Source organism: Fringilla coelebs, assembly GCF_963513975.1.
Source record: "Fringilla coelebs genome assembly, contig: SCAFFOLD_32, whole genome shotgun sequence".
In the NCBI taxonomy this organism is placed as follows: Eukaryota; Metazoa; Chordata; class Aves; order Passeriformes; family Fringillidae; genus Fringilla; species Fringilla coelebs.
In genome coordinates, this window is record NW_028167319.1 from 1,118,838 (window position 1) to 1,190,073 (window position 71,236).

Consider the following 71,236-nt stretch of genomic DNA (forward strand, 5'->3'; position numbering starts at 1 on the left):
TGAGACGATAGTCCTCAGGCCCCAGGGCCCTCAATAAAGCACCGCACTAAACAACCTAGTTGTTTCGTGTCTCTCTGTCGGGCAACAGTTTTCTGGCGACCGCGGCAGGACTCCGAGGGCTGCTGGGGCGGTTCGCGTCCTGATCCACTCCACGCCGGCACCGAGTGATTCTCAGGGAGTCATTGGTTCGTGCCCGACCCCGCGCCTGTCGGACAACTGCAGGAGGTAAGCCCGAAGGTGCTTTATTTTTTTTGGTATTGGTATTGGGTGCCTGCCCGTAAGACGAAGCATCGGCTCCACTGGGTTGGGCTAAAGACGTCTTGGGTAAAGCCTAGGCGCCGGCTGTAAGACGCGGCGAAAGCTTCGCTGGTCCGGCACTTGTTCCCCCGCGGCGTCGGAGGGTGACAAGTTGGTTGGTTGGTTGGTCTATCCTTCTATCTGCATAGATTTTCTTTCTTTTCCTGTCTATTCTGTTTAGGAATGATGCCTTTGAAAACGTTTAAAACTCTAGCAAGTTCCGGGATAGAAATCCCGGACGATTCGCCTTTGGGCTGTTTATTACAACATTGGAATGCGGGGAATTTTGGTCAAGAACTAAGTAAAAGGAAATTGATTGATTTTTGTAATAATGTGTGGCCTTTATATGAACCCGATGGTATGCAATGGCCTAGAAATGGTACACTGAATCCTGACATTATTACACCTTTGATGCATTTCCTACAAAATAATGAAAAATGGGATGAAATACCGTATTTAGACCTCTTTTATTATTTGAAAGACAAACCAGAGTGGCAAAAGGAGTGCGGAATCATGGTTTTGAAAACATTAAAGTTGAATTGTGAAGGATGTAATGGATGGCAGAAAGAGAAGGAATGCTCGGTTAGGTTTTCGGAACCTGAGGAGGATGTTTCTTTGTTGGTAGCCCCTAGTGCCCCTCCGATGGAGGAACGTGACTTTGGAGAAAGTGTGCCAGAGGTAGAAAAGGAGGATCGGGAAGCAAAAGTAGAAACCGCAGATATACCACGAACCCCCCTTAGTGAAAGAACTCGGAGAGGGCGGTGGGAGGTAGAAAGAAAGAAAAAGGAAGGGGGTGCTCATTTAATGGCCAGTTTTTTTGTTTTCTGGCCTTGATACTTATATTGAATGTTCAATTTGCTGTTCTGCAAGAGACTTTTTCAGAATGTGACATGAAATAGAGGTTCTGTGAATAATGGCTTATGGGGAGCACTGTTCTGTTACAGATTGATTAAGAGCACAGAGGTACCGCAAGAGATTGTTCGTACACTGAGCGTGTCTAGCCAAAAAGGCTAGAAGTTTTTTCTTGAAGTTTTGTTGTCATAGCAAATTGAACTGAAGACATGTTTACTCTTTTATGGGTCTTCATATCACATCTTTATCCAAACTACACCAGGCAATATTCTGAACTGTTAACTAAGTGTTTAAAAACAAGACATTTAATTGAATTATCCTTAGTGAGCAGGTTTTAAAGTTGTTTTGATGTAATTTTAACAGACTTTTGGCAAACACATATTTCTTAATATAGTAGATTTATTTAAAAAAAAAAAAAAAAACCAAAAAAAAAAAAAAACCAAAAAAAAAAAAACAAAAAACCCAACTCTTTGAAAGGTCAGCCAATTGTCATGTGTCTTGCATCACAGTGCATTCTTGCCATAAATTGCTTGTAATGCTGAAGAGGGCTTTTTTTAAAATGTATGAATGAATGTCAGACCTCAGAGTTGAAAGATGCACGAACCTTTGTTTGCTCCCCAAATTAATTTGAATGTTAAACATGAAATCTAGCTGCTTATTCAATTTGTAGAACACAGTTTTCTTCACTTAGATTCTGATATTCGAAACTAGAAAAATAAGTTTGTTTTCATGTATGTACTGTGTGTATGTACCATATAATACATGCAGGTTGTCATTCAAGCGGCTGGAAATAATATGAGAGGAGGGAGCCGAGGATGTGGACTAAGAGGGGGAAAAGGGATAGCAAGGGGGGGGAGGCCGATGGGTACGGGAGGACTTATGGGTCAATTGAATATGGGAAGGGGAAGAATGCAGCTAGGAATAGATCAATGTGCTCTATGTAAAAATAGAGGGCATTGGAAAAATGAGTGTCCTCTCAACCAAGGAATGGGTTTTGGGGGAGGAATTATAGCTAGTGGGGATGGAAATCAGGGGATGATGAATAATACAGGTGCTTTCCCGGGAAATCCACAAGGGGTTGCCCAAGCCTTTATGATGGGGAATTATCAAAATTCAAGTTGACTAGATGAGGACCTTAAATTAGTAATGGAAGTAGATGGTGAACCGTTAGAATTTAGAGTAGATACGGGGGCATCATACTCAGCTGTTAACACTAAGCTAGGACCTTTGAGTGATTCCACTATCCAAGTAGTGGGGGTTACGGGACAAGTTGAGGAAAGAACGTTTTTGCGACCATTAGATATAAAATTTGGGGGGAAAGAATTTGACCATCAATTTTTATATATGCCAAATAGCCCAGAATCGCTATTCGGGAGGGATCTATTGTCAATGTTAGAGGCAAAAATAATATTTGAAAAGGGTAGAGTAAGATTGGAATTTCCCGAGGAGAATATTGCTAAGTTGTTCGTAGTAAAAGAAGTTGAAGCAGCAGAAATACCACAAGAAATAGAGCAAGCTGTAGTACCATGGGTATGGGAAACGGGAGTACCTGGAAAATCAAAAGCAGCACAACCGGTTGTAATAGAACTAAAGGAAGGAGCCTCCCCAGTAAGGGTAAGACAATATCCTTTAAAATTGGAAGCACGAATAGGAATAGCACCCATGATTGAACAGTTTCTTAGCTTGGGAATTTTACAGGAATGTGAGTCAGAATTCAATACTCCGATATTCCCAGTCAGAAAGCCAAATGGTAAGTATAGATTAGTTCAAGATTTAAGAGCAATTAATAACATCACTAAAGATATACACCCAGTTGTAGCTAATCCGTATACATTGTTGACAGCTGTGTCGGAAAAGTTTAAGTGGTTCACAGTGATTGATTTGAAAGATGCATTTTTCTGTATCCCCTTGGCACTTGAAAGTAGGAGATACTTTGCCCAGACACGGGACGCAAGAAGCAGCTCACCTGGACGCGTCTAGGATTCAAAAACTCACCAACTATTTTTGGAAATCAATTGGCTCGAGAGTTAGAAAAATGGAAGACGACTCAGGTAAAAGAATCACCTTTCTTATTTGCTCTCCTACAATATGTTGATGACATCTTTATAGCTTCCACAGAAAAGGATGTTTGCCTCAGACTCACTATTGGATTACTTAATATGCTGGGACAAGCTGGATACCGAGTATCGAAAGAAAAAGCTCAGCTGGTAAGACCCCAGGTAATTTACCTAGGCTGCGAAATTTCACAAGGGGTGCGAAAGTTAGGAGTTAATCGAATACAAGCAATTTGCACCATACCCACACCACGAAATCCGCAAGAGTTAAGATCCTTTTTGGGCATGGTAGGGTGGTGCCGCTTGTGGATCCCGGAATTTGGACTAAAAGCAAAACCCCTGTATGAGGCAGCCAAAAGCCCTGTGTTTCAGTGGGGACAAACGCAAGAAAAGGCATTCCAGAGTTTGAAACAAGCCTTAAAGGAAGCCCCAGCACTAGGATTGCCAGATCTTACAAAACCTTTTCAACTATACGTAAATGAGAGACAAAGACTGGCAATAGGGGTTCTCACCCAAAAACTGGGCTCATGGAAACGCCCGGTAGGGTACTTGTCAAAGCAGCTAGACACTGTAAGCGCCGGATGGCCTGGTTGTCTTAGAGCTGTGGCAGCAACAGTGCTCCTAATTCGGGAAGCCAGAAAATTGACTCTGGGAAAAAGGATGGAAGTATTTGTTCCCCACATGGTCATTGCAGTCTTGGAACAAAAAGGGGGGCATTGGCTCTCGTCAAGCCGCATGTTACAATACCAGGCACTTCTCCGAGAACAGGACGACATTGAATTAAAAACAACTAATCATCTTAATCCAGCAGAACTTCTTAGGAGCAGCAGCCAGGGAGAAGGAGGCGAATTGACGCACGATTGCGTGGAAACCATTGAACAGGTGTATGCCAGCCGGAAAGACCTGAAAGATGAGCCTTTGGAAAATCCGGAATGGGAACTGTTTACAGACGGATCCAGCTTTGTGGAAAACGGAACCAGGTATGCGGGATACGCAGTAGTGACTTTGACACAAATAATAGAAGCTCGAGCCTTAACCCCGGGAACTTCAGCCCAGAAGGCCGAGATACAAGCTCTGGTAAGAGCCTTAGAATTGAGCCAAGAGAAAAGAGTAAATATTTGGACTGATTCAAAATATGCCTTTGGAGTAATACATGTACATGGAGCTCTGTGGAAAGAAAGAGGACTGCTAAATTCTCAAGGATCAGAAATTAAGCACAAAGAACAAATATTAGCACTATTGGAAGCAGTGCATAAACCTCAGGCAGTAGCAGTGATGCATGTAAGAGGACATCAAAATGAAGAAGGAAAGGTGTTCCAAGGAAACCAGTTGGCTGACAGAGTTGCCAAACAGGTTGCTCGAGAGGTATGGACACAATTAGCTTTATTACCAGCGCGATTTAACCCTGCCACTTCTTTTCTTGAGCAGAAACCATGGTATACACATGAAGATGAGAAACTTGCTCAATTTCTCCAGGCCCAGAAGAATGAAAAAGGATGGTATGTCACAGCTGTAGGTCAGGTTGTATTGCCAACAAAGGTAATGAAAACAGTTTTAGAAATCGAACATAACAAGTGCCATTGGGGGGCAGACGCATTAGTACAATTTTTAAAACATGAGGTGATTTCCAACCAGATGTTAACAATGGCAAAACAGATTAACGCCACGTGTCCAGTCTGTATTAAAAACAACCCAGTGACACGAAGGCAAATACAACTAGGAAAGTTACAAGTAGGGCCGCAACCAGGAGACTATTGGCAAATAGATTTCTCAGAGCTACCAAAAGCACAAGGGTACCGTTATTTACTGGTGTATGTGTGTACTTTTTCAGGGTGGCCGGAAGCTTTCCCATGCAGGACTAACCAGGCAAAGGAAGTAATTAAAACCTTACTACGAGAAATTATTCCTAGATTTGGGATCCCATTAGGAATGTCCTCAGATAGGGGACCTCACTTTGTAGCTGGAGTAGTCCAAGAGGTAGCCAGAGTATTAGGGATAGCTTGGGATCTCCATACGCCCTGGAGACCACAATCTAGCGGCCAGGTAGAGCGGATGAATCAGACATTAAAAGGGCAGATTAAGAAAATTTGTCAGGAAGCAAAGATACAGTGGCCTCAGGCACTACCTCTAGCCTTGCTAAGAATCAGGATTAAACCCAGAGAAAAGATAGGAGTAAGTCCATACGAAATTTTGTATGGCAAGCCATATCATGCAGGAACCTACAAAGGGGACCCTCACTTAGTAGGAGATCAAGTATTGCTGAGTTACATTTTGTCTCTAAATAAAGTTCTTACAGCGCTGCGAGGAACATTGCAGTGGAACCGGCCTCTGCCCTTGGAAAATCCTGTCCATGACATCCAGCCAGGAGATAAGTATATGTGAAGAACTGGAATACGGAACCCTTGAAAGAAGTATGGGGCGGTCCTCACCAGGTGATCATGACTACCTACACGGCAGTGAAAGTCCAAGGGATCGAAAATTGGATTCACTACACTCGAATCAAGAAGGTCCCGTCAAGATGGGAAGTACAGCCTTTGTCAGCAACAAAAATGGTGTTCAGGGCAAGGCCTTAGCTCTTTTAACATTAGTCTGCATAATGCAGGTGGGAAAAGCGTTTGTTAAAATCATAGTTCCGGAGCCAGATGTAATAGTGCCGGAAGGTGCGGGAGTAAATCTAACCTGTCTGTTTTCTAACAACCAGAGAGCTGGATTAAAAGAAGTAAATGCAGCCTGGAGACAAATCACCACAGACGAAGTATTTACAGAAGGGATCGTGACACTTTGGGATATGGAACAGCAAAGAGGTAGCACCACATTGATGATATCTCATATGCAAGGTGATCAGGTAGGACAATTCTCATGTGTTGTGTGGATTAGAGAAAGCTTTGACTACGGAAAAATAAATGTAGATATTCTAAAAGAGAATAGAAGAGTACGACAGGTGACAGAAGTGGGAAAAACACAACAAGAATTGGGGCGAGAAAACTTAATAGTGGGATTAATTAGAGATTTTGGGCAAGTACAAAATACTACGTCCATCACTGCATGTTTACCTTTACCTAAAGCGGCGGGAGATCCAATACCATGGGGCATCATTCCCGTTGGGGAAATGCCTCCAGTAACCATAAATGGGACAAAAAGATGTAATAAAGTGATGCAGAAACATACTAAGATGATAGAGGAAACCTATACAGTTCGAGGGCAATGGTCATCGCCGGGACGAAGGAGTGAATGCCTAAAATTACCAAATGCAGTTTATTCAAAAATTGGGCGGTTCAAGGATGTAGGATGGTGTTCTTATGACATAAGGAAAAAAGACAAAAACCAGTCACTGAATATTCTTATGAGATAGTATGTCAAGAAGGGAGGGAAGAATGGGAACAATGGAAAACAATTTGGGGTCCCAGCTTGTTAGAATCTTACAGCTACATAGGACCAGTACATTGGTGTATCGAATGGTCAGGCCAAAGGGAACAAGAACATTTAGGAATGTTAGGGACTGAAGTGGTAAGACGGGATCGAATGACCCCCACACCTAGCTGGAATTGTAGCAAAATCATCACATGTGATACCCCTGAATCCCAAATTGGTTTAGTGCCAGTCCGGATACTACTAAAATGGGGCTGTGAATGTCAAAGATATAGTCATACAATAACGGGTGAAATAAAGGGGGCTTGGAAAGATTGCCAGGCGACTACCGTCAGGAGTCCAGGGCATTCAGTGTGGGTAATGGGGCACGGACAATGGACTACCCATATGCCCATTAATGGCCCAATCACACAGATTACGTTAGGGGTCCCTACGCTCTGCCCTTTCTGGAAACAATCTAAATTAACACAAAGAGAGATACAGTCACGAACAAAGAGAGAAACAAATGAGGTGGCAGAAGAACTAGGACTGGGAGATGAAGATGAATGGCATGAACCCTCATCAGGAGTTAAATTTGGATGGGTATTGGAATCCCTGTTTGCACAAATTTCTACATATAGAAACCGGGAGATGCTGTACAAATTATTGGGACAAACTGAGAGGTTAGCTGCAGTTACAAAGAAAGGATTCAGGGACCTAAACTTACAGTTGCAAGCAACAACAAGAATGACAGTCCAAAATAGAATGGCATTAGATTTGCTCTTATTAAAAGAACACGGAGTCTGTGGATACCTCCAAGGAAAGGTTGATCATTGCTGTGTACATATCCCAAATGTCACAGAAGAAGTAGAAAAAGACATAAGTAAACTGGAACAAATTGAAACAAAAGTGCATGAAGTCCAGGAAGAAGCTGAACATAATTGGGTAGGAGCACTATTTAGCTCCCTAGGAATCCAGGTCTCTGGTTGGATATCATCAATTGTACAATATGTAATAACGATTGTGTTGATTATTGTAGTCTGCATGATTATGTATAGATGTCTTTTAGGAATGATTGCCAGAGAAGGAACTCATACTCGACGTGTCATGAGAGCACTAACCCGGAAAGAAGTAATCCTACCAATTCAAAGAGAAGACCCACCATCATACTTAGAAACCATTACTTGAAGAATTGAGCATCCTTGCAGAAAATCTGAAGAATGCTCAAAAGGGGGGAGTTGATACCGAAATAACCAGAAAAGAACTAATGTAGATATAGCAATAGCAGTAGTTATGCTAAGGCTTAGAAAGCAGTTCACAAGCAGGCCCTGGGAAACAGGCCTGGGAATATACTAAGAACCACAAACTAATAATTAAAGGATCTAGTAGAGCATGCAGAACACAGTGAAATAATAAATCAATGATAAAGGGTCCTGGTGGTGGGAAGACAAGCAAGGAGGATTAAAGGGGGGTAACCTATAGTTTTGAGTAGACAAGCGTATAGAATTTATGACTTTTAGAAATAATATCTACAAGGTTTATGTAACTGCATTGTGTACGGTTTATGTAACTGCATTGTGTACTTCTGTATCTACACCACTTTGTAAAAGGATATAAAAACCTGACGAAAAAGGGGAACGGCGGGCTCTGACTTTGAGACGATAGTCCTCAGACCCCAGGGCCCTCAATAAAGCACCGCACTAAACAACCTAGTTGTTTCGTGTCTCTCTGTCGGGCAACAATGGGAGGTGAGGGTTTTCAGCAGTTTGTGCTGGCACCTGAAAAACAAGCCATTTTCTGTGCTGGGAAGAAGAGACAGCCACTTTGCAAAGTCTCTGTCTGTAAGAGAGCTTCAGGGCCAGCAGTGCAATGGCAGCTCTGAGGTGAAAGCAGAGCCCTGCACACAGGGAGTCTGGCTGGCTTGGCAAGAGGCTCCATGGAGATCAGGACTCATCCCAGCTGGCTCTGGGAAGGAAGCTGCAGGTCTGACCATGATGATGCAGATAAAAGCCTCATCTTACATTGGGGAGGAAAAAAGGCAAAAAATCCCACACTCAGCACAGGCCTGTAGGATCTGAGTCAGCTTCTCCAAGGAAAACTCTCCTATTTCTCCGTCCCACTCACCCCATGTCCAGCCACTGGCCCTGTTGCCCAGCCCACTGCCCGGGCACAGGACAGCAGGGCAGCAAAAAGGGAGGTCAGCACGAGCATGACTTGGTGCTGGCAGGCTGGGGAGGCAACACAAGCACTGGATGTACAACAAAATCTACCTCTGCTCCTGAAGAGTGGCTAAAATCCTGCACCTCTTTCAGGGCTCTTGCTGGCTCCTCCTCTCTAATCTTGAAGTGCCTCCATTGAGTTCCTGAGGAAGCCAAACTGCTCCTCTTCTCCTTTGATGGCTGGGGTTTAAATTTAGGTGAGCAAAGCTCATCTCTGGAAAATAAGATAACTATGAACAGGGACCTGCAGTGGGAGGGAGGGACACCTGCACCAGCAGCTCCTGGCCAGGATGCAGCCCCTGAGTGGGTGCTGGGAAGGTTGAACTGAGAAATGGTTTGATCCAGCCATTCCTAATCCAGGCTGGAGCAGCTCTGTTCTAAAGGCAGCCCAGGGATGGCACTGAGCTGCTGCAGCGGCTGCAACTGCTTGCACTGAGCAACTACAGAGGACAGGCATGAACACCTTGTGGGGATGCCAAAAGCACAGTGGGAGAGGAAAAGACAGAGAAGGCAGCAAAAAGGTGAGATCTGAGGCACCCAGGGGCAGACCCAGCCAGTGCCCAGCCAGCACAGCCCCCCCAGAGCCCAAGGCCAGAAACTCTGCAGCTCCACCAGGGATTTATCAGCAATGTTCCCCTGACACTGCTGGGGGGTTGGGTGACATTTTCCAACACTCCCAGGTGACTCAGCTAGCATTCCCCATCCATCCATCCATCCATCCATCCATCCATCCATCCATCCATCCATCCATCCATCCATCCATCCACCCACACATACTCAGGCTGTGGTGCTGGGATCCTGCCAAGCTCTGTCACCCTTGGGCTTGGGGAGGTTTCTGCCGGCCGTCCTGAGCTCCGTAATTGTGCTCTCTGTGCCAGGAAGCAAGCAAGAAAGATTTTAAAAAACCAAAACAAACCACAACAGGGAAACCTAAAATATCTTCAACAGCTCAACCCTGCTCAAGTTATTTCTTTAGGGACACCTACCACTCTCCAGCTGAAATGCTGGGCTTTTGGGGAAAAAGAAAATTACATGTTCACCTCCAAATCGAAAAGGATTAAGGTAAGAGAACCTTCCAAACTACAAATTATTGGCCCAAAGGTAAAAGCTTTGCAAGAAATCTCTAGTTAAGACCAGGCTGACAGTTCAACAACTGCTTCTTCTGGTGGGGAGAAACCCTCCTCGTTAAGGGAAGCAGCCTCAGAGTTGAAAGCAACTCTTTTGTCAGACTTCAGGCTGCCTGGCACAGCCTGCACTGCCTGTTCTTCCTATTCACTGATTTATAGGCAGTGACACAACGGCCCTGGTTCAGATGTTTGGTGCCATCCAGGGAATTTGGCATTGCTATTTCCATATGTCTTAATATAAGTTTCAATCCTTGCAACCACTCTTCATATGCCAGCTTTCCTTTCTTTTACAGAAAGCTCAAGGCTCCCAGAAGTCTTCTGACATCCTCTTTTGTGCTCACAGAGATGACATTTTAATCCGGATGTCTCCAAAGTTAACAGCATTTTAAAGCATAATGAACTAAAATGACCCTGGATTCCAGCTGTGCCCAACTCCATTCTGTGTCAGACACTGAGATTCCCACCTCGAAGGCATGAGCTGTTTGTGCCACCCATCCCTCCTGTCCTTCCCACAGCAGCCTGTGCCTGTTTTCCCTGGCAGAATCCCTGTGCCCTGTGCCCCCTGCCAGGAGCAGTTGCACACAGGCACACAGCTCCCCGTGCCCTCACCCGTGGGTTTCTCTCATCCCCGAACACGCCGATGAGAACATTGGTGTGATGCTCGCCCGGCGCCTGCACTTCCACCACAACGGGGATCTCTGCTGTGCTCTGGGGCTGGACAATGCCACAGGGCTTGGGGCTGGAGTAGAACACAGCAGAGTCCTCCTGGCGTTTCTGGAAGGGACAGAATGAAATGCAGCTTCAGAGGCACCTCTGAAGAAACTTTAGACTCCTTAACATCCACCCCAACAGCAACTTACACACACGTTTAGAACTCCCCAGGACAAAGGTAAAAGGCAAAAACAAGATGCAAGAATTGGAGGCTCAGCACTCCAAGGGGATCCTTCAAGGAGGCTGCCAGCACAGGCATTGCTGTCTGTGGATGCAGCAGCTTTTCACAACCCTCTAAGATCTCCCACAAGAAAACACCCTGAAGACTAGAACATCAACTGTTTCCTAAGGAGCTTCAACTGCCTCCTCAAGTTTACATTTGGGTAGGATCCTGTTCTCAGCAGATCTTTAGGACTAAACAGAAACCAGCATGTTCTTATCCAAAGCCTTTTTCCCCCTAATAATCTCCTCAATAGTATTTGACAGGAGGAGGTGGATGTGATGCCAAACCTGGGGAATAAGCACGTAGCAGCCAGGAAGGTGGCTGGGATTCCTAATCAAGAGCATCCTCTCATACGGCACCTTCAGCTGGCACTCATTGTACTGCAGGACTGGGTTGCACACTTGGAGCTCAGGAGCGAGACATCTGGGCAAAGAGATGACCCCAGGGGAGTCAGAGGCACTGAGAGAATAGAGAACATTTACCCCCAACGACTGGGAAATGGAGCAGAACACATTGGTCACTGTCAAATCGATATTTAACAGCCCTACAGGGATAAATTGCCTTCTACCTCTTCCCACTCCAAGGGGTCTTGTCAAGGAGGGCCAAACCCTGAGAGGCAGCACCCAGAGGCTGCCAAGTGCCCCAGGCGGAGCACTTTTTGCCACAGCTGCCCCAGCCCCTCCTTCACCCAAGGAGGCTTGCAAGGACTCCTGTCACAGTCCCAGTGATCCATGAGCTCTGGGGGAGCCTTCCCAACAAGGCTCAGCGCTCACTAAGGCTCAAGCTCCAGTGTCTCAGTAAAAATGACTCCCTTCTCTCCCATGGTGCTGCTGCCCTGCCTGAGAACTCAGCTCTTTGCCCCAGCCCTGCAGGGCACAGACACCAGCTGCCCTCCAGAGGGGCTGATCACCCCCTCCCAGGCCCTGCAGCTCCCTCGCTCCTTCACTCCACAGCTCCAGGCACTGACTGGCCCCAGCTCCACCTGCTGTACACAATGGCAGCCCAGGCACTGACTGCATGGCTCTGCCTGGCACAGGGAACAGCACCAGGGAGCTGCAGCCCTCTGGCCATTCAGCTGGCACCCACAGCAGCACAGCAGGATGCAATTCTGCTGCAGCAACAACCACTTTTGGTCTCAGCTCTGAGAACATTAAAGCTCCAAATGGCAAGCAGAGGGAAAGAGAAAAACTGCAGCTGACCTGCCACATCCAGGGCTGCTTTCCCCTCCTAAGACCTTGCCCTCAGCACTTGCTGGGAGCCACTTGTCCCCTGCCATGTGCCCTCATGAACAGAAGCAGACCCTGACTCTCAGCAGGCTGCTTGCTGTGGCCCAAACCAATGCACGCTGCTCACAACCAGCACAACTCCACCTCTTGCAGCAAGAAGGAGAGGAGGCCCTCAGGAAATTTGTCCCACCTCAAGCACAAAAACCCAGGACCATCAATGATATCATTCCTGCTCTCTTTAGAAGAGGCCCAGGGCCGTGCTGGGCTGTGAGCAGGGCTGCTTTTCACCACAGGCTGCTGTCCAAGCCCTGCTGTTCTCATGTCCAGCTGGCACAACATGAGGCCATTGAGCAGCACTTCTCCTGGGCAGCTGCAGCCAGCAAAGCCTGTGCAAGGCAGTGCCTGGGGAGACCAGCAAGGGCTGGTACCTGGCTGTGATGATCAGTGTTGCCACTCCCTTGCCAATACCCTCCAGATCCACCAGCATCCTCCTGTAGAACTCCATCACTGTGTTGGAACACAGGGTCACCTGGTGGAAGAGAAGAACAGGAAATTCTTCCTTACAAAAGCTCATTACCCATGTGTGATATCCTCCAGTTCTTGAGGGAGGATTTGGCCACAATTCTTCTGCTGCTCCATGTGTAGAGCACAGTCTGAGAGGAACAAAAGCCTTCTGCCAATACCAGATTTGTTAAACACACCTTGCTATCAGGACACAGCTCAGCTACATTAAAACATCAGACTAAAGCTCTCTGCACCACTGCATTCAAATTAAGGGGCCAATTTCTCATCTGAATACAATGACATCCATGCAGAGGAAATCTGACTTGAACACAATGATTCCAGCTTCACAGCAGGAAGCTGAGGGCAAAGGGTGGCCCAGCAGGTGCTGGGCACTTCATGGCTGCAGAGTATTTTGTCCCCCCTGGAGATTCCTGCAGTGAACACAAATCATTCTGCTCCCCAGGAAGGGGGAAATGAGACCAAGAAGAAAAGCTGACTGCTTTATACAATGACATCTCTCTAACAGCCACCTTCTGCCTTCATCCTTGCTTTGCCCACTTGCAATCAAATGAATTGCTCCCAAAAACACATGAATGGTTTCAGGCCTTGACCATAAGGTATGTGACCTCAGGAGATGATGTTGGAAACCAAACAGTGCTCCTGGAGGAACATCCTGAATAAGGCAGCTAGCAGAGGCCTCCCAGCAGTGCAGATCTCTCACTCCCAGCATGCTTAAAGCTGGCACCAGAGCTGAAGCCCTCCCACACTCCAGTGCAGCTTCAGCCCTGCTGCTGCAGCTTCTGTGGCTGGACTCTTGCCGTACCTCGATGTCCTGGTGGCCCTGGGGGAGGATGGTCCCTTGGCTGGGATTGATGCTGAACTCCCTGGGCTCCACATAGAAATGGATTCCCTTCCTCCAGGCTGGGTCGCTGTCCCTGCGGATCTGATCCACGCTGTCCACAGCCGGCTGCGTGCCATCGTCCGACATGTGGAGCTGGAACGTCAGGGGCACCGGGGAGCTGTTGGTCAGGCGACAGCGCTGGGTGTAGGGAAAGCCTGGCAAAGGACACAAATATCCAGTCAGGCACCCACTATGGCATGATCCTGGGGTGAATATCCTGCCAGGATGAAAGTGGGATTGGAGTTCAGCTCTTTATTATCTGAACTACAGCTCCCTGAGAAGCTGCATGAGGAATTAATCGTCACTTAGTTCCCTCTGACACAGATTCCAGACTGCAGCCCTGAAAATGCCCACTCCTAGCTCTGCTCAACACTGCAAGCTTCTCTCTTTGGCATGGGGAGGAGCTCCCTCACCTGCCCCAAACCAGCACCACTTATCTCTCAGTGATGAGTGTGCACCCAGACCCAGCATTTACTCTGAGAATTCAAGCTGGAAAATTCCCTGGGAAGCCTGCCAACACTCCCACTGTTTTCAGAGATATATAAACACTGAGTTGTCATTAGAAGAAGCTACAGCAAAAGAAAGTGAGGGTGGAATCAGGAACTAGAATGTGAGGCAAAGCACCCTAAAGCAGCTTCTCTCTGCAGGATCCTTAAGGCGTCTCTTGGTTTGGGCCAAACAGACTGAGCACGTGGCAGCTCAGAGCCCACTCAACTGGGGGCACACCCGAGCCTTGCTTTGAGATTAGCAATGAGGAACCAGGTCCCACCTCACCCAACAAACGGGGACATCACACCCATGCTGCTCACTGGGATTCCTGCCTGCAAGGGTTGACCCCACTTTAGCTCTGGGATTTGCTTTCCATCCTGGAAAGGCAGAGATACAGCCACTCATGGTGGGCATGTCCTGCAGAGCCCGCAGAGCAGCCACAACCTGCTCTGCAGTGCACATCTGGCTGGGCTGGCCAGCTCTGTGAGGAGGAGACTTCTCCCCAGGCCTGCTCACCAAGACTCACTGGAACACACATGGGCAGAAAAAACAACTGCAGCTGCAGCCCAGAGCTGCTCTGTGCCCATCCAAGTGACCACTGCCAGCTCCAGCAGTGACTCCAGCAGGAAGGCAAGAGAGGCACAAAAGGACAAACCCAGATGTCAAAACCTCAAATGAGACTGAGCTCAGCACATGCACACAACAGCCAACAGTTACAGAGAGGCAAAGATACAACAGCTGCCTTCAGCTGGAGAGACCTTAGGAAAGAAATCAGATTCAGCAGGATCAATCTCCTGGTACAGAACCATATTTCCATCTGTTGCCTTTCTTGTTTCATTTCCTCAAAAGGCAACTTGACAAGTGCCCCCGAGCTGATGCAGGCTGGGGAAGAAGCAGCTCAGCAAAGGCAATGAGTTTCCTTCAAAAGTTCATCAACTTCATTGTTCTGGGTTTGGGCTTGGCAGTGAATGTTGCCCTTGGTCTGGGAAGGGGCAGAGGGGTTTTGGCGGGTTTTGTCCTGGGGCTGGGCTTTTCCCTTCGGGGTTTTTGGGAGTTGTGGTGTGATGCCGTGGGCGGCTGTGCAGTCGGAGCTCAGCTTGGGCAGGGAGCGGAGCTTCCCTTCCTCCCGCTCGGGGACCGAAGCTCGGCCGCTGCTGCTGTGGGAGGTTGTGTGCTTGGCTCTGGGACTGCCCTGGCTGCAGCTCAGTGCTGGCATCGACCCTGCCTGCCTGCCCCGCTCCTGCCTGCTGCTGCTCCGCACTGCCGACAGCTCCCTGCCCTTGGGGAGTGTGCAAAAGGAGCATGTCCTTGCCTCCCTCCCTCCCTCCCTCCCTTCCTTCCTTTCTCCCTCCCTCCCTCCCTCCCTCCCTCCCTCCCTCCCTCCCACCCTCCCTCCCTCCTTTCCCCCTCTCCCTCCTTTCCCCGCTCCCTTCCTCCACCGGCTGGGAGGGGATCACTGCACTGCCAGAGCCCACAGCTCCTCCTGCTGGGACCGGAACTCCGCCAAAGGGGAAAAATGGGACTTGGCGCCTGGGAAACGTCTGTTCTTGCCTTCTTGTCTGTGCTCTCCTGAGACAGTCTAGGAAAGAACTGTTATTCCTTTTCCCATAGTTTTCCCTGGCAGCCCTGTCATTTCCAAGGTATAAGAATTTGGAGGGAGGGGCTTATCTTTCCATTGCAGGAAGATTCCCACCTTCCTTGGCAGACATCTCTCTTTTAAAGCAGCACAGAGACACCAGAAAATACTGACTTTCTATTCCTTGCTTCTATTGGATCTCCCAAGGGCAAAATGCCACCCGAGGCAGCAGCAGCAGCCCTGCAGTTCACAGCCTGGAGAGGCTGCTGGGGCAGACCAGGAGTGAGGGATGCTTTTCTGTGGGAAGGCACAGATCCCTGATGCTGTGTCCCAGCCCAAGGAACACTCACCAAAGGAGATGTCCCCAAAGTCGAGCTCAGGGAGGTCGAAGTGCAAACTTGGAGCAATGACGCTGCCTCTGGAGGGCGAGGACAGAGGAGGAAATGGCTCGGTTAAAGGAATTGCAAAGGCCCGGCTGTCGTGGCTCAGGGGCACAAAACCTGGGCTCAGGGCACCCTGGGTTTCCAACCAACACAGCACCATGTGCTCAGCACAGGGCCCTGTGCACAGGAGGCAGCTAAAGCCAAGGGCCCAGCAGCCAACAGCCACAGATGGGCTTTGGGCACAGGGCAGGCAGGAGAAGCCCCTGGGTGCTGCTGCTCCCATGAAGGACCCTGAACACACACCCAGACATGGCTCTGTGCCTCACTTTCCCCATCTGCAATGGGAGGGACATAAAGGTGTCCCCACAAACTTCTGTAAGCAGCCCTTCCAGCCACAGGTTCCCTGCTTTACTCCTTCTTAGCTGGGACTGCTGTTCCCATGGAGGAGCTTTCTCAGGAGAGTTTGACCCACACAATCATTACAGACAGAGTTCTGAGACATGAATCCAGGTGAGCCCCAAACATCCTCTGCAAAGAGCAGCAACAGTTCTAGCCAGGGGACAGATGAATCCTAGAGGAAAGGACCAGCTTGTCAGCAGTGCACCAGCTGGCACAGCCAAGAGCAACAGCTTCAACAACCAAACCAGGGTGTCCTGAATCCAGCACAACACCTCAGCTCTCCTTGAACTCAGCAGACAGTCTCCAGAAGTCACCAACATCCACTGAAATCAGCACTTGAAGCTGCACATTACTCACAAGCTGATTTCATGCTTGATGCCAATCAATGCCCACTCTGCCTTTTGGTTCCAAATCAAGGAGCAGTGACCTGGGCCTCCTGTTGTGTTCACAGCACTGCCCCTGGCTCTGCTCTGCACATCTCAACAAGAGACACCTGCCCTTGCCCAAGGAGAAAGCTGCTTATGCAGAAAGACCTCATGGCTACTTTGGGGCAGGGACACAAGGAGAATCAATGATTTGATGGTGAAAGGTTCCCTCTTGATTTCCAAAATACAAAAGCAGCATTTTTCCTCCAGAAACAAAGCCAGCATCATTGTTTCTCCACTATGGGCACACCTACTCACCACTTTTCTCTTGCTAAGTAATAACTTCCTTGATCTTTTTTATCCAACTACCTTATCTCATTGGTATAATCCAGTGCAGATTGCTTTCATTTCTTTACTGCCTTGAGCCAGTGCCTGCCCACTGCAGCAGCCCAGCTCCAAAGCTGCAGAGCAGCCAGCATCAGCTCTCCTGCTCCCACTACATTATCATAGCAGCACATGGCTCAGGCTGGCAGGGACAAGGCCTCACGCTGCTGTGCTCCTGAGCACTGAGCTCTGCCTCCCCTGGGATCACCCCTTCTCCCTTTGCCTGGGCCAGGATTATCTCTTGCCATGGCACCAGCCCACGCGAGGATGCCCAAGTCCTTGGGACACTTCCTGCTGCACACTTCCCTGACTCCCACATCAGCCCTTTCCTGCCTGTGTCAAGGAGGCACCAGAGCACTCTGTGCACAGCAGCTGGGAGCACAGCTTGTCCCCCACAGCAGGGCTGCCAGAGGTGAGCTGAGCCTGCTGCTGCCCATCTGCCATGGATTGTTAACACAAGTTTTTACAAACACTGCTGCTGCTGCACAATCACCCAGGCTGGCCCATCTCCAAAGCCCTGGGGACCTTGCTGGCTGCTCAGGTGGGACATCCCAGAGCAGCTGCTGCCCAAAGCTGATCCATCCCACTGCCTGCCATGGCCCAAGGCACAGGGAGATCCCTGCAGGGAGGAGTCATTACAGCTCCCAGCTACCACCCAGGGAAGGAGCCATCCTCACACTAAAGCAATGCCAGCATCAGAGCAGAGATTCAGACCCCAGGAAACACCTTTTTTCTCTGCTCCAGCCCAACATGAGGTAGGTGGGGCATGTCCCAGACACAGCTACCGATGTGCCCACCCAGCTCCCAGGGTCCTTACTTGATGGTCAGGATGGCAGGCGTAGGAGATCCAGCCACTTGGAACTGGAACTCTTCCTCAAAGCTCCCCAACACGGTGGCACTGAAGGAGATCTGCACATTCTGGCTCCCACCTGCTGCAATGATGCCCTCCAAGGGTGCAAACTTGAAGCAGGAGCCCATGCTGGTGGCTGAAAGGATACAGGTGAAGGGAGCATCCAGAGCTCCTTGGTTCATCAGTTTCACCTGCAGCAGCAAGAAAGCCAAGTGGAAATACATGTGGAACCTTCCCTTCTTGTGACTTATTGTCTCATGATGCCATGAACACCCAGAAAAGGCAGAAGATGCTTTGTGCTGCTGAATGGCAGAAGGCAAAAGATACAACAGGACAAGTTCTGCCTTTGGGTTTTCATGCAGAGCAGAGAGAACTCCACAGAACTGCAGTCACCCTGGGCTGAGCCCATGCACACAGAGCAGTGCACCTCTGCTCAGCATCACCAAGCTCACTGAGAGCTGGCCCTGACAGCAGCGTGGGCTGATTGCAGCTGCGTAGTCAATCACCCCAGAGCTGCTGCTGCCTCACTTAGCACAGCTCCAACAGCACCATCTGCTCATTCACCTTTTCCCATACCATCAAAACAATACACTGGGAATGAGGCATCAGCACCAAAATGTATAGACAGCACCATCTTTTGGTAAGAAAACTCAGGGTGTCTTTCTCTTCCCCAGCCAAGCTTTTGAAAGTGTCTGCCATGATGCAGGGCCTCATTTTCTACCTCTTCACTTGCTCTCTCATGATGTTTTTGTAAACTTGACACCATTGTGGGGGAGGCAAATACGTAGGAAAATCCTTTGCTTTATTCCCAGGAACACTTTTCTCTTTCTAGAGCCAGAGATGCACCAAGGCTGAAGTGTGATGAGGGGCTGGTCAGCAAGGGAGAGAATCCCAAGGCTTTCCTGTCACTTGCAGCAATAAGCAGGAGACACTTGGCTGGAGGCTGTTTGCAGTGGGCTGAAGCTCAAAGGCAGCCAGTTTGTTGCAGCTGCTTCTGCAGAGCCCAGCCCAAAGGTGCCTTGTGTCTGGCACTGCCACAAAAGCCTCTGAACAATCAGCTTTTGGAGCCAGTGCTGGTTTCATGTGCCAAGGGGTTGTTGTGCAGGGAGCCTCCCAGCTGAGCCCTAAGGAAGGCTGCCCAAAAGCAGGGACTGGGGCTTCAGGAACAACAGACACACCTTTCTGACCCCCCAGATTTGAGCAAGACATCAAATATTCCCTGCTCACAACTGCCCAGGCTGGCAGCAACTCCACAGCTCCACCAGGCTTGCTGCTGCCTCAGGAGCCATCAGGATCCCTTCCAAGCCCTGCTGCTCACCTCATAGACATGGGAGGTGTTGACAAAAATGTTCCCAAGGTCCAGAGTCTGAGAGCTGAGTTCAACCAAGGGTCCTTGGCCTTCCCCTCTGAGCTGCAGGGGCAGCCTGCTCTCACGGCCTGGGGAGAGATGTCCATTGCACTACAATCATTCCCTCTCTTACACTGCATTTTCCAGGCTGCCTCCGTTCCACTCCCTGACTCTGAGCTGGATGCAACCAGCTCCTGATGCTGCAGGAGAACATAAGGAACCTTCTCTTCCCTCATGAGATATCCATTGGGGCTGACTTCTAATTTCTAACCCATTCCTCAGGCTCACTGAGAGGTGATCCAGGTTCTGTTCTGAAAAACCTACCTGGAGCATTGAAAATCAAATTAAAAAGGGACAAAGGAAAGATTAGTAAGTACAGAGCAGCTTCTATATGAAGACTGAATGGGATTCCTCAGTCTAGAAATGAAATGGGAGATAGATGAGAGAGGTTTGCAATAGTATGAACGGCCTGGGAACTGGGGACAGGGAAAAATTTGTTTGGATTTGTCACAAAAAAGGAACTTGAGGGTCTGAAAATGTTGTTAGGCAGAAACTACATCTCTGTGTAAGGGCCACATAGAAAAAGGCTCTGTGGCAAGCCAGTGGAGAAGCAGCAGATGGGACACAGGTGTGCAAGAAATCCATTGCATTGGAGAGAGGCTGATGGAGACCTCCCCTACAGCACTGCCCAGGAATCAAAGAAAACTTCAGCCAGGCACAGCCACAGGGTAGTGGAGAATCAGTGATCCTCCTTCCTCCCCTCACCAACTCCCAGCAAAACAGGAGTCCAAACTCTTTGCCTGTGAGAGGGGATCCACTTTCTCAAGGCCCTAAACACCAAGGAGTTCTCAGTTTGCTTTGGACTAGAGCTGAGCAGGGAGGTACCTCTGGAGGGAATGCAGGGCAGGGGACAGCAGGGAGCCCTGGTGCAGAACTGTCCTGTGCCCCTGCAGGGCCCAGCACTCACCTGTGCTGCAGCACACTGCCAGGGAGCCGCAGGGGTCACCGCTGGCCCGCGGGTGACATCCCACTGTCCCCTGCACGGTGTCACCAGCGCCCAGAGCTCCTGTGGCCGGCACCACAGAGAAAGGACTGCAACACAGACAGAGGGAGCAGGGCTGGGGGGACACCTCGCCAGCAGATTCCTTCTGCACTGCAGCTCTCTGCAGCTGCCTTGGGCAAGCAGGGAGCAAACCAAGCACAGGCAGCAGAAGACAGCCAGGACAGACAGCATCAGAAACAGCCACGCAGCCACTGCTCAGGAGATCCAGCCCTCACCAGATCCTGTGGGGAAAATGACCTCAGCTCCCCCATACTCTGCATCCAGCTCTCTGCCATGAGCCTCAAGGGTCCCACTGCCAGCAATCCCATCACAGAATGCTTTGTGAAGAGCACAGATAGGGTTCAGAGTTATCTGCATGCACAACCTGACACTGACTGCCTCAGGAATTTCTCTTTTCCTCCTGCCTATAAACCTCATCTCAGGAGATGCCAATGTTAGGGCACTCCCTGTCCTGGCAGATTACAGCCTAGGAATCAGACAGGAAGAAGGAACTTTTCCCTCAAGACCAAGGAATAGTTACTGTTGAATTTGCAGTGTGGTTCTTTGGTTTCTTTTCCCTTGAAAACATCCTGATTTAGCCTAAAAAGCACACATTTTATCAGCATTTCAATGAAAGCTGCTTTAAGAAAAGGAGCAATCAAAACTCTGAGAGAGTGCAAATGCAGATATGAGCAATACAGTGACATGGAAACAAGACCCAAAAGGAGGATGCCATTTACAGCCTGAAGGGTCCAATCCCAGCTAAATGAAGCACCATGAGCAGGAGCACATCAAGGAAGCACAACAGGAGGTTTCTGTGTATTTACCAGCAATGCAGTCTGGGACTCTGGGTTGTCATCCAGGCTGGTAACTGTTTGCTTGGCCCAGCAGAGAAACTCTGGGCAATGTCTCGGAAATAATGATGCAGATGTGTTGGTGCACTTTGGATTTACCAGGAGCAATCAGGATTGGTCACCAGGGCAAGAGCTCTTGCCTGACAAACACCAGACTCTGTGCTTTGATGCTCAGGGACAGCTCAGGGGAAATGTGCTTCTGCTCAGCAGCTGCTGGGCTTTGTGCTCTTCTACAGCCCCAATGAGGAAACAAAAGTTCCTGGCCTTGGTGCTTTGCTGCTGCTCAATCTGTCACTTCAAAATGTCTTCTGGGGACTTTGGTGATGAATGCATCGCACAAAAAAACAAAGAGAACTTCTGGCAAGCTGAGCTTTGTTCATGTCAGCAGTGACAGCTGATGAACTTGCTTCAGGTTCTGCTCATGAAGGACCTCTTGCTTCAGTGATGGGCTGAGCTGTTCCCATTCCCACTGGGGAGAACATCACTGCTGGCTGATGGAGAAGCCTTGGGCCAGCAATGTTGATGTGCTGGGTGTGAGATTTTGGAGGGAGAGCAGGAAAGACAAGGCCCCAGCAGCCCCAGAGCCAGATCAGTGCACGGGCTCCTGCCTCTGCCCCGGGGCTGATGCCAGCACTGCTGCAGCTCTGCTGGGGCTCAGGGGGAGCAGAGCCTGCTGGGGGCAAGGCACAGCATCCTTTTCTTAGTCTTGTGCCAGAAATTTCATCAGAACAGAGAAGCTGCCAGTTAGGGCAATCCCTGGCCAGGCTTCAGCACTACCTACAATTCCATTCCCTTCCCACTTCTGCCCCATGTTCCATGCTCCTGCCCTCACATGGCAGGAGGGGAATAACATTCCTGGGGGTGACTTCAGGGCTTGCCTGAGAAAGAAGGTGTCTTCTTCTCTTCAAATTATCAGAAGAGGATCCAGCCAAGTTCAGGACTCGGTTGTCAGGACTGAAAAACTGAGTGCAAATCAGCCCCTGCATCTCCTCCATCCCTGGGCTGTCCCCACCAGACTCCTCTGTTCCTGCTGCAGCAGTCATCTCTCACACACACCTGGCTCCCCAAGACCCAAGGACACAAGCTCTACAGCTACACTTAACTCCTCTGAATTTCAGCCAACAACACTAAGCTGTTCCCTGAGCCCACAGACAGAAGAGCTGGCAAGGAGACATCCCTGACACTGTAATAACCAAATGAAAACCACTGCCAAGAGATGGGGCTGGCAAGCTCAATTTTGGCCTTTTCTCTGCTAATTGTCAGCTGCTCCTTAAGACACTTCTCACTCAGTCAGATCCATCCTCTCAATGAATCACTACTGCACCTGACAGGCAGAAAAGATAAGGCATGGAGGGGCTTTTCATCGGTTGTTTTCTTCTGCTTTTTTAAATAGGTCTGTTGATCTGTTTGTTTCCTTGTATGGCATCTAAAGACAGGTCCAGATCTCCCAATGGCATTTGCAATCCCCAGACACTGCTCTTGCTTTGAGCAGTGTATTTGCTCAGATGATTTCCAGAGCTCCCCTCCAGGACCATTGCAAAGCCATGTGCCTGTGGCCTCCCAGAGAATGGCTCTGTTTGGCTGACAGCGCTGAGGAATCTTTTCAGAAGCTGCTTGAGCTCAGAAGGGCGCAAGCCAGCTCCCAACATGTTCCAGCAGCCTCCAGGAAATCTGGGACAGAGAAAGCTCAAAGGCCACTGAAAGCAAGAGCAGATGCCATCCATCCTGCTCCCTTCCAGCCAGGCTGCAGGGCAGCAGCTGCTGTGCTCTGGTTCCTTTTGCTGCTCTTTCCCAACTCTGCTCTCATCCCCCAAAGGTGTTTTGCACAAGGACAGATGAGCTGCCTCACCTCTGGCTGCTCAGCTGGTACCGAGCTGCCCGGGCACCCACACTGGGCACCAGCAGAGCCTGCTGGGTGCTGCACTGGGCTGCACCCTTGGAGATGTCCAGCTGGGCAGGGGAGTCCAGGACAGCTCGGGCACCAATGGCCCGAACTGGCACAACTATCTTTTCCCTGGAAGTCATGCAGATGAGCTCGTGGCGATAATCCTGCAGGAAAAGAAACTGGCTCAGCACAGGGCATTTAGTGCCATCCCCATGGCTGAAGAAAAACCATTTCTATAACCATCCAAGGGCATCAATTTACCTATTGCACACTAAAATGAACACTAAGTTCTACTAATATGTCACATTTTAAAGGCACCCGTGCACTTTGCAAAATCTATCTCTGTGGCATTCAGCTCTTGTGTCACTTGGGTCATACCCATACCCTAGGCAACCATAATTTTGACTCTAAATTTTAATGATGTTAAAGAATTCCTAAGTCCCTTCTAAGGAGCTGGGAGCTAGGGAACACAGGACATTCCTCTTTAGCTTTCTATGTTATCACTGTCTGAGAATAGGACAAAGTGTTCAACTGACTCTAAGCAGCAAAAGAAGATGAGAAAACAGCTGCACCCAAAGAGATCCTGCACCTCCGGCCTGGTGCAGCAACGTCAGTTGGCTCAGAACTCCCCTCAAACTTTGCCTCTCCAACCAAGTCAGGAGAAGAACAGTGCCAAGAGGCAGCAGGATGCTCTTGCAAAGGGCCTCTCTTTGTTTCCCTGCAACCCTTCCTCCCGTCTATGCCATGTCCTAAAGCCCTGCATATGAACAGGCCTCCAGATCAGAACATGAACCCTCCAGATCCCAGCACTGAGATCAGACTTGCCAGGGCCTCAGCACTGCTCTTCAATCCTGCACACAAAAGCACCTTTGGCACGGGATGGGTGCCAGCTGACAGAGCAAGCACAGTGCCAGGCATGAAGACACAGCCCAAGCAGTGTCACTACCACGGGCTCTGGGCTCACAGCTCTGCCTGCAGCTTGTACCTGCCCTGCACCAGCTCCTTCAGGCAGCTGTCCCAGTCCCCTGCAGCTCAGCAACCTCCTGCTGACCAAGGGCATCCAGAGCCCAGTCTGCCTGTGCCAGGCCGGCCTCACGGGCACAGCACATCCTCTGCCCTGGCCCTGCAGCTGCATCATGCTCACTTGTGCTCTGGGACAGCACAGCTGCAAGGCTGGAGAGCAGAGGGGCTGAACAAGCACCATCTTTGCTCCAGCCCAGGGGCAGGCAGGGAAGCTGTTGCCAGTCAGGGAGGAGAAAAGCTCTCTGACCTCTTTGTTCCTCAGGTGTTTTCCATCATAAGGAAACCCCTTCCACTGGACCTAGAGATGGCCCAACATCTGTCAACAGCCCTCTGTCATTTCCATCCTCTTCCCTGTGCATCTTCCCTTGGCAATGCTCAGGGATGGGCAGGGAGGGGAAGCAGAGCCTGGCAGGCCTGGCTGCAGTGCCTGCCAGCCCCTGCCAAGGTGGGACTGCCTGCAGGCTGCCTGCCCACGGCCTGCAGCCAAGCTCACAGCATGCAATGGGCTGGAGCCAGAGTGCAGGGAAAACAATGGCTGTGCAGATCACTCTGTGCTTTGGCTCCTGCAGTCTCACCTTGTTCTCGGCGGGGCTGAAGCGGATGCTCACAGGGGCAGAGGCGCCTGCTGGCACCACATGGTACACATCCCTGGGGCACGCCAGCTGGAAATAAGGGCAGCTCTCCATGCACACCTTCACCAGACGAGGAATCTGCAGCAAAGACACCAAATGATCATTCTGACACTTGTGCAAACAGCACCAGAGGAGGCCTGTCCCTGCCCTGCTGACATCCCTCCTTGGCCCCTTCTCCAAAGCACTTTCAGCTGTGCAGCCACAGGCACATGATTCACAAGGCTGAACTGGAATCCCTTCTGTCTGCCTCCAGCACTTTGGCCACGACCAGTACTGCAGTGCCTGCTGGCAAGGAAGGGCTGAGCAGGTCAGCACCAGCAGGATGGAGACAGAGCACCTGAACCAAGTCATCTGCATATTCAACAAGGACAAAAAACCTGCTGTCTTCTGCCTGCACACAGCCATGCAGCTGTCATGTCCCACAGGGGGAAAGTGCTGCCTGAAAGCAAACCAGCACATTATCCTGGGGGAAGGAAGAAATTCCCTTCTAGCACATCAGGTTTGGGCAGGGACCTTGTGGGGATAGAGTCAGGCAAGCAGAGCAGCAAGAGAGGAGAACAAACCCTGTGGCCTTACTGGGAATAAAAGCAAACCTGAAAAGCAAAAGAAGGAAGGAACACAGCAAGACAATCCTTAAACAAGGAGAGGGCAAAGAGAATTTCAATGGGCAGTAAAGCAGCAAGGAAGAATCATAAAACCATGAGAGCAATCAGTTTGCCAGAAGTGACAGAAACACAGACAGGCTGTGCCTATTGACTGTGGGCTTCAAAGGCATTTTCTGCCTGCAGAAACATGACCAGCACTGACTGACACTGTGCTTCCAGGATCAAAAGCCAGTCTTGGCTCTCCAGGCCTTCTTGCTGCCTGTGCAGGCAAGTTGGGCTGCTGGGCATTCCTGCCTGCAGCCAGCAGGCCACGTTCTGCCCTCTGCCATTCACAGACACAGCAAACATGCATTTTCTAGCACACTGACAGCATCAACACCTGAGCACCAAGATGCTCTCCAAAAGTCTAAACCACATGGTTTGGACTCCCTCCTGTCTCCTCCCACCAGCCCACTCTTGGCACAAGCCTCACTTGAGAAAATGTTTCCCTGACTGAAATTCAAATGGCCTCAAGTTTTCCTCTTTACACTGGAACACAACTGCTGACATTTTTTAACCTTTTCCCCTCAGCTCACTTCGGAAACTGCAAAACAATCCCAATTTCTTCAAGTGAAGGTGAGAACTTCCAGGAACACATGGCTTTGGATGTGCTGTGGTTCTCCAAAGGGAAAGCAGAGCACTGTGTTGCTTTTGGAAAAGCTGAGCAGAGCTGGATGAAGCTGAGCAGGAGCCTCAAGTGGCACCTAAAGGCCTCTCACTGCTTCTGCTCCCTCAGGTTGATTGCAGGACTCTTTCAGAACACAGCTCCTGCACTGCCAATGCCATTCATGAGAAGTGATTCCAGCATAAAGTGGAAAGGTCTCGGCCCCTGAGCTTTGACTGTGAGCTGCACAAAGGGAGCCAAACTGGCTGAGAGAGGCAGAGATTCCTACCAGGAGCCAAGATTAACCAAGGAGACACAGGCTGGGCAATAGACTCAAGGCAAAGCACAAGAGCAGGTAAGAACTGTACAGCCCTCAGCATTCCCATCAGTCCAGAGCTTGCAAGAGAGGGAAACTCCTTAGGGATAGATACCATCAAGGCATGGCCAAAATCAGGGGACAATTCCCAGCACAGGAAGATTTCCAGCATCTTGCAGAACAAGGTGCTGAGACATTTTCTTCTGCATGTGCTGCAGCAGATAACTTGCTTTGCTGCACACTGGGGGAATGACAGCACTCTCCTCTTCCAGCACACTGTTAAAGCCCCGGGTGGCAGCACTTACCTTGCCCTTATTAATGAGACACAGCACCATTTCAGAGACCTCCTGAGCAACGAAGTTCTAAAAGACCACCTCTGGTGGGGAAACCCCAAACCAGCTCTGTTTCGGGGCAGCTGACGGCAGCTGGAGAGGAAAGAGAGAGCAGGGAGAGCTTCAGCTGCTGGGACGAAGGTTCATGCAGGAGAATCTACCACTGATCCACAGGGAAGTACAGACTCTGGGGGAGCACGTCTGCCCAGCCCACACTGGGCAAACAGTGGCTCACCCACCTCTGCTCTCAGCTGATCCACAGCTGCTGGGCCACACAGAGCAGCCTCAAGCCAAGCTGCTCTTTTGGCATGTATTTCTCCAGCTTTCTTTCTCCACAATGCCAGGCAGCACTTCCCTTAAGCACAGCCCTGTGCCCAGGTGGTCACAGAGCTCTGGGGCACTGACTGAGTGCTCATGGAGTAAGTAAAACCCATGGATTTACAGGAGTCTCTATGGGAAACAATTTTGGGATGTCCTTTACTCTGAGACAGGGAAACCCAGGCCCACACAACTGCAAATATCTTTTTTGCTCTAGAAATTACACATCAGTAAGAAGAGCACAGGACCAGTGCAGGTGTGAGAGATGAGGTGATATTTGGCTGAAGCCAAAAGGTTATGAAGCAAAAGAATGGAATTTGTTGGTTCTATATGTTGTTTGTGGTTTGGATTTGTTCAGATTGGTTTGTTGAGTGTCGCAGTGAGAGGGATGGGGTTGAAGACCTGACCAAAAGGAAGGAGGATGAGAGGGGAGGGGACAGAAAAGTTGGTGGTCAGTAGAGAATGGAAGCTCCTGAGTACCCATCAATGGGAAAGGGGACAGGGACTGCCCATGATGGGTATAAAGGGCACAGAAAGATTGCCATTTTCTCAGAGGGTGTGTGTGTGCTTGGCTCTCGGAGAGGGAGACACGCCTGGCTCAGCTGAATCCTTACTAATAAACAGTTTTCTTTTGCTTGGATGATTTTTTACCCTTTCATTCTACGAAAAAGTGTGTTTCAAACAGAGGGAAAGGCAAGAATAAAAAGACAAATGAGGTGAAAATCAAAAGACAAACTAGGTGAATGCTGTTTGAGGATAAGGTTCAGTTATTTTCTCAGCAACTTGGGTAAAAGTAGAGTTGGTATCTCCTTTTTCCATGAGCTTTAAATGGCTGCTTTCTTGTCATTATTGCTATCTTATTTAATGCCATTCCTGAGGCACATCTGGAACGACACCACAACAGCAAATGCTTCCGGAGCAGTGACATTGCTTTGAGAAAACTCTCCCCTGCTGTGTCTGCCTTCTCCAGCCACACTACTGTCACTGCAGAGACACAAGCAGGTCTCCTGTGGGACTTCACAGCAGACACATTCTGCTGAAGGGAGTGGCTGCAGCACACTGTCCCTTAGTTGCGCCCTTCCCTGGGTGTTCCCAACGCCCCTCTCCAGGGCAATCCTCAACCAGTTTGTTCCACGTCTCTTGCTGCCAATTTCCTGCTCAACAGCCCACCTTGGTCACCTACCCCTTTGGACTGTGCTTTCTACTGAGCCAGTCCTGCCAGAAAAGCAGCTTTAAACACACCTCTCAGTAGGCACTGATCCAGATAAAGCACATCCATTCCCCTCTGCCCAGGGCCAGTCCCCTCTACATCTGGCAGCCTGCAAAATCTAACAGCCCGTCAGGGTCCAACACATCCTTCCAGCCCAGAGCAGGAATGCAATTTGTTTTGCTAAATCTGAAGTAATTCCTGCAGATCCTTGGCCTTCAAAGGCCAATGCTGCCACTCCGGAGGGAATCCTGTGACCCCAAGCATTTGATGGTGAGCACACCAAAGGAAGAGGTGGCTATTTCAGCAGGAGAATGGCAAATGGCAATGTTGTGCCTTTGTGTCCCCAGCCTTCCCCCTGCCAGCAATGGCAGCTACACTCCAGCACAGCCCAGCACCTTCAGCAGAGCTCATTTGTGTTGCTTAGTGCACATCAGCACTCCCAGTCCACCACTCCCAGCAGTTTGCAATGACAACAGCACCTGCACACTGAGGTGTTTTGCTGGAGGCAAGCCTGTCACAAGCACACACCCTCTGCAAACTTCATGATAAATAGAAAGGAAAAGAGCAGGAAAAGGCTACCTTGGGACGAGTCTCACTCCTGTCTAGAAATGGGCCAGTTCTGGGCAGAATAATCCCCCCAGTGCTGGCCTCCTTCTTCCTGCTGGGAAACTTCTCTCTCTGGAACTTAGAGGGAAGCAGCTGAAAGGCAAAAATACACCAGCTAGAGCCTCAGAGATGGGCTTGCTCAGAAAGGCTTCTCTTGAACAAGTGGCACACGTGAATAACTTGTGATCACAGCCACTAGGACAGTCCTGGGAGCAATGGAAGTTTCCTGCTGAAATCCTTAGCATCAGTAAATTAATAATACAGAGTGCAATACACAACTCCAGCCACATGGCTCTGTCCCATTGGTTTCTCCAGGACTGGATGGGACATGGTTGGGGATTTCTGCTCTTTGGGCATTTGTTTCCTCTTACGTTTCCTTGGATTGAGGCAGTGACCTTTCCAGAGAATGGGGAGGAGCTCTCAGAACTGCCTGAACTCCATCCCTGCACAACACTCAGAACTCACAGCAAGGAGATATCGCTGCTGGCTGAGTCCAAGAGATGCAAGAAAACAAAGGTGTACCAAGAGGGAGGTGCACAGGAATGTGTCCAAGTTTTGGTTCTCCCTGTTAATTGTTTTCTCTGTCTGGGCTGACAGAGCCCTCCTCAGAAGAAAACAGAGAATTCTCCTTGACAGAGCCTCAGCACTGGGGCAACTTCAGCCAAGGGAGCTCCAGACAGCAAGGGAACTTTGTGGCCCTGGCTCCAGTGCTGCCTGCAGGGCTGGCTCTGTGCCCACACAGGAGCTGGGAGAGAACAGGTGCTCTGGAAGCTCTTCCAGCTAGGACACCCCGTGGCTCTCAAGGCTTTGGGCAGAGTTTGAGCTTTCCCCTCCCACATGCCCAGGTGCCCAAGGGCAGGATGGTCAGAGCAGCACAGGTGAGTGCCCAGCCTGACAGAAGGAATTCCTGGGGCTAAGGGAAAGGGACAGAACACATGCTCAGGGCTTCAGCTGTACATTGGTTTCATTTGGCTCCGCTGGCACAGCCAGGCAAGGCACAACTGAAGCATCCCACAGTGTTCCCTACTGCTCCAGGACAGCCCCCAGCAACAGGAGCACAGCACAAAGGGCTGGGGAGGGGCTCTGCAGCTTCACAGCGCTGCTGGACAGCAGGCCCAGGGAGAGCAGGGACACCAGGGCACTTGCCAGCCTTAGCACAGCCCCAGGGGCTACTCACAGTATTTGGCTTCAGCCTTTCCCTCTGCAAAAGACGAGGTGTTGGTGTCTTCTTCTGGAATCCAGACACCATTTCCAAGGGATGATGTCACAGATGGGTGACAATTCCTCAACAAAACTGGAAGGAGCAACAATGGAACTCTGAAAATCCACAACCCAATTCATGGCAGATCCAAGGCATAGACTGGGGCTAAAAAATTTGATATGATTTGAAAGTAGCTAAGTGCTTGTTTGCCATAAGTAGCTGGTACTGTTAGGCCTCTAGATGGACTTTATTTGAACTCTATGGCTGCCTTGTGCAATTCAAAGATGGATCGTACTGAAACCTCAAGCTTGAAAGCTGAACATTAATAAGAGTTGGGACAGACAAAGCTGTAGCTTCAATATTATTTAAAAATAGCTGGAGTGGGCCTCCTGTTCTTTAGGCTAAACCACCCCTGCTCTCTCAGCTGTTCCTCACAGGACTTAGGAGAGAGACTGGAAGGTTATGGCTAATGGCTGAAATCTTGTTAGGAAGGAATTTTTGCCCATTCTGACAAAACTGAATAAAGAAGCTGCGACCACTGAAGCCCAGCCCTCCCTGAAAATGCCTCCTGACTAGAACTTGGGACTGGGAGTTAAGCCACCTAAGGGAAATTGAGACAAGATCAAGGTGACACCATTGTCCTTTTAGCTCAGGTCTAATTGAGAAAAACGTATCCACACAAAGCCAAACCCAGCAGCTCTCCTGAAAATCACCTCTGTCTGCCTTCAGGCTGGGCAAGGCATAGCCACAGACTCGTCTGCTGAGGCCAGGTTTGCACACAAACCTCCCATCAACAGAGGGGGAGGAGGAAATTTTGGGGGTTTGGTGCAACCTCTGCTAAGGTGCAGTGGACACCCATCCTCCTTCGGACAAACAGGCTCAGCTCTAAAACCCCCCAGCCCCAGAAGGCCACAGCCAGGGGACATTCCCATGAGGGCCAGCTGAGGGGGTGTCATAACCCATCCAAGACCTCCAAAGTGTCCCCACACTCATTCCTGAGGCCTTGCACCAGACAACTGCATGGCATGCAAAGGAACACAACAGATCTGAAAATCCACAACCCAATTCATGGCAGGCTCAAAAGGATATACTGGTGCTAAAGATTTTATATTATTTGAAAGTAGCAAGAGACAGGGTCCAACTCTCCCAACCCCAAGGAGGTGCCTGTACATGCAACTGAACTGCTGCATGAGGAGAGTGGCATGATCACATCCTCTCTTTCCCTTTGGAATTCCCTTTCAGAGCACAGATGTGACAAAACCAAAAAGTACAACTGGAGCCCATCTTTACCTTCAAACGAAATTCAGGACTCCTCGCTGGCAGAGACCAATGCCCTGCGAGTTCAGGGCTGGCTGGCAGAGACAATCTCTATGCACAAGTCACCTGGGGAATCGCTGGGTGCGGCCGTGGCAGAGCCCAGGCTGCCAACACCCAGCCCGGAGCGCTCTGCGCCAACTGAGGCGGCGGCGCCGTCACAGCCGCTGTGGCCGCGCTCACGGTTCCCCGGCAACCGCGGCACCCGATTGTCGGGGCCGGGCCGGGCCGGGGACGCCGGGCGGGCCTCGGTCCCCGCTCCTTCCAGCCCTGCTGCCCCCTCGGGCCCCGGGCGCAGGGCGAGGAATCCGCTCCGGGGCCCGCACCGTGACGGCCACAGCGGCAGCACTCGATATCGCCGGGGCTCGGCCCCAGCCCCGGGCTGCTCCTGCACAAGGAAGGCGGCGCCGGGGGAACCCAGGCTCGGACACTTTGTGTTCAGCGCACAGAACAAGTGGGAATCAGCCACTGCAGGCAGGAACAGGCACCTTCTCCTTCTTCCTAGGGACACACAAGGAGCAGAAGGCATTTCCTGCTCGAATGGTTTATCACCTCAGCAGCAGCCAGGAATTAGGGCTCCAGAAGACTGACAGGATCACATCCTGGATTTCTCTTTGGCATTCTCTTTCAGAACACAGATGTGCTAAAAAGAAAAAAAACCCTGACAATACTGATCAACCTCTATCTTCAAATGAAATGCAAGACAGATTTCCAGTTGTATTCCCAGCATTGTAATAAAAACACACTAGAATCAGAATTGTTGCAATTTCCTGCTGGCAGTAAACTTGAGATTTTAATCTTCGTGCAGTAAACTCGAGATTTTAATACTTTTTCTGAGTTGATCTGGAATATACAGGTTTATATATTCTAAAGAACTTAAGTTTTTTAATTACTGCATAGAGCTTCATGCTGCTGAGCAATAGCACAGATTGAGTGTCTTCAGCAGAACTGGTTTGTCTTAGTAGAAATACTTAGAAATGAAAACTTTCCGAGTAAACCAGCATTAAGAAAGTATTTTTGAAAAGGAGGGAAAAAAAGACCACCCCCATTAGTTTATCATGTTTCTAAGTCTACTACTCTGTGCAGCCTAAGGAAGCTGTCATGGAATAAGGGAAGAGAGATCTCACAGCCATGTTATCCATAAGTGTGTGGAAAACCTTCACACAGAGTGCCTGCACGGCCGCTTTACAGACTTGGTGACAGAAGAGCAACACAGGATTGAACTAAGACAGACAAATACCCAATTCAAGTCAAATGACAAGTTATTTTCTTGTCAGATGGGGCCACAGACTGTACGCTGCTCATCATCCTGGGGGTTCAGGATGCCCTGCAGCATGGCTGAGACATGAGACTTGTGGAGTAGAATTATGAAGAGGTGAAGCACAAACATTTCTTATGCACCTTTATCGCATTACCAACTCAGTTTAAATTTCTTAAGTAGTCGTAAGTGTCAAGAGCATTTCCAACCACAAATTTATCTGGATTTCAAGGCCTGTATCTGTAAAAAAATGCAGTTCTTTTTATACTTCAGTGGTGTAAGTAGCTTTGAAATGCACAGCTGGTTTTCAACACATACTTGAGCTTCGATAAATAGGCATCATCTCCTTCAGGGTGCTTTCTTAAGAATCTGAGCTGTACATTGATGACAGAGGCTACAATCTAAACCATTCCCATCAGTCAGTAAGATAATTAAGGTGTTAAGAGAATGATTTTTATGAAAAAAAATATTTGTTTCTACCCTAGTTATGAGGTAGTCCTCGGAGAGGAGAAAAGAAGTGTGATTTTACTTGAGTGCAAGTAGATGAACTTTGATTCAGTAGGACTTTTCAGTTTGGAAACAAGTCAAGTTTAATAATGTGGAGTCAAAACAAATGCCCTCCCAGGTCCAAGCAAAGCAAACACAGTTAAGGTTTGAGCTGTTTCTGCTATCTAAAGAGTTGAATTTGTATATCAAATAGCTAAACCTGCACTCAGGCCAACCAGGGGCAAAAAACAAGGTGGTCATAAAGTCTCAGGATAGCCTAGCTGGTCATTGGCTTTTTGTGTAGCTTCTCCTCATTGGTCTCAGCCTTCATGAAACTTATGTGCCGGCTGTCAGATGTGCTTCTTGAAGAGAAATTGCAGGACTGTTTTGGAAAGGACAGAAAAAAAAGGCCAGAAAAAGATGATACTTACAGTCTGCTCTGTTTCCTGGACTCTGATGTGTCCTTGTAACGAGCAGGCTGTGAGGCAGAGCAGAGAAGGTTGGTTTTTAAAATGCCTTGCCCTAAGCTCCAGACTTTCATTCTGCCACACCTTCCCAGAAGTGTCTGAGGGGAGGGGAGGGGAGGGGAGGGGAGGGGAGGGGAGGGGAAGGGGAAGGGGAAGGGGAAGGGAAAGGAGAAGGGGAAGGCAAACAGCAAATTGCAGCAAATTAGGCAAGAAAAACACATTAAAACCCTCAGTTAAAGAAATTTGCAGTGATTTTCAAAGGAGACTGTTGCCTGAACTACTGACTTGACTTTAGTGGTTTCTGAAGAGTCTTTCTATAAGTATTTATGAAAGCATAAAAGATGGTGATAAAGGCACCTATGTCAGGTCTATCCATTGCTCTATGTATAGCACTGGTATTCTGGAGCCACACTGAACGAGTCACTTTAGTATGGTTCATTTCTGGGCACTCTGGGATAAAATGGGGAATAGGATCTTTGGCAGCAGTCATCACTGATCACTCCAAATTTCCACTAAGCTGGGTGGGAATTATTCACTGTTTCAAAGCCCAGCAATTTAAATCAGTGTTAAGTGGCTGGAAGTATGCAGCATCAAAATCTTAATAAAGAGGGATTTCCTGGAAAATACACAAGAACAGTTGCTTCCCTTTAAAAGCTGAAGATGCTAATTCATACCTTCCCATTTAGTGCAGACAGTTCCTCTCCAAAAAAAATTTTTTTTTTTTTTTGCAGGAGTATCATTCTAGAAGGAGAAAAGAGAGATGGAAGTCATATAAAGCATGCCCCAAAGGGTTATCCTGTATTTATTTGAAAGGTGTGCTGCTCTTGCTTTTTGCAAGAGGAGGGAGTTGGAGCTCTGCCCCTGGCTTTGGCATGTTGAGTGTTCTGCTGGATGTTTATTCCAGTGAATGTACAATATCCATCCTTTGGGGTAGATCAGTAAATCAGCTCCTACAGCTGTACAACCCTGAGCATTTCATGCATCCAAATATTAAAATTACAGGTTTGAATGTCCAGCAATTAAAAGTTTATTCAACTTCTTTTTCTAGCTCATAGAAAATCTGGGTTTACAACAAACTAGAATACTTCCTACAATACAGATGCCTCCATTCTCTGCACACCTGTAACTCTGGCTGATCTACAATACTGATAAAAATTGCAGGTTGTAGTTTCACACAAATTCAACGTTTTTTCCTGGGTTTTCTGCTCACATGGAACTTATCTTAAGGATTTACTTTTGCTTTCTCCTTAAACTCTGGAAAGATGTGATTAGTTTTATCTTATTTTGGTAAGTAGGCCAACCTCATCGTGCTGTTTTTCAATTGAGTTTATTCTGTATAAAATTACTTTTGCTTTCTTCCAGTAGTCTTGCAGACATCGTTTTCTGACTTGCACATCCAATTCTTCTGCATTGTTCACATTTAATGAGTTATCATATTATTTCAGAGACAACTGTTCAGCTTTATAAAATATAAAATAGCATTAAAATTTTATGAACTAAATACAACATTTAAAAGGTATTTACTATATTTTAGTATGCTGAAGGACCGCCCCAATAATTTAATACAAAACAACAATTTTTATAAAACTTAGATTTATATATAAATGCAAATACACTTGAAATATAAGCTGCAGTTACAAGAGGTGAACTTGCAATTATAGTTCCTATAAACTGTTTTCACAATGATGCTGTGAAAAGAAAAAGAAAAGCTTTTTCATTGAATTAACTCTGGGCTCTTCACCAGTACGAGTCTCTGCTTTTTTTTAAAAAAAACTCCATATTAATGGACACTACAAATCTCCACACCTCCTCAGTCTTACACAAACATCTCAGTTGTGCCTGCAGCACAGAATTGGAGGTACACGTTTGTTTTTTCCTAATTAGCAACTGCACACCCTCCATGCTCTAGAGATTAGAGGACAAGGTCTCTCTGTTTCATGGGAGGGATTGTACAGATAATTTACAAAAAAACTGAAACAGGGGGCCTAAAAATACATCCTACTTCAGAAAAAAATGATCAAGATTACTTAAGATTGGAAATTAATGCAGACACAGTGATTTCAGGCTTGCTGATCTCCTGGTTTATTCTCTCCTGCTAGTGGTAGATCCCCAGAAAGAAAGTATCCCCTGGGTGTTAAATGAAAATATTGATATTTTGCACACCATTTAGAGATGGGAAAGCTTTAAGAACTGGCCCTACATGGAAAGGTTTCACAAATGCATTTTTGCAACACTGTTGGAATTTTTACTTCTTTTTTTTTGCCTAAGTCAGTTCTTGATGACAAATATGCAACTTTCTGTGCAGAAAACAAACATCTTTTGGACTAAACAGAATTACAAAAAAGCTGCTACAGTTAAAATCACTTGTGGAATCAGCAGTACACTGAGATGGAAACAATCCCTCTCCTTTTTGAAGCAGTAACAGCAAGCTTACTCATTGGTTTGCAGTTCTGCAGCACAAAAGGAGCAGCTTTGATGAGTTCCTCGTCCTGAGATTCTGTCAATACCTGAATCATGAGTGCCAGACCATTGCTCTGAAGCAGCTCACACTGGTTCTCTTCTAGAACAGGACATGGTAAAGGAAAGCTTTGGTTTCAGCCCCACACACCTTCACCTTACAGTCATTTGAGGGGCTGCAAGTTTCTGTAGAAAGAGAGATTTTCATTCCAGACCCGAGCCTGCTGCAGTGACAGCAGGAGAGCTTCACATCCCACAGGATGATTTGACCAGAACTCAGATTGCTGTAAGAAAACTGAAGGATTGAGACCACTTATTCAATGGAGTTCCAAGCTCATTTAATTCTGGCCTGAAACATTTGAATAATGACTCCTGTATTTCTTCTCTTCCATCACCTGCTCTTGGAGTAGATATGCAACATTTCTGTGAGGCCTGGGATGCAGAAATATCAAACTCTCAAGGCTTGTGATTAGCAAAATAAAATTAGTAGCTTAAGCCTGGTCTAGCCAATCTGTTCCTCCTCATTTCTTATGTCATTAGCTGAATTTTTATTGTGTTCTCATTCACATATGGAATCATAGAACTGGTAACTTGCTAAACATAGTTCTTTCTTCTGTAAACTTAATAAAAAAGGAAATATAAAAATTTAACATTTTTATTTTGACAGTGTTGACATTTTAAGAGAAACTTTTTTCTTTTGAAATAAGTTTTCAATAATTTTAAAATGTTTTTTCTTTTCAAAAGACATTTTCCATTAAGTCTTGTTTCATGGAAATTCTTCATGGAAAAATGTCTGTTAAAATAAATTTATGACCTCTTGAGCTAATTATTGAACATGTTACTGGCACTCAGAGGATGAAAATCAACCAGGATTTTTGAACATAAGGCCTTTTTCTTGTTTCTCTAAACATACATGAGAAAAAACAGAAGTACAAATAAATTTCCCTTTCTCTTTGCTTGTGCTACCACAAAATACCAACTGAAGTGCTGTATTTGTACCAGACATGCTTGGGCAAGCCCTGAGGAACATGACAAAAACATTTCACGGCTACCAACTGCTTCTGTGTCTTGAAAGCAATGCTCTTACATGGCTTTTACAAATATTCCTGGCCTTGTAAGCAGTGGATAGAAGCTGTATGTGCCCAGGACCATGAAAAGGGTGCTCAAGGCAACCCATCTGCTAGGTCTGGATTGTAGTAGCTTTCAGGTCTGGATTAATTATTCCCTGGGACACCTAAGCCCAGCTCTGAATTCTTGCATATTTAGTCTAGGTTTCAAAGCTCCTAAAGACACTTCCTACTAACAAGCTTTAAAGTTTTAAGATGGAACATTCTAGAAAACTTTTTGTCCAAATACTGACATTGTATTATTTAATAGAACTCTCTCTCATGTTCCAGTCTTGATGAAGTGACACCATGGGAGGAGTCAGTGGATGAGAATTTAGGAGAAGCTGACAGACAGGAAAGAGAAAAAGCAAATCTTACCACAAACTTCAGTACAGTGTCCAATTGTTAGAATAATACAGATTTTTTTCTCCTGTGCTCAGTGTCTCATTGGACAGCAGTTTCAGCAGCTCTGACACAGTGGGATACTCTGCCAAGACAACACTCATGGCAGCTGTTTGTTAAAATAATTGGAAGGAAAAGAAAGTCAATCATGAGTGTACAAGAATTATCCAAGGATCAAATGCTGGGTTTGGAGGAAACTGTACAGAGCCCTCAGAGCCTTGGGCCTGCTCAGCTCTGCCCTGCTCCACCTTGAACAGCTCAGATTACCCCACCCCTCCTGTGCTGCTCCCAAATCCCGCCCTGCCCATCCTCCCAGCCTGTGCTCCACGGAGAGGAGGCAGAAGATCTGATGAATGAGGAGGGCTTTGCACTGCGCAGCTTCTGGAGATCCCTGCTGAGTTTCTCCATGTCCTTGATCAGCTCCAGCATGGAGCCAGAGAGAGCTGAATAAGCTCTGACACGCAGAGTATCTGCTATAAAAAGAGCAGGGGGCAAGCCCTTCCTGGCACTGTCAACACCACTGCTGGACCATCCACGCTGAGGCCCAGTCCTGTCACACCCAGCTGATCTGAAACTACCCTCAGTGCAACTTGATGCTTTTCAACCTTTGGGAACTTCCATTTGAAGCTCTTATGGCAGAAGTGTGAGACACAGCAACCATGGCCACAGCACAGGCTCGTCAGGATCACAGGCTTCTGCAAACCTCCTGTGCAAAACACAAAACCTCATCAGGAGAGCAGTGCCCAGCCAGCAAACCACAGCAGTGTGCTGTGCAGAAACAACACATTCGTTCAGCTCCACCTCTAAATGACTAAAGCTTCCTAAAGCTACACAATTTATTATTCAGCCACAGGCCTAACTCCAGGATCCAAACTGACTGGTCAAATCCAGGCCCAGAGCTCAGCTTTACTTACCCAGCATGGGCTGGAGCATCTCACTTCTAATGTTCAGCAGGGTTTAAATTTCACTGCATTTATTTGAGCAACAATGGGACAGTAATCCACCTCAGATGAACTGAATCACTCCCCACTTACACCTCTGAGTTTTAAAAAGCACTGCTACATCCACTGGGATGTGTAGAACTTGACTGCCTTGAAGCATTCATTTCTGCAACTTTTCCACCAGCACAAGACTTTAAAAATTGCATTTTAAAATGACCACAGATCAAAAATGTCTTTCCACTCACAGTTAGTAGCAATACAAGCATCCAGAGTCTTTGTTACTACCACTGCAAGTTTCATGCTGGAGTGACACAAACAGGAATCATGCAAAAGCTCAAGGAGAACTTTGGCTAATGTATCCAATCATCCAATAGAAGCAAAAGATTTCTGCACATCTGCTTAGTGGAAAAAAAAAAGAAAAATGTGATTTAAGCGACAGAGTTTGCAAATTATTTCAGCATTTCACCGAGTAAGTCCATCAGAGTTTTTCTGTGCATGTGTTAGTCATTACATTTCTTATACAACAGAAGCTGGATATACATTGATCTCAAGAAATGCAGTAACTGCATATAAAATAGTTACAGGAAAACATGACCCTGATATGTGCACAAAAGGGCAAACATCATGCCTGAGTTCTACCTAAGTCATTGTTTTCAGTCACGTCATAAGGACTTTAATTTAGACACACTTTGAATCAGAACAGCTCTGAACAGTTTTACTGACCCTATGAAATGTAAGCAGACTGTGGCTATTTGTGGACTTGAGCACAGCGTAGTGTAAGTAAAGATGGTGGAATACAGTGGTCACAGTAAAAGTGGGAAGAACAGCAAATGGCTTTGTAGGGATTGACAAGAAAGAAAAACCCATTGAGCTCTTGGATTAAGCTTCCTTTTATCAAATGCAAAGCTGTGTAAAGCTTGAGCTGCACTTACAGTTGTTTGCAACTGTGAGACCATGAAATGAACAGATGGGACGAACTATCTCAGGCTCTGAGCAACTCTCCAGCCACTCTTTGGCATAGGGAAAAACCCAACAGGAAATGTTTGTATTCTTTTCTGGAAAAGGAAAAACAAATTACCCCAATACAAAACGCAATGAAATCAACTTCAGCTGAACGGTAAAAATGAAACCAAAGTGTTACCGATTTGGAGAATATCTTTGAACTTCTTCCACAATTTTCAGAGCAACACGTCCCATTCTGGGGGTTGTTGACACAGGCACAGAGAGTGCTGCACACTGAGGACCAGAGCTGATAGCAGGGATCGGTGTTTTCAGCTGACAGATTCTTCTCAGACCTGGAGAGAGTTGTTCTCTTAGGGAAAATGCAAACAAGTCCCAAATAGTCAAGGAAACATAGCTGCTAACCAGCCTACTATTTGTCTGTTTGAATTGCAACCCTGTTCACCTGAACAACTGCAGCAGCAGGCTGATGCAGCCCATGTCTCTGACATAGCTTTGCCCATTTTCTAAAAGAGAACACACACAAGACTCCAGAGACAAATGCAACTGCAGACAAAATCTTAACAGCAAGCTGAATTTACATACATACATTCCCTTTTCTGAGCACATATCCTTCCCAGAAGGAAATACAAAATCATATCAACATATTGGTAAATAACCTTTCTATGTCTCTCTCTTTCTAGACACTCTCAGAAACGATGGGTTTGCATTTGCAAACTATCTTTTTAGAACTAAACCACGTTCTGCTATTTAAGGAAATCCCAGTGAGCAGTGACCTACTTTGACAATTCAGGTTCAGTTCCATGCAAACATTCATCTTCATAAATTCACTTCACCAAAACATTGCTTAATGAATGTTCCAGATTTTGGACTGCAGATTGGCAAATAGAAAAGGAGTGTTGTTGTAACACAGAAAAAACCCCAACTGACCATTATTTAACACCAGTACTAAGATGACAGAAACAGTCATTCTTTTCATGTTCACACCAGAATTCTTTATAATTAAAAATCAAATGAGGTCTTCAAACAATGCAGAACTACACAAAGTCTGTTGACAAGACACTGAAAATGAAAAGTGAAAACCATTAAGTCCTAAAGTAAGCTACTTCTCATCCTAAATTATTAATTCTCAGTTGTGGCCAGTATGTGGGGAGCAGAGACAGGGCAGGACTATGAAGTGCCTGAGGGCTTCCCCCCGCAGTGAGTTCTACACCAAGCAGGACCCTGGCAAGCTTTGGAACAACCCAGGAATCATTGAACACTTGCTGCTGAGGGAGAGAGGGAATGCAGGTGTCTGGTAACTTAAAGACATGCTGTGTGCACAAGTCAGCAAGGCACTGATCAAATCTGGGCATGGACAGGGCAACTGGGGCACCCTCACTGCTCTTGCTCCAACTGACAATCTTGTTATCTCATTTGGTGAGACCAAAAGCAAATGGAGACAAAGCAGGAGCACAAGTAATGGCAGGGGGCCATAGTGCACTCAGAAATACAAACAATGTTATTTTTATTACCATTACTCTCTAGAATAATCCCCAATGTAAATAAAGCTGCTTCCTTCACCATGCAATGAGCACTCAACTTGGCAAGGTCATTTATAAACATCAAACCACCAATTTCTCCAAAGTGTTCGCTCACTTCACCTACAAGAGGAAAAAAGAACAGAAACTTTTGCTTCTGTTTCTCTGCAAAATGAAAGGCTTCTAAGATTTTCCAACATCTCAAGCCTTATGTCCTTTAGACATTTTTACAGTGCCCACCAGTGTCTTGGCATATATGGTGAACAGAATCGACTGCATTGTTTCTAAGGAAAAGCCTTTCTTTCTGTTTTGTTGGCAAATGGAATAGATAGTGACCAAAGCCTCCTGCTCAGACCGAGCGCAGTCCATCTGAGATTTAAGGCATTCAAGCAGTAAGTTCAGATCTCTTTTCATATCTAGGAGCAAACACAAAAAACTTCATTAAAATTTTTATCTTTTCAATCTATTCATCTGGTCAGTAGTAGAATAAACCTGTCAAAATGTAGTATGTATGTGTCTTTTTAAAAAGGAGGGGAAGTGAGCCAAAATGGAGCGACATCACTTCTATTCAGCCACAAACAACAAACCTAGAAATATTTCTGTCCATAGTTTGTTCTTTGAGCATGACTTCATTTGCAGACTAACAGCCTCCTTTTAATATTTCTGGCCTTTAATTACTAGCAATTCTTAGGAAGTCTGATGTAAACTACTAAATATTAAATTCACAGTTGCAAGGTGCATTAAGTATAAATAATACACAGCCATTAAATTATTCAGAGTGCAAATAAAATTCGGAGTGCAGCTGAAAATCTGTGGAGTAGTAAGGAAAGAGTCCAAGAGCACAAGGCTGCTCCGTGGTACTGAGGTACAGGAGACATAAACCATGCAGCACAGCAGCAGAGCCCTCAGTCAGGTGGTTGGAGATGTAACACAAAATATTCTCTGGGCACCTACATACAACCCTAGGTGGGTAAACAGACTTGGAAAATCTGCTTCTTAGTCTTTGGGCTATCATTAAAAGACTTAGTTGATAATTATTTCTAACAGTGACAGAAGGTATTGTTTACTGTAAACCCTTACAAGGTTTGAGGGTTCTTAAAGAGGTTAAAATACAATAAAAATATGGATAAATATTAGCAAATTTAAAAAAAAAATGTGACTTTGTGGTTGTGTGTTTTACTATGTGTGTAGGTTTGGCATTGGATTTACCTTTTGCATATCCAATACAGTATCCAAAATTTGGCCACTAGGAAAAGGCATGTTTTCCCAACTGCTCACTACCCCACAACAGGCCTATCACAGTGGTCTACTAAAACTTTGTAAAATTGATGCAGATTATAACGACAAATTATATTAGATATCTTACCACACTGATTTATCTGCACCTTTTGAGTCTTCATTTTTGTTTTATCTCTGTTCTTGTTCTACAACAGCAAGGAAAAAGTTCTTTCAGTTCTGTTCAGATTAGCAGTGTTTATAATACATGCAGTAGAAATGACATCATTTTTCTAAAATGCACTTTTCCCAGTTTTCTGCTTTTACTTTTTCATGTCATGCACACAGTTTAATGTATTCTTATATGGCAAAGTTTTCCTTTGGAAATACAGCATTTTATAATAGCCCTGCATTTGTAACTACCAGGTGATCATCTTTTGAGAGTGGACATTCTGCAGAAATCAGGTTGTTCCATGTTACCCCTGAGGGGCACTGTCAGTAAAGAATATCCCCTGCTCCGTGTCACTGATCACAACAAAGCTGATCCAACTCTCCTTACAAGAGTGGCTAACTTTGCCATCAGCCAACAACTGGCACTAAGACCAAGTCATGTTACTTAGGTGGTGAACACTCTAAAACACTCGGCCTCCTGCTGCTCAAGGAGCCACTAAAGCATCAGCACTGTTCTGGCAGCACTGATCAAACCAAGGGCAGTGAGCACAGAGACATGTTCCTTACAGTGAGAACTCACTGAAATTCACCAAAGACATTGCCACATTCCATGGACCATGGAACCCACAAAACCCCACAGCATTGCTTCTTCACAAACCCCACGGGGCAGCCTCTGAGAGCAGAGCAGCAGAGTGACATTCAGCTTTGGAGGCAGAAAGATGCTCCCTCAAACATGCCCCAAGTCCCAAACAGAGAAGGTTGATGCAAGCATCACAGCAACCTCTTACAATTTCTCCAAAAATTACTTTGCTCCAGGTAGAAACTTTAAATCAGTGGCAAATGCAGCTTAAGAATGGATTCCTTTTCCTTCTCCAAGTGGAGCAAAGGCTCAAAGTAGAATCACTGTCATCTTAATGAAGACAGCCAGCCCTGCTTTCTCTTGGGAGTTACTGATTGCTCCCATTCCTTTGCTGCTTCTCTTAGAGAGCAAGAATTGAGAGTTCATCTCCCTGCAGCCTTTCAGAAGAGATAACAGACATGCATTTCATTTTCCTGCAAATCCAACTCTGCCACAACAAGGAAAAGCTTGCCAGCCTTTCTCACTTCGTTTTGTCCTACTGCCACCACCCCGCCAGCCTAAGAAAAAACACAACTCATTCAAACAAAAGGAAGGCTGTAAAAATGAGTTCACTCTGGAGCTAACTACTTTTCAGAAGAGTTTCATTTCATACATGTTTATACAATTATGCAATATAGGAAGCACAAGGGGTTTAAAACTGGATGTATACAAGGACACATCTTGACCTTTACCTGCATCTTTTTGACTTTTGCAATCTACAGGAAATACACAAAATAGTATTTATAAGCCAGACTACATTAATTAGATGCAAATAGCTCACCTCAGTTGTTGCATTACAGATCAAGGTGGAAAGGCAACCAACTACATTTGCTTCAACAAACAGCTGCCAAATGTTGCATATCAATCTCTTCTCCATCAGTTATGGAAAATAACCCAGTAACATCGCTTCAAACCACTCCTGGAGAAGTGCAGATCTGCCAACAGCAGATCTGCTCAGCAGCACTAGAGCACATGGCTGGCACGGTCAGGAGACCAGCCAGCCTGGGCAGGATTTACCCTTCGAAACCCAGGGAGCAAAGCCCAGAGGGGAGAAGTGCGGGTTGTTGGCGTCCTGTGCAAACCAAACCCCACAGCAGCAGCTGAGGCCGTGAGGACGCTGAGCTGTGGAACAGGACTCGGGGCTGTCCTGGCCTATTCCAGCTCCCTCGCACCCTCCTCCCTCAGATGGGCCGTGGGTGATTTACAGCTCATTATCAGAGCTCCACTCTGAAGCCTTAGCAAGCACCCCAGATCAGCCCAAATAGAAAAGGGAAAGAACATATCAAAATTTAAAACAAAGCGGGGGGGGGAGGCTTGGAAGGCAACAGTCTAAAGATGAAACAGCAGCTGCATTCTTCTGTGGGAAGGCCGGGGAGTCCCGAGGGGGAAATGGGGCACGGCTCGGGTACCTGTGATCCAGCGGCGCGGGTGGCTCCGGGCAGACCCCGAGGCGAGGCGAGTGCCGAGCGCTGTGCGGCTGAGGGATGGGATCTGCGGGCTGAGGGGTGGGATCTGCGGGCTGAGTGCTGGGATCTGCGGGCTGAGGGGTGGGATCTGCGGGATGAGGGGTGAGATCTGCAGGCTGAAGAACAGCGGAGGCCCCGCTGCACTGAGGGCCGGGATCTCGCGGATCTGAGGGCAGAGCCCGGCCCGGCCCCTCAGGAGACGCCGCAGCCGCAGCGCCGCCCGAGCACCTCAGGGCGCGGCCGCCCTCGGAGTCGGGACAGCCCTGAGCCTTCCCCTAGTTCAGGCGGGAAGTGCTTGGAATTGTAGAACCGCCAGGGGTGAAAGAGATCCTGAAGACCATCAGTTTAACATCAACCCAGCACTGACACTGCAAACCCTAAAGCACTAAACCATTTGCCAATGTCAGATCCAGAGGTTTCTTTAACACCTCCAGGGATGGCAACTGCACACCCTCTCTGGCCAACCTATTCCCAGGCCTGAACACCTGAACAGTGAAAATTTTTTTCTAAAGTCTAACCTGAATTTCCTCTCAACATGAGGCCACTTCCTCTGGCTCTCAGTGCAGGCCCAGCAAAGAGAGCAGCCCCCCCTCAGTACTCACTCCTGTCAGGGAGTTGGAGAGAGCGGTGAGGTCCCTGCAGAGCCTCTTCTCCAGACTGAACAAACCCAGCTCCCCCAGCTACTCCTCATGGGACATGTTTTCTAGAGCCTTCGTGAGCCTTGCTGCCCTTCTCTGGACACACTCAGCCCTCAATGTCCTTTTTCTGAGGGGCCCAGAGCTGACACAGCGCTCGAGCTGTGGCCTCAGCAGTGCCCAGCGCAGAGGGGCAGGCGCTGCCCTGGTCCCGCTGCCCACACTGCTGCTGATCCAGGCCAGGTGCCATCGGCCTCTTGTCCCCTTGGGCACACCTGGGCTCACACTGGGGCGGCTGGTGACCTGCAGCATGTGGCACTTGGCCTTGTGGAGCCTCACGCCCTTGTCCTTGGCCCATTGATTGAGTCTGTCCAAGTCTCACTGCAGAGCCTTCCCATCCTCCAGCAGATCCATGCTCCCCCGCAACTGGACATCTGCAAATTTACTGAGGGTGCTCAGAATCCCCACCTCCAGATCATCAATAAAGATGTTGACCAGGACCAGCCGCAAAACTGAGCCCTGGAGAACACATTTCAGTGCAGCTCAGTTTGCGTATTCTGCAGTTGGAGGCTGTACTGTCCCCAGAACAGAAAGAGCTGCCATCCCTTGGCATTGGCCACACACACAGGTGCAGAAAAAAACCCTTTTACTCGGTGAATCTGGCTGACAGAACTGAGCTTTCAGGCACACACTCCCTTTCCCTAATGACCCTGAACTCAAGAAAAGGTATTTCACCTTCCAGCTCTTTGCACCTTTGGATCCTCAGACCATCAGAGCTCCACCAGCCTCTCTCATCCTTCTGTACCTTCTCCCCACTCAAGCTGAGGAGCCGCTTTGATAAGAAAAAATGCAGTTCTGCTGCCAATGAGGTGAGACAATTTCCAAATGCAACTTACCCTGCCAAAAACAGCTACTGCCTTTTTCTTTCAGAGGTGAGTCATCAGAAGTAATGAACGTGTGTTGCATTTTAAACCAAAGAGGAAAAAGAAATGAAAGCACTCAGAGAGGATTTGGTGAAGCCAAGAGATGCCAATGGGGCTTATCCTGTTGGCCTGCTCAGTTATTGCAGCCCTTTGCTACTTTACCATTTGTCTTGTTTGGAGATTGTGCTCAGATAATTCAGTGATGGGTACAAGAGAAATTTTAAAAATCATAGTTGATCGCAAAATAATACCGCTTAGGAAAATTTAAATAGATTGGGAAGTATTTACATCAGGATGATGACAGTTACCACATAGAGACCAAAATAAGCCCTTTGAACCAAACTTCATTGATATCCTTGTTCCTCAAGCCGTACTATCCATTTGTTTGGCTGATGTAGTATAATGTAAAAATACTGTTCAATAGCTTGTATTGTTTATACTTTCCAACACTTCTGTTGTGTTTTCTAAAAGCTCTGAGTATTTTTTAGTTTGGAAAAATATCTATTATTTTGGTACTAACACTGCAGTTCTGTGTTTCCTTTTGGTACTCAGCTGAAGAAATACTGAAAAAAAAAGAGCAGAAGAAATAGCAGAGGTGGATAGTAGATCACAAGGAGCAGAGTTACAGGAGATGAGTACATTACTACTGCCACTGCTTAAGAGCATCTCTCACAAAAAGCAGACTGGCTACACTGTCCCAACTCCATCATTTCACCTCTCCATGACTTGTTTCTTGCTTTGCAAAGCTGAGCTGAGCCATTTTTACCTAATATGAATAACAACTAGTAATACACACTTACAGTTCTCTTGTATCACTGCAACAGCACGAGGTACCCTTAGAATTTTTTAAGGCAATTGCAATGCCGTCCCTGAATTTAAACAGGTTCAAGGTATTATTTGTAGTTTATTCTTGTAGGAAATATGTAGCAAAAGTCAAAAAATTATTGCAGATGGTCAGTAACTGGACTGTTATGTGTATGGGATGCACAGGATGATTTAAGTACTGCTCCATTCTGTGTGACTCCAGGCTTTCAGAAGGAGTAATCCCACTTGGCATTTGGACTCCATTTGGTCTCAGTAATTATGGATCCAGAGTAACTTGTTAGAAGCTTGTGAAAAAATGTCTCTGAAGTTTACAGCAGAGCTGAAGTGTACAGAAGGATGAGAATTCAATGAATAATTCAATGAATTACCAAGCTGTTTTGCCATTTTGAGGCTCTTGTATTTTTTGTGTTAAGTATTTACATGTATAATACAGGTGGCTCTTGTGTCTTGGTTTGGAAAGACAGGTGTTTGCTAAGGAAGGCAGGAGCCTTTCTTGAAATGGAAAAATGTAAACCCCTTCCTTCTGAATTGCTAAAAATTTGAAATTAAAGGGGGCTCTCAGTAGAAATATAGGAGCAGGAATAACAGTTCCTTATTAGGGAAGTGTCAGTGATGGACAGAGACAGGGAGACTGACTCAGTGACCAGAATCTGATTTTATTGTGGGATACAAGCACCTATGTACTATTTTATGGAGACTAGTAATGTGTACTACAATGATTAGGTTAAAAACACATACACAAACATGCATATAACAACATCCCTTGCTTGCAGAGTTTAATGGGATTTTCTTTTTCCAGTAAAGCTGTCTGATTTAATCTTCTTGCAATCTAGGTCTAATTTTCAAAGTTCCGTTTGTTTTTGCCAAAGCATCCTGTTATCAAATCTCTTATGTTAACCAGGTCCAAAGTCCATCACCTGTCTTCTGTCCTCCAACATTCCAACATCCTAACACCTGAATTATATAACTGATGGATGGGAATGGTTTAGATTGTAACCACTGTCATCAATGTACAGCTCAGATTCTTAAGAAAGCACCCTGAAGGAGATGATGCCTATTTATCTCAGCTCAAATATGTGTTGAAAACCAAGTGTGCATTTCCAAGCTACTTACACCACTGAAGTATAAAAAGAACTGCATTTTTTTACAGATACAGGCTTTGAAATTCCAGATAAATTTGTGGTTGGAAATGCTCTTGAAACTAATGACTACTTCAGAGATTTAAACTGAGTTGGTAATGCAATATAGGTGCATAAGAAATGTTTGTGCTTCACCTTTTCATAATTCTACTCCACAAGTCTCATGGCTCAGCCATGCTGCAAGACATCCTGAACCCCCAGGATGGTGAGCAGCGTACAATCTGCGGCCCCATCTGACAAGAAAATAACTTGTCATTTGACTTGAATTGGATATTTGTCTGTCTTAGCTCAATCCTGTGTTGCTCTTGTGTCACCAAGTCTGTAAAGCGGCCGTGCAGGCACTCTGTGTGAATCTTTTCCACACACTTATGGATAACACGGCTGTGAGATCTCTCTTCCCTTATTCCATGACAGCTTCCTTAGGCTGCACAGAGCAGTAGACTTAGAAACATCATAAACTAATGGGGTTGGTCTTTTTTTCCCTCCTTTTCAAAAGTACTTTCTTAATTCTGGTTTACTCGGAAAGTGTTAATTTCTAAGTATTTCTACTAAGACAAACCAGTTCTGCTGAAGACACAATCAATCTGTGCTATTGCTCAGCAGCATGAAGCTGTATGCAGTAATTAAAAAACCCTAAGTACTTTAGAATATATGAACCTATATATTCCAGATCAACTCAGACAAAGTAGTAAAATCTCGAGTTTACTGCATGAAGATTAAAATCTGGAGTTTACTGCAAGCAGGAACCTTGCAACAATTCTGATTCTAGTGTGTGTTTTTATTACAATGCTGGGAATACAACTGAAAATCAGTCTTGCATTTCATTTGAAGATAGAGGTTGATCAATATTGTCGGGTTTTTTTCCTTTTAGCACATCTGTGTTCTGAAAGAGAATGCCAAAGAGAAATCCAGGATGTGATCCTGTCAGTCTTCTGGAGCCCTAATTCCTGGCTGCTGATGAGGTGATAAACCATTCCAGCAGGAAATGCCTTCTGCTCCTCGTGTGTCCCTAGGAAGAAGGAGAAGGTGCCTGTTCCTGCCTGCAGTGGCTGATTCCCACTTGTTCTGTGCGCTGAACACAAAGTGTCAGAGCCTGGGTTCCCCCGGCGCCGCCTTCCTTGTGCAGGAGCAGCCCGGGGCTGGGGCCGAGCCCCGGCGATATCGAGCGCTGCCGCTGTGGCTGTCACGGTGCGGGCCCCGGAGCGGATTCCTCGCCCTGCGCCCGGGGCCCGAGGGGGCAGCAGGGCTGGAAGGAGCGGGGACCGAGGCCCGCCCGGCGTCCCCGGCCCGGCCCGGCCCCGACAATCGGGTGCCGCGGTTGCCGGGGAACCGCGAGCGCGGCCACAGCGGCTGTGACGGCGCCGCCGCCTCAGTTGGCGCAGAGCGCTCCGGGCTGGGTGTTGGCAGCCTGGGCTCTGCCACGGCCGCAGCCAGCGATTCGCCAGGTGACTTGTGCACAGAGATTGTCTCTGCCAGCCAGCCCTGAACTCGCAGGGCATTGGTCTCTGCCAGCGAGGAGTCCTGAATTTCGTTTGAAGGTAAAGATGGGCTCCAGTTGTACTTTTTGGTTTTGTCACATCTGTGCTCTGAAGGAGAATTCCAAAGGGAGAGAGAGGATGTGATCATGCCACTCTCCTCATTCAGCAGTTCAATTGCATGTAGAGGCACCTCCTTGGGGTGGGGCAAGTTGGACTCTGTCTCTTGCTACTTTCAAATAATATAAAATCTTTAGCACCAGTCTATCCTTTTGAGCCTGCCATGAATTGGGTTGTGGATTTTCAGATCTGTTGTATTCCTTTGCATGCCATGCAGTCGTCTGGTGCAAGGCCTCAGGAATGGGTGTGGGGGTACTTTGGATGTCTTGGATGGGTTATGACACCCCCTCAGCTACCTCTCATGGGAATGTGCCCTGGCTGTGGCCTTCTGGGGCTGGGGGGTTTTAGAGCTGAGCCTGTTTGTCTGAGGGAGGATGGGTGTCCACTGCCCCTTACCAGAGGTTGCGCCACACCCCCAAAATTTCCTCCTCCCCCCTCTGTTGATGGGAGGTTTGTGTGCAAACCTGGCCTCAGCAGACGAGTCTGTGGCTATGCCTTGCCCAGCCTGAAGGCAGACAGAGGTGATTTTCAGGAGAGCTGCTGGGTTTGGCTTTGTTGTGGATACATTTTTTCTCAATTAGCCTTGTTCACTTCTCCCCAGACCTGAGCTAAAAGGACAATGGTGTCACCTTGATCTTGTCTCAAGTTCCCTTAGGTGGCTTAACTCCCAGTCCCAATTCCCATTCTGGAGGCATTTTCAGGGAGGGCTGGGCTTCAGTGGTCAAAGCTTCTTTATTCAGTTTTGTCAGAATGGGCAAAAATTCCTTCCTAACAAGATTTCAGCCATTAGCCATAACATTCCAGTCTCTCTCCCAAGTCCTGTGAGGAGCAGCTGAGAGAGCCGGGGTGGTTTAGCCTAAAGAAGAGGAGGCCCACTCTGGCTATTTTTAAATAATATTGAAGCTACAGCTTTGTCTGTTCCAACTCTTATTAATGTTCAGCTTTTGAGCTCTAGGTTTCAGTACGATCCCTCTTTGAATTGCACAAGGCAGCCATAGAGTTCAAATCAAGTCCAACTAGAGGCCTAACAGTACCATCTACTTATGCCAAACAAGCCCTTAGCTACTTTCAAATCATGTCAAATCTTTTAGTCCCAGTGTATGCCGTGAATAAGCCATGAATTGGGTTGTGGATTTTCAGAGTTCCATTGTTGCTCCTTCCAGTTTTGTTGAGGAATTGTCACCCATCTGTGACATCATCCCTTGGAAATGGTGTCTGGATTCCAGAAGAAGACACCAACACCTCGTCTTTTGCAGAGGGAAAGGCTGAAGCCAAATACTGTGAGTAGCCCCTGGGGCTGTGCTAAGGCTGGCAAGTGCCCTGGTGTCCCTGCTCTCCCTGGCCCTGCTGTCCAGCAGTGCTGTGAAGCTGCAGAGCCCCTCCCCAGCCCTTTGTGCTGTGCTCCTGTTGCTGGGGGCTGTCCTGGTGCAGTAGGGAACACTGTGGGATGCTTCAGTTGTGCCTTGCCTGGCTGTGCCAGCAGAGCCAAGTGAAACCAATGTACAGCTGAAGGCCTGAGCATGTGTTCTGTCCCTTTGCCTTTGCCCCAGGAATTCCTTCTGTCAGGCTGGGCACTCACCTGTGCTGCTCTGACCATCCTGCCCTTGGGCACCCGGGAATGTGGGGGGGAAAGCTCAAACTCTGCCCAAAGCCTTGAGAGCTACGGGGTGTCCCAGCTGGAAGAGCTTCCAGAGCAGCTGTTCTCTCCCAGCTCCTGTGTGGGCACAGAGCCGGCCCTGCATGCAGCACTGGAGCCAGGGCCACAAAGGTGCTGTCTGGAGCTCACTTGGCAAAAGGTGTTGCAGTGCTGAGGCTCTAGCTGATGTATTTTGCATTTCAGCTGCTTCCCTCTAAGTTCCAGAGGGAAAAGTTTCCCAGCAGGAAGAAGGAGGCCAGCACTGGGGAGAGTATTCTGCCCAGAACTGGCCCATTCCTATACAGGAGTGAGACTCATCCCAAGGTAGCCTTTTCCTGCTCTTTTCCTTTCTGTTTACCATGAAGTTTGAAGAGGGTGTGTGCTTGTGACAGGCTTGCCTCCAGCAAAACACCTCAGTGTGCAGGTGCTGTTGTCATTGCAAACTGCTGGGAGTGGTGGACTGGGAGTGCTGATGTGCACTAAGCAACACAAATGAGCTCTGCTGAAGGTGCTGGGCTGTGCTGGAGTGTAGCTGCCATTGCTGGCAGGGGGAAGGCTGGGGACACAAAGGCACAACATTGCCATTTGCCATTCTCCTGCTGAAATAGCCACCTCTTGCTTTGGTCTGCTCACCATCAAATGCTTGGGGTCACAGGATTCCCTCCAGAGTGGCAGCACTGGCCTTTGAAGGCCAAGGATCTGCAGGAATTACTTGAGATTTAACAAAACAAATTGCATTCCTGCTTTGGGCTGGAACAATGTGTTGGACCCTGACGGGGTGTTGGATTTTGCAGGCTGCCAGATGTAGAGGGGACTGGCCCTGGGCAGAGGGGAATGGATGTGCTTTATCTGGATCAGTGCCTACTGAGAGGTGTGTTTAAAGCTGCTTTTCTGGCAGGACTGGCTCAGTAGAAAGCACAGTCCAATGGGGTAGGTGACCAAGGTGGGCTGTTGAGCAGGAAATTGGCAGCAAGAGACATGGAACAAACTGGTTGAGGATTGCCCTGGAGAGGGGCATTGGGAACACCCCAGGGAAGGGCACAACTGAGGGACAGTGTGCTGCAGCCACTCCCTTCAGCAGAATGTGTCTGCTGTGAAGTCCCACAGGAGACCTGCTTGTGTCTCTGCAGTGACAGTAGTGTGGCTTGAGAAGGCAGACACAGCAGGGGAGAGTTTTCTCAAAGCACTGTCTCTGCTCAAGAAACATTTGCTGTTGTTGTGACATTCCAGACGTGCCTCTAGAATGGCATTAAATAAGATAGCAATAATGACAAGAAAGCAGCCATTTAAAGCTCATGGGAAAAGGAGATACTAACTCTACTTTTACCCAAGTTGCTGAGAAAATACCTGAACCTTATCCTCATTCGGCATTCACCTCACTTGTCTTTTGATTTTCGCCTCATTTGTCTTTTTATTTTTGCCTTTCCCTCTGTTTGAAACACACTAACTTTTAAGTAGAATGAAAGGGGCAAAATCATCCAAACAAAAGAAAACTGCTTATTAGTAAGGATTCAGCTGAGCCAGGTGTGTCTCCCTCCCCGAGAGCCAAGCACACACACACCCTCCGAGAAAATGGCAATCTTTATAATCTTTCTGTGCCCTTTATACCTGGCTGGGGCAGTCCCTGTCCCCTTCCCCATTGATGGGTACTCAGGAGCTTCCATTCTCTACTGACCACCAACTTTTCTGTCCCCTCCCCTCTTGTCCTCCTTCCTTTTGGTCAGATCTTCAACCCCGTCCCTCTCACTGCAACACTCAACAAACCCACCTGAACAAATCCAAACCACAAACAACACATAGAACCAACAAATTCCATTCTTTTGCTTCATAACCTTTTGGCTTTAGCCAAATATCCCCTCATCTCTGCCACCTCCTCTGGTCCTGTGCTCTTCTTACTGATGTATAAATTTTAGAGCAAAAAAGATATTTGCAGTTATGTGGGCCTGGGTTTCCCTGTCTCAGAATAAAGGATATCCCAAAATTGTTACCCACGGAGTCTCCTGTGAATCCATGGGTTTTACTTACTCCATGAGTGCACAGTCAGTGCCCCAGAGCTCTGTGACCACCTGGGCACAAGGCTGTGCGGAAGGGAAGTGCTGCCTGGCATTGTGGAGAAAGAAAGCTGGAGAAATACATGCCAGAAGAGCAGCTTGGCTTGAGGCTGCTCTGTGTGGCCCAGCAGCTGTGGATCAGCTGAGAGCAGAGGTGGGTGAGCCACTGTTTGCCCAGTGTGGGCTGGGCAGACGTGCTTCCCCAGAGTCTGTACTTCCCTGGGGATCAGTGGAAGATTCTCCTTCATGAACCTTCCTCCCAGCAGCTGAAGCTCTCCCTGCTCTCTCTCCCCTCTCCAGCTGCCGTCAGCTGCCCCAAAACAGAGCTGGTTTGGGGTTTCCCCACCAGAGGTGGTATTTCAGAACTTCGTTGCTCGGGAGGTCTCTGAAATGGTGCTGTGTCTCACCAATAAGGGCAAGGTAAGTGCTGGCACCCGGGGCTTTAACACTGTGCTGGAAGAGGAGAGTGCTGTCATTCCCCCAGTGTACAGCAAAGCAAGTTATCTGCTGCAGCACATGCAGAAGAAAATGTCTCAGCACCTTGATCTGCAAGATGCTGGAAATCTTCCTGTGCTGGGAATTGTCCCCTGATTTTGGCCATGCCTTGAGGGTGTCTATCCCTAAGGAGTTTCCCTCTCTTGCAAGTTCTGGACTGATAGGAATGCTGAGGGCTGTACAGTTCTTACCTGCGTTCATGCTTTGCCTTGAGTCTATTGCACAGCCTGTGTCTCCTTGGTTAATCTTGGCTCCTGGTAGGAATCTCTGCCTCTCCCAGCCAGTTTGGCTCCCTTTGTGCAGCTCACAGTCAAAGCTCAGGGGCTGAGTCCTTTCCACTTTATGCTGGAATCCCTTCTCATGAATGGCATTGGCAATGCAGGAGCTGTTTTCTGAAAGAGTCCTGCAATCAGCCTGAGGGAGCAGAAGCAGTGAGAGGCCTTTAGGTGCCACTTCAGGCTCCTGCTCAGCTTCATCCAGCTCTGCTCAGCTTTTCCAAAAGCAACGCAGTGCTCTGCTTTCCCTTTGGAGAGCCACAGCACATCCAAAGCCAAGTGCTCCTGGAGGTTCCCACCTTCACTTGAAGAAATTGGGATTGTTTTGCAGTTTCCCAAGAGAGCTGAGAGGAAAAAAGTTGAAAAATGTCATCAGTTTTGTGTCAGTGTAAAGAGAAAGACTTGAGACCATTAGAATTTCAGTCAGGAAAACATTTTCTCAAGTGAGGCTTGTGCCAAGAGTGGGCTGGTGGGAGGAGACAGGAGGGAGTCCAAACCATCTGGTTTAGACTTTTGGAGAGCATTTTGGTGCTGAGGGGTTGATGCTGTCAGTGTGCTAGGAAATGCATGTTTGCTGTGTCTGTGAATGGCAGAGGGCAGAACGTGGCCTGCTGGCTGCAGGCAGGAATGCCCAGCAGCCCAGCTTGCCTGCACAGGCAGCAAGAAGGCCTGGAGAGGCAAGACTGGCTTTTGATCCTAGAAGCACACTGTCAGTCAGTGCTGGTCATGTTTCTGCAGGCAGAAAATGCCTTTGAAGCCCACAGTCAATAGGCACAGCCTGTCCATGTTTCTTTCACTTTTGGCAAGCTGATTGCTCTCATGGTTTTATGATTCTTCCTTGCTGCTTTACTGCCCATTGAAATTCACTTTGCCCCCTCCTTGTTTCAGGGATTGTCTTGCTGTGTTCCTTCCTTCTTTTGCTTTTCAGGTTTGCTTTTATTCCCAGTAAGGCCACAGGGTATGTTCTCCTCTCTTGCTGCTCTGCTTGCCTGACTCTATCCCCACAAGGTCCCTGCCCAAACCTGATGTGCTAGAAGGGAATTTCTTCCTTCCCCCAGGATAATGTGCTGGTTTGCTTTCAGGTAGCACTTTCCCCCTCTGGAACATGACAACTGCATGGCTGTGTGCTGAGAGAAGCCAGCAGTTTTTTTGGCCTTGTTGAATATGCAGATGACTTGGTTCAGGTGCTCTGTCTCCATCCTTCTGGTGCTGACCTGCTTGGCCCTTCCTTGCCAGCAGGCACTGCCCCACTGTCCCTGGCCAAAATGCTGGAGGCAGCCAGAAGGGATTCCAGTTCAGCCTTGTGAATGATGTGCCTGTGCCTGCCCAGCTGAAAGTGCTTTGGAGAAGGGGCCAAGGAGGGATGTCAGCAGGGCAGGGACAGGTCTTCTCTGGTGCTGTTTGCACAAGTGTCAGAATGATCATTTGGTGTGTTTGCTGCAGATTCCTCGTCTGGTAAAGGTGTGCATGGAGAGCTGCCCTTATTTCCAGCTGGCATGCCCAGGGATGTGTACCATGTGGTGCCAGCAGGCGCCTCTGCCCCTGTGCGCATCCGCTTCAGCCCCGCCGAGAACAAGGTGAGACTGGAGGAGCCAAAGCACAGAGTGATCTGCACAGCCATTGTTTTCCCTGCACTCTGGCTCCAGCCCATTGCATGCTGTGAGCTTGGCTGCAGGCCGTGGGCAGGCAGCCTGCAGGCAGTCACACCTTGGCACGGGCTGGCAGGCACTGCAGCCAGGCCTGCCAGGCTCTGCTTCCCCTCCCTGCACATCCCTGAGCATTGCCAAGGGAAGATGCACAGGGAAGAGGATGGAAATGACAGAGGGCTGTTGACAGATGTTGGGCCATCTCTAGGTCCAGTGGAAGGGGTTTCATTAGGATGGAAAACACCAGAGGAACAAAGAGGTCAGAGAGCTTTCCTCCTCCCTGACTGGCAGCAGCTTCCCTGCCTGCCCCTGGGCTGGAGCAAAGACGGTGCTTGTTCAGCCCCTCTGCTCTCCAGCCTTGCAGCTGTGCTGTCCCAGAGCACAAGTGAGCATGGTGCAGCTGCAGGGCCAGGGCAGAGGATGTGCTGTGCCCGTGAGCCTGGCCTGGCACAGGCACACTGGGCTCTGGGTGCCCTTGGTCAGCAGGAGGTTGCTGAGCTGCAGGGGACTGGGACAGCTGCCTGAAGGAGCTGGTGCAGGGCAGGTACAAGCTGCAGGCAGAGCTGTGAGCCCAGAGCCCGTGGCAGTGACACTGCTGGGGCTGTGTCTTCATGCCTGGCACTGTGCTTGCTCTGTCAGCTGGCACCCATCCCGTGCCAAAGGTGCTTTTGTGTGCAGGTTTGAAGAGCAGTGCTGAGGCCCTGGCAAGTCTGATCTCAGTGCTGGGATCTGGAGGGTTCATGTTTTGATTAAGAGGCCTGTTCATATGCCAGGGTTTAGGACATGGCATGGAAGGGAGGAAGCCTTGCAGGGAAACAAAGAAAGGCCCTTTCCAACAGCATCCTACTGCCTCTTGGCACTGTTCTTCTCCTGACTTGCTTGGAAAGGCAAAGTTCAAAGGGGAGTTCTGAGCCAGCTGATGTTTCTACACCAGGCCAGAGGTGCAGGATCTCCTTGGGTGCAGCTGTTTTCTCATCCTCTTTTGCTGCTTAGAGTCAGTTGAACACTTTGTCCTATTCTCAGACAGTGATAACATAGAAACCTAGAGAGGAATGTCTTGTGTTCCCTAGCTCCCAGCTCCTTAGAAGGGACTTAGGAATTCTTTAACATCATTAAAATTTCGAGTAAAAATTATGGTGGCCATGGGTATGAGTATGACCCAAGTGACACAAGAGCTGAGTGCCACAGAGATAGGTTTTGCAAATTGTGTGGGTGCCTTTAAAATGTGACATATGAGTAGAACTTAGTGTTCATTTTAGGGTGCAATAGGTAAATTGATGTCCTTGGAGGGTTATAGAAATGGTTTTTCTTCAGCCATGGGGATGGCACTAAATGCCCTGTGCTGAGCCAGTTTCTTTTCCTGCAGGATTATTGCCACGAGCTCGTCTGCATGACTACCAGGGAAAGGATAGTTGTGCCAATTCGGGCCATTGGTGCCCCCGCTGTCCTGGACTTCCCTACCCAGCTGGACATCTCCAAGGGTGCAGCCCAGTGCAGCACCCAGCAGGCTCTGCTGGTGCCCAGTGTGGGTGCCCGGGCAGCTCGGTACCAGCTGAGCAGCCAGAGGTGAGGCAGCTCATCTGTCCTTGTGCAAAACACCTTTGGGGGATGATAGCAGAGTTGGGAAAGAGCAGCAAAAGGAACCAGAGCACAGCAGCTGCTGCCCTGCAGCCTGGCTGGAAGGGAGCAGGATGAATGGCATCTTCTCTTGCTTTCAGTGGCCTTTGAGCTTTCTCTGTCCCAGATTTCCTGGAGGCTGCTGGAACATGTTGGGAGCTGGCTTGCACCCTCCTGAGCACAAGTAGCTTCTGAAAAGCTTCCTCAGCACTGTCAGCCAAATAGAGCCATTCTCTGGGAGGCCAGAGGCACGTGGCTTTGCAGTGGTCCTGGAGGGGAGCTCTGGAAATCATCTGAGCAAACACACTGCTCAAAGCAAGAGCAGTGTCTGGGGATTGCAAGGTGCCACTGAGAGATCTGGACCTGTCTTTAGATACCATACAAGGAAACAAACAGATCAACAGACCTATTTTGAAAGCAGAAGAAAACAACCTATGAAAAGCCCCTCCATGCCTTACCTTTTCTGCCTGTCAGGTGCAGTAGTGATTCATTGAGAGGATGCATCTAACAGGGTGAGAAGTGTCTTAAGGAGCAGCTGACAATTAACAGAGAAAAGGCCAAAACTGAGCTTGCCAGCCCCATCTCTTGGCAGTGGTTTTCATTTGGTTATTACAGTGTCAGCGATGTCTCCTTCACAGCTCTTCTATCTGTGGGCTCAGGGGCAGCTTAGTGCTGTTGGCTGAATTTCAGAGGAGTTAAGTTTAGCTGTAGAGCTTGTGTCCTTGTGTCTTGGGGAGCCAGGTCTGTGTGAGAGATGACTGCTACAGCAGGAAGAGAGGAGTCTGGTGGGGACAGCCCAGGGATGGAGGAGATGCAGGGGCTGATTTGGAGTCAGTTTTTCAGTCCTGACAACCGAGTCCTGAACTTGGCTGGATCCTCTTCTCCTGATAATTTGAAAAGAAGAAGACACCTTCTTTCTCAGGCAAGCCCTGAAGTCACCCCCCAGGAATGTTATTCCCATCCTGCCGTGTGAGGGCAGGAGCATGGAAGATGGGGCAGAAGTGGGAAGGGAAGGGAATGGAATGGAAGGTAGTGCTGAAGCCTGGCCAGGGATTGCCCTAACTGGCAGCTTCTCTGTTCTGATGAAATTTCTGGCACAAGACTAAGAAAAGGATGCTGTGCCTTGCCCCCAGCAGGCTCTGCTCCCCCCGAGCCCCAGCAGAGCTGCAGCAGTGCTGGCATCAGCCCCGGGGCAGAGGCAGGAGCCTGTGCACTGATCTGGCTCTGGGGCTGCTGGGGCCTTGTCTTTCCTGCTCTCCCTCCAAAGTCTCACACCCAGCACATCAACATTGGTGGCCCAAGGCTTCTCCATCAGCCAGCAGTGATGTTCTCCCCAGTGGGAATGGGAACAGGTCAGCCCATCACTGCAGCAAGAGGTCCTTCATGAGCAGAACCTGAAGCAAGTTCATCAGCTGTCACTGCTGACATGAACAAAGCTCAGCTTCCCAGAAGTTCTCTTTGTTTTTGTGTGTGATGCATTCATCACCAAAGTCCCCAGAAAACACTTGGAAGTGACAGATTGAGCAGCAGCAAAGCACCAAGGCCAGGAACTTTTGTTTCCTCAGTGGGGCTGTAGAAGAGCACAAAGCCCAGCAGCTGCTGGGCAGAAGCACATTTCCCCTGAGCTGTCCCTGAGCATCAAAGCACAGAGTCTGGTGTTTGTCAGGCAAGAGCTCTTGCCCTGGTGACCAATCCTGATTGCTCCTGGTAAATTCAAAGTGCACCAACACATCTGCATCATTATTTCCAAGACATTGCCCAGAGTTTCTCTGCTGGGCCAAGCAAACAGTTACCAGCCTGGATGACAACCCAGAGTCCCAGACTGCATTGCTGGTAAATACACAGAAACCTCCTGTTGTGCTTCCTTGATGTGCTCCTGCTCATGGTGCTTCATTGAGCTGGGATTAGACCCTTCAGACTGTAAATGGCATCCTCCTTTTGGGTCTTGTTTCCATGTCACTGTATTGCTCTAATCTGCATTTGCACTCTCTCAGAGTTTTGATTGCTCCTTTTCTTAGGGGACCTTTCATTGTAATGCTGATAAATTGTATCCTTTTAAGGCAAAATCAGGATGTTTTCAAGGGAAAAAAACCCAAAGAACCACACTGCAAGTTCAACAGTAACTATTCCTTGGTCTTCAGGGAAAAGTTCCTTCTCCCTGTCTGATTCCTAGGCTGTAATCTGCCAGGGCAGGGAGTGCCCTAACATTTGCATCTCCTGAGATGAGGTTTATAGGCAGCAGGAAAAGAGAAATTCCTGAGGCAGTCAGTGTCAGGTTGTGAATGCAGATAGCTCTGAACCCTCTCTGTGCTCTTCACAAAGCATTCTGTGATGGGATTGCTGGCAGTGGGACCCTTGAGGCTCATGGCAGAGAGCTGGATGCAGAGTATGGGGGAGCTGAGGTCATTTTCCCCACAGGATCTGGTGAGGGCTGGATCTCCTGAGCAGTGGCTGCGTGGCTGTTTCTGATGCTGTCTGTCCTGGCTGTCTTCTGCTACCTGTGCTTGGTTTGCTCCCTGCCTGCCCGAGGGAGCTGCAGAGAGCTGCAGTGCAGAAGGAATCTCCTGGCCAGGTGTCCCCCCAGCCCTGCTCCCTCTGTCTGTGTTGCAGTCCTTTCTGCGTGGTGCCAGCCACAGGAGCTCTGGGCGCTGGTGACACCGTGCAGGGGACAGTGGGATGTCACCCGCGGGCCAGCGGTGACCCCTGCGGCTCCCTGGCAGTGTGCTGCAGCACAGGTGAGTGCTGGGCCCTGCAGGGGCACAGGACAGTTCTGCACCATGGCTCCCTGCTGTCCCATGCCCTGCATTATCTCCAGAGGTACCTCCCTGCTCAGCTCTACCCCAGAGCAAACTGAGAACTCCTTGGTGTTTAGGGCCTTGAGAAAGTGGATCCACTCTCACAGGCAAAGAGTTTGGACTCCTGTTTTGCTGGGAGTTGGTGAGGGGAGGAAGGAGGATCCCTGATTCTCCACTACCATGTGGCTGTGCCTGGCTGAAGTTTTCTTTGATTCCTGGGCAGTGCTGTGGGGAGGTCTCCATCAGCCTCTCTCCAATGCAATGGATTTCTTGCACACCTCTGTCCCATCTGCTGCTTCTCCACTGGCTTGCCACATACCCTTTTTCTATGTGGCCCTTACACAGAGATGTAGTTTCTGCCTAACAACATTTTCAGACCCTCAAGTTCCTTTTTTGTGACAAATCCAAACAAATTTTTCCCTGACCCCAGTTCCCAGGCCATAGTTCTTGTTGCAAACCTCTCACATCTATCTCCAATTTCATTTCTAGACTGAGGAATCCCATTCAGTCTTCATATAGAAGCTGCTCTGTACTTACTAATCTTTCCTTTGTCCCTTTTTAATTGGATTTGCAATGCTCCAGCTAATATTTTCAGATCAGAACCTGGATCACCTCTCAGTGAGCCCGAGGAATGGGTTAGAAATGAGAAGTCAGACCCAAGGGATATCTCGTGAGGGAAGAGAAGGGTCCATATGTTCTCCTGCAGCATCAGGAGCTGCTTGCATCCAGCTCAGAGTCAGGGACTGGCTCTGAGACAGCCTGGAAAATGCAGTGTAAGAGAGGGAATGATTGTAGTGCAATGGACATCTCTCCCCAGGCCGTGAGAGCAGGCTGCCCCTGCAGCTCAGAGGGGAAGGCCAAGGACCCTTGGTTGAACTTGCCCCTCAGACTCTGGACCTTGGGAACATTTTTGTCAACACCCACCATGTCTATGAGGTGAGCAGCAGGGCTTGGGAGGGATCCTGATGGCTCCTGAGGCAGCAGCAAGCCTGGTGGGGCTGTGGAATTGCTGCCAGCCTGGGCAGTTGTGAGCAGGGAATATTTGATGTCCTGCTGAAATCTGGGGGGTCAGAAAGGTGTGTCTGTTGTTCCTGAAGCCCCAGTCCCTGCTTTTGGGCAGCCTTCCTTATGGCTCAGCTGGGAGGCTCCCTGCACAACAACCCCTTGGCACATGAAACCAGCACTGGCTCCAAAAGCTGCATGTTCAGAGGCTTTTGTGGCAGTGCCAGACACAAGGCACCTTTGGGCTGGGCTCTGCAGAAGCAGCTGCAACAAACTGTCTGCCTTTGAGCTTCAGCCCACTGCAAACAGCATCCAGCCAAGTGTCTCCTGCTTATTGCTGCAAGTGACAGGAAAGCCTTGGGATTCTCTCCCTTGCTGACCAGTCCCTCACCACACTTCAGCCTTGGTGCATCTCTGGCTCTAGAAAGAGAGAAGTGTTCCTGGGAATAAAGAAAAGGATTTTCCTACCAATTTGCCTCCCCAACAGTAGTGTCCAGTTTACAAAAACATCATGAGAGAGCAAGTGAAGAGGTAGAAAATGAGGTCCTGCATCATGGCAGACACTTTGAAAAGCTTGGCTGGGGAAGAGAAAGACACCCTGAGTTTTCTTACCAAAAGATTCTGCTGTCTATACATTTTGATACTGATGCCTCATTCCCAGTGTATTGTTTTGATGGTATGGGAAAAGGTGAATGAGCAGATGGTGCTGTTGGAGCTGTGCTAAGAGGGGCAGCAGCAGCTCTGGGGTGATAGACTACGAAGCTGCAATCAGCCCACGTTGCTCTCAGGGCCAGCTCTCAGTGAGCTTGGTGATGCTGAGCAGAGGTGCACTGCTCTGTGTGCATGGGCTCAGCCCAGGGTGACTGCAGTTCTGTGGAGTTCTCTCTGCTCTGCATGAAAACCCAAAGGCAGAACTTGTCCTGTTGTATCTTTTGCCTTCTGCCACTCAGCAGCACAAAGCATCTTCTGCCTTTTCTGGGTGTTCATGGCATCATGAGACAATAACTCACAAGAAGGGAAGGTTCCACATGTATTTCCAGTTGGCTTTCTTGCTGCTGCAGGTGAAACTGATGAACCAAGGAGCTCTGGCTGCTCCCTTCAGCTGTATCCCTTCAGCCACCAGCATGGGCTCCTGCTTCAAGTTTGCACCCTTGGAGGGCATCATTGCAGCAGGTGGGAGCCAGAGTGTGCAGATCTCCTTCAGTGCCACCATGTTGGGGAGCTTTGAGGAAGAGTTCCAGTTCCGAGTGGCTGGATCTCCTACGCCTGCCATCCTGACCATCAAGTAAGAACCCTGGGAGCTGGGTGGGCACATCTGTAGCTGTGTCTGGGACATGCCCCACCTACCTCATGTTGGGCTGGAGCAGAGAAAAAAGGTGTTTCCTGAGGTCTGAATGTCTGCTCTGATGCTGGCATTGCTTTAGTGTGAGGATGGCTCCTTCCCTGGGTGGTAGCTGGGAGCTGGAATGACTCCTCCCTGCAGGGATCTCCCTGTGCCTTGGGCCATGGCAGGCAGTGGGATGGATCAGCTTTGGGCAGCAGCTGCTCTGGGATGTCCCACCTGAGCAGCCAGCAAGGCCCCCAGGGCTTTGGAGATGGTCCAGCCTGGGTGATCTGCAGCAGCAGCAGTGTTTGTAAAAACTTGTGTTAACAATCCATGGCAGATGGGCAGCAGCAGGCTCAGCTCACCTCTGGCAGCCCTGCTGTGGGGGACAAGCTGTGCTCCCAGCTGCTGTGCACAGAGTGCTCTGGTGCCTCCTTGGCACAGGCAGGAAAGGGCTGATGTGGGAGTCAGGGAAATGTGCAGCAGGAAGTGTCCCAAGGACTTGGGCATCCTCACGTGGGCTGGTGCCATGGCAAGAGATAATCCTGGCGCAGCCAAAGGGTGAAGGGCTGATCCCAGGGGAGGCAGAGCTCAGTGCTCAGGAGCAGAGCAGCGTGAGGCCTTGTCCCTGCCAGCCTGAGCCATGTGCTGCTAGGATAATGTAGTGGGAGCAGGAGAGCTGATGCTGGCTGCTCTGCAGCTTTGGAGCTGGGCTGCTGCTGTGGGCAGGCACTGGCTCAAGGCAGTAAAGAAATGAAAGCAATCTGCACTGGATTATGCCAATGAGATAAGGGAGTTGGATAAAACAGAGCAATGAAGTTATTACTTAGCAAGAGAAAAGTGGTGAGTAGGTGTGCCCATAGTGGAGAAACAATGATGCTGGCTTTGTTTTTGGAGGAAAAGTGCTGCTTTTGTATTTTGGAAATCAAGAGGGAACCTTTCACCATCAAATCATTGATTCTCCTCTGTCCCTGCCCCAAAGTGGCCATGGGGTCTTTCTGCATAAGCAGCTTTCTCCTTGGGCAAGGGCAGGTGTCTCTTGTTGAGATGTTCAGAGCAGAGCCAGGGGCAGTGCTGTGAACACAAGAGAAGGCCCAGGTCACTGCTCCTTGATTTGGAACCAAAAGGCAGAGTGGGCATTGATTGGCATCAAGCATGAAATCAACTCGTGAGTGTTGTGCAGCTTCAAGTGCTGATTTCAGTGGATGTTGGTGACTTTTGGAGTCTGTCTGCTGAGTTGAAGGAAAGCTGAGGTGCTGTGCTGGATTCAGGACAGCCTGGTTTGGTTGTTGAAGCTGTTGCTCTTGGCTGTGCCAGCTGGTGCACTGCTGACAAGCTCGTCCTTTCCTCTAGGATTCATCCATCCCCTGGCTAGAACCGTTGCTGCTCTTTTTGAGAGGATGTTTGGGAATGCCCTGGATTCATGTCTCAGAACTCTGTAATGATTGTGTGGGTCAAACTCTCCTGAGAAAGCTCCTCCATGGAAACAGCAGTTCCAGCTAAGAAGGAGCAAAGCAGGGAACCTTTGGCTGCAAGGGCTGCCTTTAGAAGTTTGTGGGGACACCTTTATGTCCATCCTATTGCAGATGGGAAAAGTGAGGCATGGAGCCATGTCTGGGTGTGTGTTGAGGGTCCTTCATGGGAGCACAGGCAACCTGGGGCCTTCTCCTGCCTGCCCTGTGCCCAAAGCCCATCAGGGGCTGTTGGCTGCTGGCCACTTGGCTTTAGCTGCCTCCTGTGCACAGGGCCATGTGCTGAGTGTTGGTTGGAAACCCAGGGTGCCCTGAGCCCAGGTTTTGTGCCCCCGAGCCACGACAGCCGGGCCTTTGCAATTCCTTTAACCGAGCCATTTCCTCCTCTGTCCTCGCCCTCCAGAGGCAGCGTCATTGCTCCAAGTTTGCACTTCGACCTCCCTGAGCTCGACTTTGGGGACATCTCCTTTGGTGAGTGATCTCTGCGCTGGGACACAACATCAGGGATCTGTGCCTTCCAACAGAAAAGCATCCCTCACTCCTGGTCTTCCCAGCAGCCTCTCCAGGCTGTGAACTGCAGGGCTGCTGCTGCTGCCTCGGGTGGCATTTTGCTCTCGTGAGATCCAATAGAAGCAAGGAATACAAAGTCAGTATTTTCTGGTGTCTCTGTGCTGCTTTAAAAGACAGATGTCTGCCAAGGAAGGTGGGAATCTTCCTGCAATGGAAAGATGAGCCCCTCCCTCCAAATTCTTTTACCTTTGAAATGACAGGGATGCCAGGCAAAACGATGGGAAAAGGAATAACATTCATTGCCAAGCCCAAACCAAGAACAAAGCAGTTCATGAGCTTTTGAAGGAAACTCATTGCCTTTGCTGAGCTGCTTCTTCCCCAGCCTGCATCAGCATGGGGACACTTGTCAACTTGCCTTCTAAGGAAATGAAACAAGAAAGGCAACAGATGGAAATGTGGTTCTGAACCAGGAGATTGATCCTGCTGAATCTGATTTCATTCCTAAGGTCTCTCCAGCTGAAGGCAGCTGTTGTATCTTTGCTTCTTTTTATGTGTTGGCTGTTGTGTGCTGAGCTGTGTCTCATTTGAGGTTTTGACATCTGGGTTTGTCCTTTTGTGCCTCTCTTGCCTCACTGCTGGAGTCAGTGCTGGAGCTGGCAGTGGTCACTTGGATGGGCACAGAGCAGCTCTGGGCTGCAGCTGCAGTTGTTTTTTCTGCCCATGTGTGTTCCAGTGAGTCTTGGTGAGCAGGCCTGGGGAGAAGTCTCCTCCTCACAGAGCTGGCCAGCCCAGCCAGATGTGCACTGCAGAGCAGGTTGTGGCTGCTCTGCGGGCTCTGCAGGACATGCCCACCATCAGTGGCTGTATCTCTGGCTTTGCAGGATGGAAAGCAAATCCAGAACTAAAGTGGGGTCAACCCTTGCAGGCAGGAATCCCAGTGAGCAGCATGGGTGTGATGTCCCCGTTTGTTGGGTGAGGTGGGACCTGGTTCCTCATTGCTAATCTCAAAGCAAGGCTTGGGTGTGCCCCCAGTTGAGTGGGCTCTGAGCTGTCACGTGCTCAGTCTGTTTGGCCCAAACCAAGAGATGCCTTAAGGATCCTGCAGAGAGAAGCTGCTTTAGGGTGCTTTGCCTCACGTTCTAGCTCCTGATTCCATCCTCACTGTCTTTTGCTGTAGCTCCTTCTCAATGACGACTCACTGTTTATATATCTCTGAAAACAGTGGGAGTGTTGGCAGGCTTCCCAGGGAATTTTCCAGCTTGAATTCTCCGAGTAAATGCTGTGTCTGGGTGCACACTCATCACTGAGAGATAAGTGGTGCTGGTTTGGGGCAGGTGAGGGAGCTCCTTCCCATGCCAAAGAGAGAAGCTTGCAGTGTTGAGCAGGGCTAGGAGTGGGCATTTTCAGGGCTGCAGTCTGGAATCTGTGTCAGAGGGAACTAAGTGACGATTAATTCCTCATGCAGCTTCTCAGGGAGCTGTAGTTCAGATAATAAAGAGCTGAACTCCAATCCCGCTTTCATCCTGGCAGGATCACCCCAGGATCATGTCATAGTGGGTGCCTGACTGGATATTTGTGTCCTTTGCCAGGCTTTCCCTACACCCAGCGCTGTCGCCTCACCAACAGCTCCCCGGTGCCCCTGACGTTCCAGCTCTGCATGTCGGACGATGGCACGCAGCCGGCTGTGGACAGCGTGGATCAGATCCGCAGGGACAGCGACCCAGCCTGGAGGAAGGGAATCCATTTCTATGTGGAGCCCAGGGAGTTCAGCATCAATCCCAGCCAAGGGACCATCCTCCCCCAGGGACACCAGGACATCGAGGTACGGCAAGAGTGCAGCCACAGACGCTGCAGCAGCAGGGCTGAAGCTGCACTGGAGTGTGGGAGGGCTTCAGCTCTGGTGCCAGCTTTGAGCATGCTGGGAGTGAGAGATCTGCACTGCTGGGAGGCCTCTGCTAGCTGCCTTACTCAGGATGTTCCTTCAGGATCACTGTTTGGTTTCCAACATCATCTGCTGAGGTCACATTCCTTATGGTCAAGGCCTGAAGCCATTCTTGTGTTTTTGAGAGCAATTGATTTGATTGCAAGTGGGCAGAGCAAGGATGAGGGCAGAAGGTGGCTGTTAGAGAGATGTCATTGTATAAAGCAGTTAGCTTTTCTTCTTGGTGTCATTTCCCCCCTCCTGGGGAGCAGAATGATTTGTGTTCCTTGCAGGAATCTCCAGGGGGGACAAAATACTCTGCAGCCATGAAGTGCCCAGCACCTGCTGAGCCACCCTTTGCCCTCAGCTTCCTGCTGTGAAGCTGGAATCATTGTGTTCAAGTCAGCTTTCCTCTGCATGGATGTCATTGTGGTCAGATGAGAAATTGGTCCCTTAATTTGAATGCAGTGGTGCAGAGAGCTTTAGTCTGATGTTTTAATGTAGCTGACCTAAGCCTCGATAGCAAGGTGTGTTTAACAAATCTGGTATTGCCAGAAGGCTTTGTTCCTCTGAGACTGTGCTCTACACATGGAGCAGCAGAAGAATTGTGGCTAAGTCCTCCCTCAAGAACTTGAGGATATCATACATGGGTAATGAGCTTTTGTAAGGAAGAATTTCCTGTTCTTCTCTTGCACCAGGTGACCCTGTGTTCCAACACGGTGATGGAGTTCTACAGGAGGATGCTGGTGGATCTGGAGGGTATTGGCAAGGGAGTGGCAACACTGATCATCACAGCCAGGTACCAGCCCTTGCTGGTCTCCCCAGGCACTGCCTTGCACAGGCTTTGCTGGCTGCAGCTGCCCAGGAGAAGTGCTGCTCAATGGCCTCATGTTGTGCCAGCTGGACATGAGAACAGCCGGCCTTGGGCAGCAGCCTGTGGTGAAAAGCAGCCCTGCTCACAGCCCAGCACAGCCCTGGCCCTCATCTAAAGGGAGCAGGAATGATATCATTGATGGTCCTGGGTTTTGGTGCTTGAGGTGGGACAAATTTGCCGAGGGCCTCCTCTCCTTCTTGCTGCAAGAGGTGGAGTTGTGCTGGTTGTGAGCAGCGTGCATTGGTTTGGGCCACAGCAAGCAGCCTGCTGAGAGTCAGGGTCTGCTTGTGTTCATGAGGGCACATGGCAGGGGGCAAGTGGCTCCCAGCAAGTGCTGAGGGCAAGGTCTTAGGAGGGGAAAGCAGCCCTGGATGTGGCAGGTCAGCTGCAGTTTTTCTCCTTCCCTCTGCTTGCCATTTGGAGCTTTATGTTCTCAGAGTTGAGACCAAAAGTGGATGTTGCTGCAGTAGAATTGCATCCTGCTGTGCTGCTGTGGGTGCCAGCTGAATGGCCAGAGGGCTGCAGCTCCCTGGTGCTGTTCCCTGTGCCAGGCAGAGCCATGCAGTCAGTGCCTGGGCTGCCATTGTGTACAGCAGGTGGAGCTGGGGCCAGTCAGTGCCTGGAGCTGTGGAGTGAAGGAGCAAGGGAGCTGCAGGGCCTGGGAGGGGGTGATCAGCCACTCTGGAGGGCAGCTGGTGTCTGTGCCCTGCAGGGCTGGGGCAAAGAGCTGAGTTCTCAGGCAGGGCAGCAGCACCATGGGAGAGAAGGGAGTCATTTTTACTGAGCCACTGGAGCTGTGTGTTCCTTGAGCATTAGTGAGCCCTGATCCTTGTTGGGAAGGCTCCCCCAGAGCTCGTGGATCACTGGGACTGTGACAGGAGTCCTTGCAAGCCTCCTTGGGTGAAGGAGGGGCTGGGGCAGTTGTGGCACCAAGTGCTCTGTCTGGGGCACTTGGCAGCCTTTGGGTGCTGCCTCTCAGGGTTTGTCCCTCCTTGGCAAGACCCATTGGAGTGGGAATAGGTAGAAGGCAATTTATACCTGTAGGGCTGTTAAATGTCCATTTGACAGTGACCAATGTGTTCTGCTCCATTTCCCAATCTTTGGGGGTAAATGTTCTCTATTCTCTCAGTGTCTCTGATTGCCCTGGGGTCATCTCTTTGCCCAGATGTCTCGTTCCTGAGCTCCAAGTGTCCACCCATGTGCTCCAGTACAATGAGTGCCAGCTGAAGGTGCCGTATGAGAGGAAGATCCTCATTAGGAATCCCAGCCACCTTCCTGGCTGCTACGGGCTTATTCCCCAGGTTTGGCATCACATCCACCTCCTCCTGTCAAATATTATTGAGGAGATTATTAGGGGAAAAAAGGCTTTGGATAATACCTTGTTAATTTCTATCCAGTTTTAAAGATCTGCTGAGAACAGGATCCTGCCCAAATGTAAACCTGAGGAGGCAGTTGAAGCTCCTGAGGAAACAGTTGATGTTCTAGTCTTCAGGGTGTTTTCTTGTGGGAGATCTTAGAGGGTTGTGAAAAGCTGCTGCATCCACAGACAGCAATGCCTGTGCTGGCATCCTCCTTGCAAGATCCCCTGGGAATGCTAAGCCTCCAATTCTTGCATCTTGTTTTTGTCTTTTACCTTTGTCCTGGGGGAGTTTTAAACGTGTGTGTAAGTTGCTGTTGCGGTGGAGGTTAAGGAGTGTAAAGTTTCTTCAGAGGTGCCTCTGAAGCTGCATTTCATTCTGTCCCTTCCAGAAACGCCAGGAGGACTCTGCTGTGTTCTACTCCAGCCCCAAGCCCTGTGGGATTGTCCAGCCCCAGAGCACAGCAGAGATCCCCGTTGTGGTGGAAGTGCAGGCGCCGGGCGAGCATCGCACGAATGTTCTCATCGGCGTGTTCGGGGATGAGAGAAACCCACGGGTGAGGGCACAGGGAGCTGCGTGTCTGTGTGCAACTGCTCCTGGCAGGGGGCACAGGGCACAGGGATTCTGCCGGGAAAAACAGGCACAGGCTGCTGTGGGAAGGACAGGAGGGATGGGTGGCACAAACAGCTCGTGCCTTGGAGGTGGGAATCTCAGTGTCTGACACAGGATGGAGTTGGGCACAGCTGGAATCCAGGGTCATTTTAGTTCATTATTCTTTCAAATGCTGTTAACTTTGGAGACATCTGGTTTAAAATTTCATCTCTCTGAGCACAAAAGAGGATGTCAGAAGACTTCTGGGAGCCTTGAGCTTTCCATAAAAGAAAGGAAAGCTGGCATTTGAAGAGTGGTTGCAAGGATTGAAACTTATATCAAGACATATGGAAATGACGATGCCAGATTCCCTGGATGGCACCAAACATCTGAACCTGGGCCATTGTGGCACTGTTGTAAATCAGTGAACAGGAAGAACAGGCAGTGCAGGCTGTGCCAGGGAGCCTGAAGTCTGACAAAAGAGTTGCTTTCAACTCTGAGGCTGCTTCCCTTAAAGAGGAGGGTTTCTCCCCACCAGAAGAACCAGTTGTTGAACTGTCAGCCTGGTCTAACTAGAGATTTCTTGCAAAGTTTTTACCTTTGCGCCAGTAATTTGTAGTTTGAAAGGTTCTCTTACCTTAATCCTTTTTGATTTGGAGTGAACATGTAATTTTCTTTTTCCCCAAAAGCCCAGCATTTCAGCTGTAGAGTGGTAGGTGTCCCTAAAGAAATGACTTGAGCAGGGTTGAGCTGTTGAAGGTATTTTAGGTTTCCCTGTGGTGGTTTGTTTTGGTTTTTTTAACATCTTTCTTGCTTGCTTCCTGGAACAGAGAGCACAATTACGGAGCTCAGGACGGCCGGCAGAAACCTCCCCAAGGCCAAGGGTGACAGAGCTTGGCAGGATCCCAGCACCACAGCCTGAGGATGGATGGATGGATGGATGGATGGATGGATGGATGGATGGATGGATGGATGGATGGATGGATGGATGGATGGATGGGGAATGTGAGCTGAGTCAGCTGGGAGTGTTGGGAAATGTCACCCAACCCCCCAGCAGTGTCAGGGGGACATTGCTGATAAATCCCTGCTGGAGCTGCAGAGTTTCTGGCCTTGGGCCCTGGGGGGCTGTGCTGGCTGGGCACTGGCTGGGTCTGCCCCTGGGTGCCTCAGATGTCACCTTTCTGCTGCCTTCTCTGTCTTTTCCTCTCCCACTGTGCTTTCGGCATCCCCACAAGGGGTTCATGCCTGTCCTCTGTAGTTGCTCAGTGCAAGCAGTTGCAGCTGCTGCAGCAGCTCAGTGCCATCCCTGGGCTGCCTTTAGAACAGAGCTGGTCCAGGCTGGATTGGGAAGGGCTGGATCAAACCATTTCTCAGTTCAACGTGCCCAGCACCCACCCAGGGGCTGCATCCTGGCCAGGAGCTGCTGGTGCAGGTGTCCCTCCCTCCCACTGCAGGTCCCTGTTCATAGTTATCTTATTTTCCAGAGATGAGCTTTACCCACCTAAATTCATACCCCATCCACCAAAAGAGAAGAGGAGCAGTTTGGCTTCCTCCTCGGCAACTCGATGGAGGCGCTTCAAGATCAGAAAGGAGGAGGAGCCAGCCAGAGCCCTGGAAGAAGCACAGGATTTTAGCCACTCTTCAGGAGCAGAGGTAGATTTTGTTGTACATCCAGTGCTTGTGTTGCCTCCCCAGCCTGCCAGCACCAAGTCATGCTCGTGCTGACCTCCCTTTTTGCTGCCCTGCTGTCCTGTGCCCGGGCAGTGGGCTGGGCAGCAGGGCCAGTGGCTGGACATGGGGTGAGTGGGAGGGAGAAATAGGAGAGTTTTCCTTGGAGAAGCTGACTCAGATCCTACAGGCCTGTGCTGAGTGTGGGATTTTTTGCCTTCTTTCCTTCCCAATGTAAGATGAGGCTTTTATCTGCACCATCATGGTCAGACCTGCAGCTTCCTTCCCAGAGCCAGCTGGGATGAGTCCTGATCTCCATGGAGCCTCTTGCCAAGCCAGCCAGACTCCCTGTGTGCAGGGCTCTGCTTTCAGCCCAGAGCTGCCATTGCACTGCTGGCCCTGAAGCTCTCTTACAGACAGAGACTTTGCAGAGTGGCTGTCTCTTTTTGCCAGCACAGAAAATGGCTTGTTTTTCAGGTGCCAGCACAAACTGCTGAAAACCCTCACCTCCCACGAGGCTTGGAGGGTTTCAGGTGCTCCCTGGACGTAGCGCACACTCCCCTGGAAGCGGAGAAGGCA

General features: G+C 48.9%; 1 pseudogene across 1 annotated transcript; it reads right to left on the bottom strand.

Annotated features, from left to right (window-relative positions):
- Positions 1-31,711: 31,711 nt before the first annotated feature.
- Positions 31,712-44,315, bottom strand: LOC311166038 (telomere repeats-binding bouquet formation protein 1-like; annotated as a pseudogene). Its single transcript has 15 exons — positions 44,249-44,315; positions 42,201-42,258; positions 41,131-41,250; positions 40,829-40,957; positions 40,245-40,376; positions 39,760-39,820; positions 39,528-39,664; positions 39,287-39,409; positions 38,600-38,752; positions 37,390-37,522; positions 35,883-36,008; positions 34,795-34,907; positions 34,123-34,189; positions 33,413-33,459; positions 31,712-31,880 (listed from the first exon to the last, which is right to left on the bottom strand). The product of its transcript is annotated as a telomere repeats-binding bouquet formation protein 1-like (transcript).
- Between the last annotated feature and the right edge of the window lie 26,921 nt (positions 44,316-71,236).